Genomic DNA, 72,089 nt, shown 5'->3' on the forward strand with positions numbered 1-72,089 from the left:
CCACTGGCTTGCCCCTTGTCTCTAGGCATCCTATCCTATGATTTAGTCAGTACAGAAGGTCAATTCCTGGCAAAAATGAACTTAAAAATGCAGCAGTAGCTCATAACTTTGTGTTTCTGTGCTTTGCATCTCAGTTATTTCATCTTAAAATACAGTTGGTAAATGCTATCAAGTGCATTTTTTGTTTGAGATTAGTTTGTCAGTCTGAAGCCAAAAAAAGATGTATTTCCCACTTAATAACCCCTGTGGTTAGTATCAGAGTCCAACAGAACTTGCAAAGGACAGTAATGAATGGTTGGTAGTTGCAGAAGCAAGTTCTCAAAATTACTTTGACATGATTTGTACACTTCTTCAATGATTTGGAAACACTGCAGAGCTGAGGACATCCAATTCAGACATCATGGAGCAGGAACTACCTCTTTACCACTTCTCTGTCCTGTTCTTAAAATGTACCTTCAAAATGTTTCAGCCATCTTTACACCAAACACTATTGGGCTGGAATACCTCAGCAAGGTTTATGTGGATGAAACTGAGTATGAGACACAGAAGCAGGTATAAAACTTGGGGCTCTGCTTGTACAGACTAACTGATACAAAGGGAAACACAGAATGGCATTAGTGTGTTCTGACAAAGACTACAGCGAAAACAACTTGTGCAGAGCACTATGCACAGACATCATACAATTTTCTTTTAGAAGTTGGGTCTTACACATTGTAAATTATATCCCAAAGCAATTACTTACTGCTTTGGGGTGTGCTAACACTGAAAACATCATAGTGCTGCATGCAGTGTTGATATGCCTTCTAGTTGTAGGTAATCCAAAATAGATGAGGATCCCTTCTAAAAATTTTGGTAAGCATACTTGAAACACCTGAAACAGAGGTACACATTGTACGTTGCCATATTTCTAAGATACTATTTGTATAATACAAGTTCCTGGTTACCTTCCCTTCAACATTGAAAACTTTAAGTATGCTCATTTAACAATGTCAAGATAACTTTCAGACTTGGGGGAAGCAAACAGTACCTTGCTGCATTTGTCCAACAACTTTATTATTGCTATGGATCACATTTATGAAGACATCATAAAGTTACAAGGGCTTGTAATAAAAAAGGCAGTTCCAACAATGTAAAGTGGTCCTTTACATGTTCCATGTGACAACTTTATTACTGCAGTGGACCAGTATAGCAATTACGACTAGGAAATATATTACACGTAACTTGTTTTGAGACATAATGCTACAATAGGCCAAAATAATAGTGCAAGAACATATTATTCTGTGACAAGTCATAATTATTTTGAGGTTACAAAGTAGGAACATAGCTTAGAATCTGATAAAAAAGTGGCAAGAAAAGCAAATTTATCAATGGAAGCATGACTATTATTGTTTAGTTACTATTGATGGCTGTGTGGTTATTATAATTAGTATCTGTACTTTTCCTCATTATCGATATTAATGCTCATTAACATATTGTCAAGGATCAGAGAGTGCTAAGTTAGGACACACTGGCCCTGTACGCTATACATACTTAGAATGAAATGATAACCCAGACCCAAGAGACCTTACAGTAAAAGAGAACACATAAAACATGGGAAAAGATTGTTGGGGAAGACATGAAACCAGGAAAACAATATGGGAAGCAGAGGTCTGGATAACTGTGTGATTTTAACATTACACATTTTGAGAGAACTCACACTGATGCTGATTTTTATGGAGGATTCAGGTAAGTATAACAAGTAGCTTTGAAAATGAGAGAGGGCATAAGGGTCTTTCCTAGAAGATTTAAGAGGTAAGTGATGGAAACACTTACCCTTCAAACAGTGTTGTCCAGTGAATGCGAGAACATACATATTGTAAGAAGCCATGAAAGAGATCCAAAGAGAAAAAAAAGGAATTTAAAAAACAACAGAGTAGGTTGCTTCCACAAATCTACCCAAAACAGAAACCTGTAACACAGAGTCATTTAAAAATATATTTTAATTAGAAGCATGATGGATTCAAAATGTTACATGTCAAAAAAGAAAACAACACAACAAAAACCCCACACTAAGTTTCCATAGCAAATGCTAATCAAAGGGTTGATTGTTTTTTACTAAGAAAATTATTCCCAGATTTGCTTTTTGTTTGTGTATGTTAGTATTAGAAAGCATAAGCAAAATCTAGATTAAAATGTAAACAAATTACAGATATAGCCACAATACTTAATCAGATTTCAAAGCACATTTAGGGAAAATTTGAGACAGCAGAAAGGAACTAGTCATGCATTTTTGAACAGATGGTGCTAGATAAGGTCACACAGATATAATTGAGGTCAGAATTTGGACACTGTAGGAACAGACACTCTCAGTGAAAGAGGTGAATCTCCTCCTGTGTATTTCATTAATTACCCAGTGCCAGTCAGTCACAGTGTTGTCTGCTATAGATCCTCTCACTAACCCCTTGTCCACAGAACTATTTCTCTAGAATATTCTTTTAATATTATGCACTTGAAGAAAAATGCTGTGGAAACAATTATTTGATTTTTAGCTGCAGAGAAAAACATCTACTGGTATCACCATTAATCTTAGCTACAGGTAACAGTAAGTATTGAGGGGCAAACAGATTAAGGTACATTTTCAATGCTCATTTAGGAATAACTGATATAAACCAACTGCTACTTCTCAGAAAAATGCAAACAAGTTTTACATTCAAAGACCAACTTTAAAATACTTTATATTAGAGACAGAAGGCAAATCAAGAGCCCAGATGGATATAACAGAACTGATTTGCAAAGCTGTCTTGGACAGATACTGCTCAAATTGTGCTCAGCTTTCACCATGTAAAAACAGTTTTATCAATCTTGGTGTTGGTGTTGATTTCACACACTGTATCTGAGAGCAGTCTTTGCTTTGTGAGTTTTTTCACAGTTAGTATAAATTTATATCTAATAACATAGTATACAGTAAAGCATGGATTCATTATTGCATTTATGTCTAACTGGAAGTCATTCACATTTGAATGCCAGTTAGAAAGCATACCACAGAAATCAAAACAACTGAGTTTCGACATGGGCCTCAAAGCATTATGCTATGCTGTTTCAAGTTGTACAAAATATTCTCTCTACAGCTGTGCAGGTTCAGCTTGCAGATGCAACCATCACAGTCAATACTTCTATTTGAATGACACCCATATCAAAGTGCTTTTCTTTCATAATGGTCCATTTTATCTTTCTAAAAGAAAACAATATTTGGAAAATATCGTTAATATATCAATTTTAGGAACATGCTTGATTATATTTTCCTTTTCACTGACTACTGAATTACTTCCCTGAAAATATTTTCCTCTGTTTTCCTTCCTTTAACATTAATTTGAATCTGTATTTTGGCCCTTTTTCCTTCCTGAACAGCTTTACCCACAAATACATGATAAAAATAAGAACAGTAATATCAGATATAAATCAGCTAACAGTATTTATATGAGTAAAGGTTTCTGAAGACTACTTGCAGCTTTGCTTTTGTGAACTGGCTGAAACCAAGGCCAAGCTATTACTAAAGTCAGAACCAATACTGTATTTTTTGTTACTTTGGTAAATAAAGGATAACACATTTTTTTTTGTGACAACTATTGAATTCCAAAGTCTCTGGATCATTTTGTTATAATAAAAATAATACTGCTTCAGGCTTTTTAAACCAGCTTAAGTAGGCTTACAAGCTTGAGCTTGTCACACATAAGGTCCACGTGTCTCTTCTTAATGCAAATCCAAGAGTAATGACATTGCTGGTGAAGTGTAATTGAGTTTGGCCCATTAGATGTTGTAAAAGAGTAATGAGAATGAGCTGAAAAAAGTAACAAACGAACAAAAAAAGCAGTATATTTTATATCCTTTTCTTCTGGTAGAAGCAGAAACCACTTTTTCTCATGTTTTTCACAAGTAATGCAGCTGGTTGATGACCAGTAACTGAACATAATCAGCCCTGAACATAAATCGGTGCATTACGCTGACAGCAGGTGAGCCTATGGATCTGACGTCAGACTGCTATGGCAACATGTCAAATGGCTTTAAAATATTGCTAATGGTTTACAATGAAAAGCTTGAACAGTAGGGACAGAATTAAAACATTACTTGCTTATGATTTCTATAAAGCAAGGCTTTGTTACAGATTCTTTTGTAAGCGATTCACTACAGTAAATCACAAAATGCCTTTCACAGAAACACCTCTGTGCCATTGGGATGCTTTTGACAAACACGCACGTGTTGGCAGGGTGCATGCTGTATGGGAATCTCATGAGCACACATGGAGATTGCTTTTGAACATGCTTTACCAGGTGTGCTCCAACCCCACAGCCCTGCCGCCACAGGGTCTGTGCTGGCACCCACTGCTCAGCCCCAGCACCACCTACTACCACAGCCACCTACAACACCCCAGCATGACACCGTGCCCTCCACACACACATGCTGGCTTTAAAGCACACCAGGCATACAGTAAATATATAAGTGGCATTTTAATCTGCGCTGGGCCTTGGCCTTAGAGGGGAGCTGTTTAGGCTTCTCCTTGACACCAAGCCGCCCCGCAGCCAGTCGGCTCCAACCCACCTCCTGCACACAGGGTAATCCCTACCGGACGCACCACTCCCCCAGGACGAGCAACGCCCTCCACCACGTCCAGTACCGACAGCGCCCGTATTGCTGCGCCTCCGTGTGCGCACGCGTGGCAGCCGGCGTCCGATTCGTGGCGGTGCGGGGAGCTATGGCGGCGGTGGCGGGGTGTGGCGGGGGCCGGCGGTGGATGGTGATCGCTTCTGTCCTGCTCGTCCTCTTGCAGCCGGCGGGTGCCGCCTTGCCTGCCGCCTTGCCTGTAGTCATCAACACTTGGGCGTTTAGGAAGGCCGCAGAGACAGGTGCCCCGGTGGGGGGCCGGGTGGGGCGGCGTGTCCCGGCCTGCTGAGGGGCTGCCGGGAGTTCTGCGTGTTGGCTTGGAAGTCTCTTAAGCATGACCAGGGTTATGTGTGGTAAAAAGTAAGCTGTGACCCGGCTTCTGTTACAGAGCTTCGGCTGCAGAGGGCCTGTGTTACACTCACGGGGCAGAGCGAGTCCCGGTACCGCAGGGAAGCTGCGTGAAGTACTGCTCTGCCTGCTTGGCAAGGGTCTGCCGCGGGTCTAGGGACATCGTAGTGCCTTTCTGTGGGAAGGGGCCAGGCGCCTGTGAAGCCTGTGCGTTGGTGGTGCGCTGTGTCTGGGCACTGGTGTTGCTTGACAGCCTTCAAGAAAGTAGTTTAGCTTTCAAGGTTGGGAAAAGTGCCTTTAAAATAAAAGGGAAGCTGAGGGGCTATGGGCTGTGGAAAAGCTAGACTAAAAACATTCTTTTGCTAATAATCTGTTTTTAATTGTGCCTTTCTGAGATTCATTCTTGCCCCAAACATTTAGACAGTTCTTCATACACTATTTTTGGAGCTCTGTGTTTTGTTTTTTTTTTGTGGTGTGTTGTTTTGTGATGTGTTATTGACAGTCAAAGGAGGTTTTCCTATGGCAACATAAATTGGTTGTAGATACTGAATTTAAAAGACTCGGGCTATTTTATCATAGTTGAGTTGCAAGTGATCACATATGAAAGCTTTGTTAGTGAAATGGGTTACCTGTAAAACCTTGTATAGGTCAGAAGTGAAATGCAGTCATGAAAACTGCATGGCCCTTGCTTTGCAGCTTTTGAAAGCTCCTGTTAAGGCTACTCACAGCAATAAAGGTAGTAGGACATGGAGTGGAACTCCTCACTGGAGTTTATCATAAAGACAAGTGCATGAGGAGTTGGATGCTAGGTGTCCTACTTCTTCCTTGGTGTAGGTAGTTTCATGCAGTTGCATGCAGCATTTGTAAAGATGGGGCTTCTTGAGATGGTAGAGACAGTGAAATTGCTTGCTTCTGCCAAAAAGAGCTGGGCTGTATTGCTTCTGCTGCCTCCCCTGTGCTGGGTCTGGCAGATGAGGGACCACCAGAGGGAGCACAAGGAGGAGCAAGCAGTATTCCTGCTGTCAGTGGCAGCAAGCTCAGCATGTTGGAAAATCTTGCCTGCAGTCCAGCCTTGTGAAATGTCACATGTGCTCACATGTGTCAGCTTCAGGCTCAGCTTATTCAAATCGTATCATTTGGTATATCTGTAATGTCTTATGAAACAGCACCATGAGCTAGATCCTAAACAGCAGAAGACAAAAGGATTGAACAGGAGAATGTGGAGACTAGTTTCTTGTATATTGTTTCCACTTCCTTTTTATTCTTATTGATAAAATTTTAGATCTTTTTAGATCACTGTATGGTTTAGATCTTTTTATTCTTCAGCTGGACACTTCATATTCGCATATGAAGCTTTTGAGGGCTGCTTATTATAACTTTTGCTTTCTATTTTGAGATAAAAGTTTTGCTTTCCTCTTCCCCACTGCCAGAGGGTTTTAAGTAAGCAGTGATAAAGCAATAGTTGGTTCTTGTCAAATGAGGAGGTTATTTAATGTATAGAAGTTGTGATAACTGTTAGTAAAGACCTTCTCAGTCAGAAAAAAGAAGCTCAGTTTCTCAGTCAGAAACACTAATTAGATACGCAAGAATAGTATTTAGAAAAATAATGCTTTACAAGCTTTTGAATATATTAGTATTTTGACTTTATTTCATCTCTAAATTACAGTCTACTTGCTTTACCCACTTATATAATGCATCTTCATTATGTCTATCTTTAAAACATTCTTTAAAGTAGTAGTGGAGATATTTCACTAGTGACAATTAATTGTATGTGTTGATTACAGCTTGGGGAGTATTGCAGTTGGGAGGCTCTGAGCTGGATGCAGTTGAGAGTGGCTGTGGTCAGTGTGAGATTGACCAGTGTGATGGAAGCGTGGGATATGGAGGAAGTCCAGATGAAAGTGGAGAAACAACACTAGATGCAATGATTATGAATGGGTAAGAAAACCACATGGAGAAAAGAACGATCCCCATTATTTTTAGCACATTTTAATGTAAGATCTATTGTTAAAGAGATCTTGCTGATTTAGGGTTGACTGTAGGACAAAGTTCTATGTAAACTTGTGGAGCTAGGGAAAATACTTAATTAGTGGAATAGTAGCTAAGCATGTTTCTTATTGAATCTTTATGTAGTGCAGTAATCTAGCTCTAGATATCACACTCGCAAAGCAGATGGTTGGTAGCATTGTAAGCTTTCCCTTTACATTCGTTCCGTAAATATTTCACTTCTGGAGCAGTTGTATTCTGTGCTTTATTTACCATTTAAAGCTGCCCTGATTAAAGAGTAATTTCAATTATATGCAATTATATAATTGCATAAATATGAGTTTATGTAATAAAATAGTTATTCCACTAAAAATATTACTCTGGACTGAGTTACTGTTAGTTGAGCCTTATCCCCATGCCTGTGAAAGAAAACAATACAGGGACAAAGTTTTTCCTACGAGTAATGTAGTTTGTCTGCTACTAGATTAGTGATGTTGTCTGTCTATGGCATAGAACAATTAAAGCAGTGTGTTAAAAGAGCAAGCTTTCTAATTTAGATGAGAACAGATCTTGTCTGATAAAAATGTACAATTATTCTTGTGTTTTTTTAACAACTTTTAAATATTTCTTGTTACAGCAACACCATGGAAGTTGGAGCAGTTGCGGACCTCAGACATGTAAAATATGCAATCAGTGTAGCACGAAAAGTCATGGAATACACTAAGCATACGTTATTAGTGGGAGAGTCAGGTAATTATTCTTTTAACTGTCTTCAAAACATACCTTTTTCTTATAACACTTCCTGCCAAAATTGCTGTATATTACTCTTGGTAATATAGGAGGAAGGATTCCCTGACAATCAAATGAGTATTCAAATAATTCAGAAGTGTTTACTGTCTTATTACATGTGAATGAATTATGTTGTTGTTCACTGTTTGGACATGGAAAGAAAAGCACTATTTTGTGCTCTTTCCACCAATTTATTTGGAAACGTTAACTTGTAATCCCAAGGCTTTGCTAATACCACTGATATCAAAGGTATCAAAGGTATCAAAGACGATTTGAGACAGACACTGTAGCAGCTGTTAGATATAAACATTTAATTTAAAACCATGGAGTAACTTTTTCTAAAGAATAACAGACTTAATAGACTGTAGAGTTAGATTTTACTATTGTAGTATGTATTCAGCATAATTATTGTATTTCACACCTTAAAAATATGTGAGAATTTGAATGTAAAAAACTGCATTAGGGGTTGTACTCCTCGGCACAACAAAAGAGCGATAGCAAACTGGAGGAGTAGTTGAGCTTTTCAAATATGACCTGCTGCTGTTAGAAGAATACTGGTATCAAGAGATGTACATTCCAGGGAGATATATGAGTAGTGAATGGAAGGTTACTTGGCTCACAGTTAAGGACTTTTAAAATGTATTTGCCTGTTCAGAAAGAAATGTGGAGATCAGTGCAAAATTGGCATCTGAGTATTAGGAGTAGGTGGTTTGAAACTGCTAAGAAAAGATAAAAGATTCTTGAGGGAATTAACATGTACAGAATGGTAGAGAAATAAGTGCAAGAGTAGTTTCTTGATGGACTGAAATAGGGCAACAGAGGGAGGTGAAGACAGTGTTTGACAGGAAGTCTGAAAAGAGAGATTGAGATTTGCAGATTCTATTTCATTTGAGCAGTTGGTCATGACTAGGTTACAAGTGGCTTTGGTAAGAAAGATCTCACAGATGATGCTGAAAAAGAAATTGGTCAGGTGTTTTAAGAGAGGATGAGGAAGTGCTCGTCATACTCCTTTCCCCCTTACACCTTCAGCAAGTTTACCAACAACACTGAGATTTGTGGTGTGGTTGACATGCTGGAGGGAAGGAATGCCATCTAAAGGAATTTTGAGAGTCTTGAGAGGGGTGCCAGTATAGACCTTATGAAGGTTGAAGGCCAAGTGCAAGGTCATACACCTGGGTTGGGACAATCCTAAGCATAAAGACAGGCTGGGTGGGGATTGAATTGAGAGCAGCCCTGAGGAGAAGGACTTAGGGGTGTTGGTTGTCAGAAAGCTCAACATGAGCCAGCGCGCGCAGCCCACAAAGCCAGCTGTATCGTGGGCTGTGTCAAAAGGAGCATGGCCAGCAGGTCGAGGGACGTAATTCAGCTGCATTCAACTTTGGGGCCAGCAACAGAGGAGGGATGTGGACCTGCTTAAGGGAGTCCAGATGAGAGTCACAGAGATGCTCAGAGGGCTGGATTATCTCTACTATGGAGACAAGATGAACAAGGAGGGCTTGTTGAACCTGGAGAAGAGAAGGCTCTGGGGAGACATTATAGCATCTTTCCAATACCTAAAGGGTGCCTATAGGAAATCTGGAGAGGGATGTTTTACAAGAGCATGTAATGATAGAACAAGTAGGAATGTTTTTAAACTGAAGGAAGATAAATTAGACATTAACAAGAAATTCTTTACTATGAGGGTGGTGAGACCCTGGAACAGATTACCCAGAGAAACTGTGGATGCCCCATCCCTGGAAGTGTTCAAGGCCAGGTGGGATGGGGCATAAATGTTACTGAATTAATCAAAGCAGAGAAAAATTAAGAAAGAATAGTATTCTGAAAGCATGTGTTTTCTGGAGAAATAGGAACTTGGATAAAGGAAACTATAGTTGTCTTTACCAAGCAAAAATTGGTAAAGAGAAAAATGGAGCTATAGCTTCAGAAAAATATATCTGGACCTTCAAATCAGTATGTGGGAGAAATGATAGTTTATTTTCTAAAAGAAAATGATCACATTTTCACCAGAAAAGCTAGCTAGAATAGTAAATCCTTTTAGTATAAATATATATAATCTCTGCAGGCTTTCTTTATTCCTTTATTCCAGATGCAGAATTGCTGAGATTATTCTTTATTTTTTTCCAAATAAGTAAAGTACACTTTTATTCAAATATATTTAGTGATATAATACAGGAAAGTCTGCCCATTTCATAAAATATAATTTCTTTGAGAAGTTCACGGTAGAGAGGAGAAGGCAAGCTGTGGCATACATTCATTTTGTTTAGTTGATTGTTTTTAAATGTGTGACGTGTACCTTGTTTCTGGCAGTAAAATTTTAATGAAAGCAACATGAAATTTTAATTTTCAGTGTTAAAAGTATTGATGGCATCTGTTACGAGTGCCATGACACCTGAATAGTCTTCGCAGTTCTGTTTACATTGACTCAAAAAAAAAGAAGTTTAGGTATCTTAACACATTTTGTGCATCGAGAACTTAAGGAAGACAGTGCATTACAGAATCATAGGGTGGTTGACGTTGGCAGGAACTTGAGGTCTTCTGGTCCAAATTTCCTACTTAAGTAGGGCCACCTAGAACCGGTTGCCCAGGAACATTTCCAGATGGCTTTTGAATATCTCCAGAGATGGAGACTCCACAACCTCTGAGCAGCTTTGTCACCCCCCAGAGTGTAGAAGTGTGTCTTGTTGTTCAGAGGGAGCTCCTCATGTTTCTGTTTGTGCCCATTGCCTCTTTTCATGTGACCACACACCACTGAAAAGAGCTTGGCTTGATCTTTACACACTCCTTTCAGATATTTTTATATACTGAGGAGATCCCCTGAACCGGGCTGAACAGTCCTAGCTTCAGCCACTCCTCCTAGTTTTGTATCATCTGCAGAATTTGGTGAGGGTGTGCACCCCCTCATCCAGGTCATTAATGAAGATACTGAACAATACTTGACCCTGTATTGATCCCAGTGGTACACTGCTAGTTAACTGGCTCTAGACTTCATACTGGTGATCACTAAACACCCTCTTAAGTTTGGTCCTTCATCCAGGCTGTACTTCATCAACTTCTCTTTGAGAATCTTATGGGAGACAGTGTCAAAAGCCTTTGATGTGGAAGTTAAGGTAGGCAATATCCACTGCTCTCCCCTCATATACCAAACCAGTTGTTTTATCATAGAAGGTTATCAGGCTGATCATCCACAACTTCCCTTTTGTGAAGCCATGCTGACAACTCGCAATCACCTTCTTGTCCTTCACATGCTCAGAAATGGTGTCCAGGCTTAGTGGTTCAATCATCTCAGTAATCAGTATGAGGCTGACCAGCATGTAGTTTCCTGGGTTCTGCTTCTTAGCCGTGGTGTAGCTTTTGTTGAGCAGATACAGATAACCACACTGATCAGAGTTACACTGTTAAAAGAACTGCTTTCTCTGTTCATTGCCTGGTTTCTTTAGGACAAGTCTTCGAAAATCAGCGATAGAGGCCATGTATACGCACTGAATCTGGCGAGGAACATTTAATGCAGAATGATTACAAGTGGGGAAGCAAAGAATTAGCTTGGTTATCATGTGCCAAGAAATTTTCAGGTTTGTCTCCAACAGATAGGAAAGTTTCATAATCACAGTATGCCTGGCCTTTTTGCTTTGTCTCGAGCAATACTTAGATCAGTAATCCAAGTAAACAGTTCAGGTAGTAAAGATGACCAATTCTGCTTCCTGGAATAGAAACAAGGCTTTAGAAGTCATGAAAGAATGACTGACAAATATGCACAAGTTTAGCTAAAAACAACCCCCAAAACAAAAACTAACCAAACAAGAAAAACCACCAGACCTGCCTGTTTTGTTTAATTGAAGCTGTCAGTTTTCTTTGAGTGCAAAGAGGATTTAACTGCCAGTTTTAAAGAAAAACACAGAAAACATGTCCAGAAATAACTGAAGGCTTTTCTTAATTCTTGAACTAGAGAAGCTCGTTCAGCTGCATGTTATAGTGACATTATTATCAGGGATTGGTAATATAAATTCAAGCATCTGAATCTAGCAACAGTATCTGTTATTTGGTAACATCAAATGTATCTGCAACTAAAAGATGAAAGAGTAGTTGATCTTTTTTCATTTCCCTTTCCCTAACGAGAAAAGCTGTTCTTAGAAGTGCAGCATTCTTTCATTGCTTGTGTTGGTATTTCTTTTGTTCTCTTGACACATACTGTATTAATTTTCAAAACAAGGAAGCAGTCACTTTTCAAACTGCAAGGAAGAAGTGTAATATGTAAGCTGGTGGATTGATTTCTGCAAGTATCAGTGTTTTGGTGGTAAATGTGCTGCTGTTACTTTTATTTCATAGAAGCCTAGATTTTTAAGGAAAATACACTGTTATTTGTATAATATACTTAAATATTTCTGTGACACACAGAGCCCAGGCCACTTTTGCTTCAGGTTGTTTATGTTCAGTTGATTAACAGAATTGACTCTGTTTTTCTTTCAGTGCTAAAACTTACATACGTTAACATAGTTACAGTGAATTGAGGAAATTTGATATTGCCAGTGAAGGGAGAGTTTGCTACTGCAGTTATACATTACTATAATGGCTTGTACTGCTCCCTGAAGACATTTCTTATCTCTGTAGAGGATACAGAATTTTTGATTTTTAGATAACATTACATGAATGCATTATCATAAAATATATAACCATGTGAATAAATTAATGGTTTTGGTTTTGTTGTTGCTTTTCAAGCTTCCCTGTTTGCTGTAAGAATGGGGTTTCCATATGAAGACTTAACTACCCAAAAATCTCTTTTGGTGTATTCAGAGTGGCTTAATCAAAGCTGTCAGCCAAATTACTGGAAGGTAAAGTGTGGTGGTGGTGAAAGTGGGGTTTAGGAAGTCAGTAATGCAGCATTGCCTCTTTCAGCTTACATTGAAGTTGTGCTTTACCTGTGAAGATAAAAAAAGTTTTGCATATTAAATGAACAAACTTGGAATTACCAAGCATTTGGTAGGCTCAGCAAGACTATGTGTCTAGCTCTTAATTTCTTGGATCCTGCTGGTTTTGGCCTTGGGGGAGTGCATATTTTTTTGATGCATTTATAAATTTCTATAAGAAAATCTTACGGTAGCAATTAAGATTCTTAAAAGGTTAGCGAGGCTTTATGCAGACCTGTGAACACATGACATTGATGCAGCTGTCTGTTAACCTTGCCTGTTATGGTGAGATTTCTCTCCTGTTTGGTTTTTTGTTTGTTTTTGGATTGGTTTTACAAATTTCTACATGTTTGTATGCTGTCTTGTTTCTTGTTTATTAAATGCTGCATTGCTGAACCATTTTAATTCAGTATATATTGTGGTTTTCAGTTGGGAAAATATCTTGACTATGATGACCATGATACTGACTTGACAATAATTCTACATTAGTAGAACAAGCTCAGTACATCTGGCTGGCTTTTAGCTCAAACATTTGCTTTGTTTCGATGACGTGATTTTTTTTTTTTTTTAATCAGTCAGTGGAGCAGAGGAGAATATTTAACATAACCTTCTAGTAAGAAAAACGTTTAACTTCATAATACCAGAAGTCATTCTCTATTCTTTAAGCAAATCAGTTTATGGAATTTTAGTACAGCTGTGTAATTATGTATTGGGCATCTGTTACTTGTTTGGTAGAGTACAGGTATTGACTGTGGTGTTTTTAAGTTTATCTATAATGAAGCAGAATATATTATTCATGCAAATCACAAAATGCTTGCAGAACGTGATACCAGACTCTTCAAAATCCTGTGGACCATACAAGCGACCTGAAAAAGTAACTTATAAGGAAGAGCAAATCTCACGAAGAAGTTTTCGTAATCATGATACTATTGGTAACAACTTTTGGTAACTCTGATGCTGATGTATTTCTTCTTCATCATTCTTCCACCTTAGCTTTTGTTCAATACCCTACTGCTTTTCCCTCAGATAACTTGTCATAATTTTTTGAGCAGCTATGGATGCCTAGAAAACTGATCAAGATTAAAAATATTTATCTTGATTATGGTTAACTTAAGTCTCCCCTGTAGCTGTCATACCAACTTGAAAGGCTTTGCAGTGGTGGAAGAAATGAGTAAACTGCTAGTCCTGTTGCCAGCCAAAAGCAGTGTTTGTTGAACAGTTGTTGCTTTCATTTTTCTTCTATTCTGGCTTTTGTCTAAATAATTTTACAGAAAACCTACTATGCTTAAAACAGGTTAGCAGTAGTAGTCCCAAAAGCTTCTAAGAACTTACTGATAGAGGGCTGTTAATTGACAAGCCTATAAAGCGATTAATGATCAGATCAGACATAGGAGTGGGGCAGTTACGGTGCTTGTCTTCCAAAGCTTTATACTTCTTAGTCTTGAAGCTTGCACTCCTTGGTTTCATCTGGATTTTTCTCAGTTTAGCAATTCAGAACTTTTGCCTGACAGTATTTGCAATACCAAGAAATAACAAATTGTTTCTTCTTTGCTTCCAATCCACTCTCCTAATAACAAATTAACTTTTTACAGAAGTCAGGCAACCTACCAAATTCTTGATTTCGTAGGTAGCTTTCTTTACTGGGATATACAGTCTTTAGTGCTAGAAAATTCAGAAATCATGGAAGGTCAGGATGAGACGGGAATCTGCTAAGAACAATTCAGGAATTTGTGTATCATTAAGTAGTCCTAAGCTGTTTTGTTGTGAATGATGGTGCTTACATTTATACTGCAGTTTATTCCGGCCTGTTGATAATAAATATATGAAACATGTCCTTGCATAACACATTTTGAGAAGAACCTTCATTCACAAAGCATTTTGGAAGTTGGTAAAAACAAATGCTCTTCCAGGCTTTCTCCAGAGGCTATTGGTGGCTATAGAGTCAGTGCCTCTATGCTTTTAGCTTCTGATGATCAGGAATCTTTTCTGTGAGAAGGAGGTAGTGCTTATTGAGGTCAGAGAACAGAATTCAGTTCTTTGAATTCTGCTCCTTGGATCTTGACTTGTACTGGAGTTTGATTCTAGCAGCAGTTTCTGCCTTCTTGTAAAGAGGTGAAGCCTTACTCTACAGAGAACCAGCTGATCCAAAATTCTGCTACAAGGGGCAATCTAAACTTCTGTAAGATGAGGCAGTGTCTTCCTTATTAGTACAGAATTAACAAGGAGTAGGCTTATCCACACATATGATTGCCTGCCATGTAATTCTTGTTAACTTTGGTAGGCAGTATGTCACTGTCTGTGAAATTTAAGCTCATCGTTCTGATTCTTCTGACACCACCCCCCCCCCCCCTTTTTTTTTTCTTTTAAGTCTCCCTAAAGGACCCTTTATAATTTCCAGACTTTTGTTGTTCTGGTGGTACTGGGGCAGGATGTACCAGGTACTTGTTATCTACTGGTTAAAATAGGTGTGTATCAGGAGACAGCAGCTGCTTGGGCAGCAGTAGTGTACAGCTCTGAACAGTGTGGCACTCACTTTTATAGATTGGTTTTTGAGCTCTTGTAATACATCCAGAAAGTTTCCAAGTGTGTTTTAAGAAGAACTTCTGTAAGAGTATGGCTTCTCTATATTGAAGGATATCAGTAGTTTGAAAAGTCTGGGTGTTGTGGTTTATTTGATACCATAGTGCTAATTAAATAATTTTGTTAGGCCCATTTCTGAATGTTTTTCATCCTTTTTGAAAACTTTAGGTATGATTGTAATCGGTGGGAGTGGAACTGTTGTTTCTGGGACATCTACTAATGGTGCAGTCCACAAAATTCCAGGGTTAGTATCTCTGATTTTACAAAAAAGCTTTTTTCCTGTCTCATTTGCTACATTAGACTTATATAAAGGTTATGTTTTAGACTGCAGTGATCACAAAATGGCCTTGCTTGTTTCTGGGCATCGCCAGAAATCCCAATACTGAGAAACTGTTGCAGGATGTTTGTCTTTGAGGGAGTCCTTGTTTTTCAGCTCACTTAATTTACCATACAGAGACACAAACAACTGGCACAGTTGCAAGGCACCTTGTAAGGCATGGCACCAGAGACAAGTAAGCATTTTGGAGAGGTGCAGTCTCCAAAGAAGTATATGTAGAATCAGAGCCCTAGGCTTGAATTTTGTCTTTGAGATTTATTTTTTTTTAACCCAGATATGAATCTTGTCTGTCAGCCAAATCAGACAACTTGTGGATTTAGCACCAAGTTATTGAACATACTAATGTCCCCAGCTGCTTACTGTTGCCTACTGGCTAAACCTTACGGGCCAGACAATAGTATAATAACAAACAGTTGTGCATTCGAGGTGGATTAAGCCTCAGGTCAATAAGGTTATCACAGATCACTTCTATTGGTAGTTTTAAGACAAAACTTCTTACTGCAGTGGAGTGACCTCTTTACCTCTTCTGTTCTCCTGTGAATTTAACACTAACTCAGCTGGCGGCAGTAAGGTTGACAAAGTTAAAAGTATGCCCAGGTTACAAGAACTTGCCAATATGAGGCCAAAAGCTATTACATTAGTGCAGTCCCACTTGAATTATTAAATTACCATTTTCTGTAGTTTCCAGGTTTTGGTTTTGTTTTGGTTTGGTTTTTTTTCCATTTTTCACTACAGCCGTGTAGGAGACTCTCCGATAGCTGGAGCAGGATCCTATGCAGATAGCACAGCAGGAGGAGCTGCAGCCACTGGGGATGGTGACATAATGATGCGCTTCTTGCCCAGGTTTGTCCTTAGGGCACGCTTTGCTGTTTTTCTCTAGCAAAATGTGAACTCAGAAAATGAACTAATTGTTTAAAAAGACAGTCTGTCTTACTAGCTGCTGAAGTGGGAGTAAAGGAGGGAATGGAAGGGGAAAGAACAGCAGCACAATCAGGTCATCCTTATGATCTGACTTAAATGACTTCTTAAATATCTTGATGACAGATCCCTTAATACTGCCATGCTGTTGAGCAAGCAGGCACCAGGTAATGAGTATATCCCCAACTTGCACACTTTTTAACAGAACTGATTAGCTTTCTTGTACAAAGTGTTTTATTGTGTGGGAAATAAGCCTTATAAATTGCAGGAAGGTTAGGGGGTGAGTCTCAGATTTCTTGGGAAGGTGGGAAGGTGTCACTGTAACAATCCTGTGTAATTGCATCTAATTTGAAAGTGGAAGAGTGTTTTAGTGCTGTCATCTTGGTTGCATAGCCTGCATAAAATATGGGTGTTTTCATGACTGAGTTTTGACAATCATTCTTGCAAATTGGTCTCAGCAGGAATGACTTACGGAAGTCTGTGCTCAATGTAATAGGCATTGATGCTTGAAGGAATATATAGCAGTGGCCTTCATATTCCTTGGGTGCTTTTTCTGAAACTGGCAGTTAAAAATGCTTACTAGTTTGTTGCATATTTACAAGTGTTCTCAATGAGTTGCAGTCTGTTCCAAGTCAGCCTTGAAATACAAGGCAATTGACAACCTCACAAATTATTCTGAGGTATCAGATACCAACAACAGTATTGAGTTGAGCTCCACTATGAGGTTAATCAATAAAAGCTTACATTACAGTTTAGCAGCCTGAAGGATTTGGCTTTAATGCTTGAAACATTTTCTGCTGGCACCAGTGGGTTTTAGAAAACAACTCAGACTAGATGGTTAATCACAAGTTCTTTGTAGATACAGATCTTTCCTAAGTCTATGTTATTTAGATATTCCCACATGAAAACAAATAATAGAATTGACTTGCCAGAAATGAAGAAAATGTTAAATATATTTTCTGGCTGCCTTCTTTGAGATAGTAACATCTTACAGAGTTTTTGATTAGTGAAGAGACACTTGTGAAATACAGCTTTATATTCAGATAGTTATCTTTACATAACTTGAACCTATTTGATTGTTAGACTAAATCTAAGATAATAGGGAGCCTTAAATTGCTAGGAAAGCTGTCTTACATGGTACTTTGATAACATCTGTAGTTAATGTTATCTGTAAATGAGTCTTAGTATAACGAGTTGGTTTTGGTATATGAATCTTTCATCAAAACAAAATCTAGTGTTGCTTGCTTGTAAGTTACATTATGTGTTCTAATCTTCAGGTTCTGAAAGAAAATAACAACAAAAGTAACTTTTTTCCCTCTGAGCACATTTTGGAAATGTAACTGATTCATCTCAAACAATGCCCATGTATTTATTTGCCTAATGATACTGTAGGTAGAAAGAAAAGAAGTTCATCTTGATTTCTCCTTCATTTCAAGTAAATTTTTTTTTAAATTGGTTTGCAAAAAAATAGAAAGTAGCTCAAAGTCTTGATCAAAAAATTGTACCTTCGTGTTCATGAAATAAAGAAAATGGGTCAATTCTGAGGTTTCCAGAAACTGAAGTTGTTTTTTTTCAGTGCTTACTGAAACCAGTAGTTGATCAGTAATATCAGAGGTCAGTTTTCTTCAGAAAAGTACCTTGGCATTTGCCTTTTTGAAAACTAGTCATAACTTTTCATGCCAAACATAATCACACAGTGAAAAACAAAAGCCCCTAACTCTTTAGCTGCTTCTTTGCAGTTCTTTAACTGATCTGTTGCTTAGCCTCTTCTACTGCAAATGATGAGAGCACTATCTCAGGTTTAGTCCTGCCCTAGAATGATAGATGGTACAGAGGACATCTTGCAAGACTCTTAAGTCTTATTTGTAATTTCAGTTCAGTTAGAACTTGAGTAATAATTGCCAATATGAAGTTTGGATGAAGATTATTTATCATGTATTTCCATTATTCAAAGAAATCAATGTCTGTCAAAGGTATTTCAGAACATATAATCTCAGTGTGGCTAATTGTCTGGGTGTCATAACTGTTTTTCTCTCAGTTATCAAGCTGTGGAGTATATGAGAATGGGAGCAGACCCAACAGTAGCCTGTCAGAAAGTTATTTCCAGAATCCAGAAGTATGCTCCAAAGTTCTTTGGTGCTGTCATATGTGCCAATAGAACTGGAAGTTATGGTATGTATTTTGCTTAACAGACAAAGATTGTTGACCCTAATTAGGTCACAGAAGTACAAAAGTGGATTTTTAAAAAGAAGAATTATTCTTTGAACACTGCAGCAATACTGGCCGTTTATAATATCAAATGCTGGTTGTCAGGGCAGCTGTGTCCTAGTGTGGACTTGAGATATTTTCATTTTTCCTCTGCATTTCGATGTCTTAGACTTCCACAAAAACTTTGGAAGTCTTAGTAAAAATAAAAAACATTTACAACCTTTATGTGTTTTCCTGGACTGTGTATGATTAATTTGAAGGTTTTACAAACTAATGTTTATGCCTCCCCTAGATATGGCATAAGGCAGGGAGAATGTGAATGTTAAGCATAGCTTCAAAGCATTCCAAGATCAGTCACTGTGCCAGGCATCTCATTAGTGAACTCTTAGATCAGTAGGAAATACAATTTGCTAATCAACATAGCTTATTTAGTTAGACTGCTTGTTGCTGTTCTTTGATCTCTTATTTCCCATAGTTCTGTGTTTAAGAGATTAGTGTTGGAGGAACTCATTAAGTTAATCAGGATTGAAAGAGAGAGATTTTCTTAACTTGTGTTGCTGTCTCAAATTGTATTATAAGGGCATTAATTGCGCTGCAGCAGTCATTAGCACTGTATTTTTACTTAAAATTCAGTACTTTCAAGGTATCTTGAGTTAAACAGATTGTAAAGAACAATTACACCATTGTAGTAGACTTAGTAACCGGGTCTTTAGATGATAAAGTACAATAACAAAGACACTAATCTTAAATGCAGCAAATTACACTTTTTTTCTTTCTTTCCTAGGTGCTGCGTGTAATAAAATTCCAGGATTCTCTCAGTTTCACTTCATGGTTTCTAGTCCTTTGCTAAGTCACCCAACTGAGCAAGTAGTAGATTGCATTTAATTTCTTTTGTCATATTAACATCTAAATTTAAGACAGGGAAAGTGCTAAGCTTCCCTAGATGCTGCTTTTTAAAATGGTTATTCCAAGGTCTAATGGCTCTTATGGTCTGTTCAGTTTTGTAAGAACTAAGTAGCCAAAAGTGATGAACAGTAACCACTGAACTGGACCTTTGCTTTGCCATTGGTAACATATTTGTTAGAAATGTGAAAGGATGGGGAGCAGGAAGGTCTCTGCCTCTATGCATGAGACTTATTTTGAGAAAAATTGCCTAAGACAGTCCAGGTTTTCATTGCTCTTGAAAATAAAATTGCATGCAAAAGCTGACAAGCAAGGAAGGAGGTTTGAAGAGTAGCGGAGACTATTTTGAAGCTTTAATTAAGAGGTAAGGAACATCTCCTTGTGGACCTTTTTAACTTGTTTCACGACAGCTGAGAATACATTTGAATAAAGAGGACATCCAAACATCCCTAGTAGTACAAGCCTTCAAGGAGTATTGTGTTGACTCTGACTGGATGGGAAGATAGTTCAAAACCTTCCTGTCACCTGTTCTATGTAGTGGAAGTTAAGTTTTAAAACTTAATCTGAGTGATTTCTTTGTCCTCAATATGCTGTGCACTTTCCCTATGGCACATTTACACCTTCAAAGGAGCAATTGAATACCTAAAGCATGAGAGTTACCTACAGCTGACAAAGCTGGGTTTGTCATTTTCTGTGTCTAGATACCAGGATTCATTTGTAATAGAACTTCAGCATCTTGAGGATTGTTCCACGGGTATTTGAAGATGTTTGATTCTTTTCTTAACAGGGAGTCTTGCTGGTCATTTGATTGAATCTTTGCTAAATTTGGGCTAGGAAAAGTTAAAGGGGAGAGCAGGTAAAATAAGTGTCTTGTCATAAACTTGATTTATTCTTTGTCTACTTGAATAAAATTATTGTGTAATAAAATCACACCTTAATGTATCATTTGTAAGTAAGGTTGCTTAGGTGCTTGTGTAGTGTGCCTTAGAATGATTGTTGCCTTATGTTCCAAGTTGGTATCTTTAAAAGCTGGAAAAAAAAACATTCAAACCAGAATAGCTGTCTTTAATTCCCTGCTGTCGAACTTAATCAACAAAGTCAGTTACTGTAGGATTCACTTCTGTCACTGGATCTTCAGAACATCTTGTAGCACAGAGTTCACTGTAGACTACAGCAAGCTTTTGTCAGAGGAGCCCTTGCTGCATATATCTCTAGTGGCTTAAGATAAGTTTCCTACCTGTCATATCTGCCATGGCTGCTATATCTTCAGATAACTCAAGTAATCAAGTGCAGATAGATTAATAAAATCCCAGTGACTGTTACTTTGGAGATAACATTGTGGATTGTGAGCATAGAAGGTTTGGTATGGGCAGCTGAGTGGCAGTGTCTCAAACTGCTGCAGCTGAGTTCACTAGGATTCATTTCTGAAAGAGATGCGAAACATCCTTGGCTGGCTTTCTAATGTGCTAGTGTCCTGGGTTCAGCAGTAGCAGTCATTTTTCTCCTTGGTAGCTGGTGCAGTGCTGTGTTTTGACTTTTGGCCTGGGAACAGAGCTGATAACAACGATGTTTTGGTTTGGCCAAGGACTTTGTGAGCCTCATGCTCTGCCCGGGAGGAGGGGAAGCTGGGAGAAAGCAGAGGCAGGACACCTGCCCCAAACTGACCAAAGAGGTATTCCATACCACAGCACGTCATGCCCAGGATGTGACTGGGAGTTTCCCCGAAGGACATGGGGTCTTCTGGGTTGGACTCGTTTTTTGGCGGGTGGTGTCGTATTCTTTTCCCGTGTTATTTTTCTCTTATCGTTGTCATTGGTGGTAGCGGTGGTGATTTGTGTTGTACATCGGTTGCTAGACTGTTCTTGTCTCAACCCGTGGGAGTTGAATTCTTTCGATTCTCCTCCCCATCCCTCTAGGAGCAGGGGAGGGAGTAGCGCATTGGGGGGGGAGGGGTGGAGGGGACGACACGGGACTCTGGCCTCGACTGCTTCTAGGCTGGCACCATTCACTGGGAGTGAGTGCATGAGCTGTCTGGCTGGGTTTAAACCACTATACCACTAGAGGTTATGAGTGCTCTGTAACAGTGTACCTGAGGTTACTGTTACAATTCTAACAATTCATCTGTATGTGAGAGCAAAATTGCTTGTCTCCATGAGACATACAGAATCATAGAATCATAGAATAGTTAGGGTTGGAAAGGACCTTAAGGTCATCCAGTTCCAACCCCCATGACATGGGCAGGGACACCTTACACTAAAACATCTCACCCAAGGCTTCGCCCAACCTGGCCTTGAACACCGCCAGGGATGGAGCATTCACAACCTCCGTGGGCAACCCGTTCCAGTACCTCACCACCCTAACAGGAAAGAACTTCCTCTTTATATCCAATCTAAACTTCCCCTGTTTAAGTTTTAACCCCTTACCGCTTGTCACTACAGTCCCTAATGAAGAGTCCATCCCCAGCATTCCTATAGGCCCCCTTCAGATGCTGGAAGGCTGCCATGAGGTCTCCATGCAGCCTTCTCTTCTGCAGGCTGAACAGCCCCAGCTTTCTCAGCCTGTCTTCATACGGGAGGTACTCCAGTCCCCTGATCATCCTCGTGGCCCTCCTCTGGACTGTTCCAACAGTTCCATGTCCTTTTTATGTTGAGGACACCAGAACTGCACACAATACTCCAAGTGAGGTCTCATGAGAGCAGAGTAGAGGGGCAGGATCACCTCCTTTGACCTGCTGGCCGCACTCCTTTTGATGCAGCCCAGGATACAGTTGGCTTTCTGGACTGCAAGCACACACTGACAGCTCATGTTCATTTTCTCATCAACCAACACCCCCAAGTCCTTCTCCGCAGGGCTGCTCTGAATCTCTTCTCTGCCCAGCCTGTAGCTGTGCCTGGGATTGCTTCAACCCAGGTGTAGGACCTTGCACTTGGCATGGTTAAACTTCATGAAGTTGGCATCAGCCCACCTCACAAGCATGTCGAGGTCCCTCTGGATGGTATTCCCTCCAGCGTATCAACCAAACCACACAGCTTGGTGTCATCGGCAAACTTGCTGAGGGCGCACTCAATCCCACTGTCCATGTCACTGACAAAGATGTTGAGCAAGACTGGTCCCAGCACCTATTCCTGAGGGACACCGCTCGTTACAGTTCTCTAGCCGGACATTGAGCCATTGACCACAACTCTTTGCATGTGGTCATCCAGCCAGTTCTTTATCCAGAGTGGTCTACCTATCAAATTGATGTCTCTCCAGTTTAGAGACAAGGACATCCTGTGGGACAGTGTCAAATGCTTTACACAAATCCAGGTAGATGACATCAGCTGCTCTACCGCTGACCATCAGTTCTGTAGCCCCACCATAGAAGGCCACCAAATAGGTCAGACAGGATTTCCCTGTAGTGAAGCCATCCTGACTGTTACCAAGCACCTTGTTGTTTTTCATGTGCCTCAGCATGCCTTCCAGGAGAATCTGCTCCAAGATTTTGCCAGGCACAGAGGTGAGATTGACTGGTCTGTAATTCCCTGGGTCATCCATTTTCCATTTTTGCATGACTACGTGTGGTTTAATAATGTAGGTTACTTTGTGATGCTGAATTAATTCTCATAAGTGAAAGGGTTAGTTTGTGTAAACTATTTTAATGTATTTTTAATTCAACAGTATATTATTTATAAATTAAACTTATAAATGTACTATTCCAATGTTATGGACAAAATTCTGAATTAAAAAAATATTGTGCTTAATATTTTGTCTACCTCTTTGCAGGTTGTTAGCAGTAGTGCTGTTATGCGTAGCAGAAAGATGAATTTTTTTAAGAAAGATTTTTACACGAGCAAACTCTTGCCATAACAACAGTTTCTGTTGGGGTTGTGGAAAAAAAAATTGTCTTTCCCAATTTCAAGGAATTTTGTATTTGTAAGTTTATACTGTCATTATGTTTTTGCATGGCACTAAACTGTTCTTTCATCAGGCAATCTGTATGAACCCTGACAATGTTTTGTATCACTTAGTGAAGAAAACTTCCCTGTGATACCACTGTTGTAGCTTACCATGGAAATAACGTCCTTTCATCTGTAACTGCTTCAACTGGGAATAAATAGCATGTTCAGAGAATTCAAGGTTGGGCTTTTGGATGGAATCAACAAGTAATATTATATAAACAGTAGAGACTATTATTTCTTCACAAGGTAAAAACGACAGTGGTGCTGATTGCTTTGTAACTTGGAAGTTCTATTAGCATTTGTTGCTTGGGCTTAATTATGGTGTGGTGGTTATAGCTCATTAACAGCTCTGTTCATCCTTGTTTTGAAACAAGAGTATGTGTAGGATTTCAGTGCCATTATCTGTAGGCTGTGTGAGGAAATACCAGGGATAGTTAAATTTACTCTAGCTGTAATATACAACTGACGTGTTGCCTGCTAAGCACTGAACTGCAGATGTTCTCACTGGGGGTGTGTTAATTCTCTACATAAGTTCTATTAAATTTACAGAAAAAAAAAACAAACCATGACTGAAATGTCTATGGAGCAGATGTGGCAGGATCTCAGTGTTTGTGACTAGTTTTATTATTGCTTAAGCTGCCGAGTCAGGCAGCAAACCTTTTCAGATATTTATGCATTGAACAATATTAATGTGTTTTCATTTTCTTCTGTTTTTTGTTTGGTTTTTTTTTGGGGGGGGGGTGTTTTGTTTTGTTTTGTTTTGTTTGCTTGACAGTTGGAATCAGTGTAGGTAAACACACCTGCTAGTGCAGTGCTCTCTTGGTGTGATTAGCTGATACCTTTACAGTGACAGGTGGTGGTTTGTGAAGTAAAAGCAATAGCAGCTGCAAAGTGTGCCAGCTGTTCAGGGATTTCCTGTTATTGGTGACTTGTGTTTTTCCTAATAGGACAGGGAAAATTTTTTTAAAGAAGACCTTTTTTATTATACTTTTTCCAGGTAAAACTTTACAAAAACAATTGTAAACAGCAGGGAGGTTTATTGGTTAGAAATGGTGATTTTGGAGCTCTGCATGGGAAGAACTTTCATGTCTTAGATGAACAGGAATTTTCTTGTTTTCACCTGTTGCATACTTTCCAGGCAGACTCTGAAATACATTTCAGTTCTACTTCTGTTTGTTGCTCAATTATTGTTTCAGTACTGATCGTATAAAATACAAAAAGTGGTGAGCTTGCCTCTTGAATGTAGTTGTGAAATTGTATTGTATTTTGTATTTCTACTTTCCCAGCATTTGCCATCTAAAGATCCTAAGGAATAAGAAATGCAGTTTAGCAAAAAATCCAGTGGCCTTCGTTTATTTGAGTACTGTTAGGTGCAGATGGGAAGAATCCAGAGTTGTTACCTGTCCAAGACAAATGTCCAGAGACTGTTACAGAACCTGACCCTCCAAGCAGGAGTAAAGCACTTTGTGAGTGTCCACTTAAGTCTGATCTTCCAACTGCAGGTGCAGATTGTGTTTAGTCTTTGTAGAACATCAGGGTAACTGAACAGGGAAAGGTTTTTTGTTTGGTTGGTTGGTGGTGGTGGTTGTTTTTTTTATGCATACAAAAACATAGTAGATAATACTGTATTATCCTGCATTAACTAACGGCAATAAGAATTATAGAAGCTGTATTTTTAAGGGTTGAGGGATGAGTTACTCAGACTGAGAAGTGCTATAATGGTAGATTCTAGTAGTGCAGTATTACAGATTTAGTATTATACTCAGCTAGGTCATGAATGCTTATTGTTCATAATTAGATGCTTGATGGTATGTGTGGTTATTTATTAAATATAGTGTGACAGGCTATTTGAAAATAAAAATTATTTTGCTGCTAGCTTAATACTGCTCCTGGATATTCATTTTTACGACAAAAATTACAAGGCAAATCATCATAGATCATCTGTGAGGATGAAGATTGGGTTGGCACGCTAATACACAGAGAAGTATAAAGGAACTGAAACTTGCCATAAATTAATGTTTTCATCAGCAGTGCTTTTCCTGAGCATTGAGGAGCAACATGGAACTGACAGTTTCCTACTTTTGTTGTGTAATCAATTCCTTATCTAGGTAGGATTTTTTTCTGAAAGATTTACAGTAATAGATGAAGTAAAGCATTATAGATTGAAAGGGTGAATGTAAGAAGTACTATAAACAAGTCTAATTCATATGCAGTCAAGTGTGTTTTGCTAATTTTGTTGTTACTGAGGACTAATTTGTGTGTTAATAAAGTGGAAAATAAATTACATTGGAGTAGCTACAGTGTTAATGAACTGTAGCTATTTAAATTCAATCTTTACCCATTCTTAGGATTCTGTCAACATGAAAGTCTTGTGATCTCGCTTCTCAGCAAGAGATCTGGCAATTTCTGTTGTTCCTTAGTGAAACTGCTAGCTGCACAAAATGGGTCTTCAGAGGGGAACATCAGTTTGCCAAATGGGCTTAAGGATGTTAACAGGCTTTAACTGATTTCTGCAGTGCTACCTTTCCCTGCCTTCTGTATCTCTTTGATGGAAGTCCTGTACCAGGACTGGCAGACAAGTGTGTACACATTCACCTAGACAGCTTCATGCCAGATCCAGTGGTTTAACCTCTCTGACAGCCATCTTCACTTTGCACTGGGAATAGCGGGTGCCTGCAACCCATTCCACTGGCTCTGCTTTGGGCTTCATAACTTGTGATCAGAGCAGTAACAGCTCCAGGGCAATTTGACTGCAGCTGTTTCCTTGGGAAGTATGCATCAAAGCCCTCAGGTGTGTATAGAGTACCTTATTCCTGTGAATTGAGCTCCTAGGCTCATAGTTACAGCCGTGGTGATAAAAACCACAAAAAGCAACTATACAGAACAAAGAACATTAGCTACTAGTGAAGTGCTGAAGAGGTTATGTTTGAACCTTTGTTCATCTCTGGAATATGGTGTGAACCGGATAAAGGTATGGTGCTACCCACATCCTCCACTGTGCATTCTCTGCTCAGTTAAGCTGTTTCTACTGGTTATGCAACACCACAACATGGATCAGCTTGCTGGTCTGACTGAAAACTAATCTTGTCTTTTTTCAGAATGTGAGTAAACAAGCTGTCCTCTTACTGTACAGCCACTTGTCTGATAATACCAACACAAGGCAGACTGCAGGAATCGCAGTAGGGCAGTGAGGAGCACAGAAAATTATCCAGCTGGTGACAGCAAATACTTAGATTAGTGATGGAAGACTTCAGAATTTTCCTGCAGACTGAAGTAAGGTGCCTATCTTTCTGCATGCTTCATGAGGTCAACCTTCAAGCTAGATGCCTATCCTACCATTTCTCCCTAGTAAAGTTCAGTAAGAGACATCAAAACTTGGGATTTGCATACAGGATTCTTACTATTTCAGGGAGAATTCTTATCAACAGGCTATTATCTACCATAGGCTTCCCATCTTCAGGATGGGGAAGTGCAGTGTCTCCATACAACCTTCTGATGGCTTTCTCTTTTGTTAAATTGTGAATTTGAATTTCTTCTGTCTGAGGAGGCTTTACAAGTCAGATCTCATACTTAAGAGCAACTGCTGTTACTGCAATGCTTTATGAAAATGTCATGAATGCTTTATGACTGCATATGCTTTATGAAAATGTGAATGTCATGAATTCAGTCTCTTGACTGGCTATTCAATTGAAAGTCGCTGTGAGATGCGTTTTGTGTTAACACCTCTGTGTTTTGGACAGACTACTGTATTGGGCTCTTGGAGAGTTGTGTTGGGGATGTCTGGTTACTGGATCACAAAGAGGTTTAAGCAAGAGACAAGTGCCAGTATGCTCAGTGGAGCTGAGGTATCACCTCCAGTCACATTCAAGAATAAAGCTGTAACCTGTATGCTGTAACTTAATTTGAAAAATCAAGTTTCTTTCAGAGTTGGGAATAGAAGTTTGATCTTGCAGGAAGTTTTATGACAGTAATGTAGTGCCTCACTATGACAAATGGAAATGTTAATGCCAGATAAATATTCCACCTGTTGTTTGTAATTATCATTCATGTACTTTTGGTCAGTCTTAGCTATTCATAGTCTGCCAATCAGTGTTGAACTTAACCATTACTTTCTACTTTGTAGCTCTGATTTTTCCAGGCTTAACATTTGGGAAGAACTTCAAATTTCAAATACTGCAAGTTGAGGCAATCTGGCCAAATAATAGACCATCTCATGTAAGTGCCTCTAAAGCATTTCTCACAGTGAATAACAAAATCACTGAACAATACAGAACTACTAAAGCCTTTAGTCTCAGTATGCAAAGATTAGAGTGCTCTATCCTTAGAAAGGGAAAAGCTGTCTTTCTTGGGAAAATCCGAAAGAGACTTGGGTACAGGAATCAAACATTTTAAACTTTGTGAGGACCTCAGTACTTTGTATCCAGTGCTGCTTTCTGACTTTGTAGGTACCCCACATCTGTCCCTGTGCTGGTGATGGGTATATTTGGGTATATTTGTGGGGATGCATACTGGCGTAAAACTGGAAGCTAACAGGACCTCAAGCTCTTAGTCTCTTAATCCTGGGGCCTGATCCAACAGGCCGTCCTGACACACAGAAGGCTGCTCAGCAGACGGGAGTTTGTGTATCTGTGGCTTGTTGTGCTTGCTTATTCTAATGACTACGCCATTATATGTAAAATGTTCCTACCTGTGTTCAAATAGTAACCTCCCTGATTATCCTAGAACACTGAGACCAAAGAATCTTTTTCCCTCCTTTTTCTGCTATAATTAGTAGTGATTCCTTTATACAATGTGAAACAGCTTCAGTAAGAAACGTGAGATGGTGAGAGAGAGCACATGAAGATCTGCTTCTCCAGAAAGGTGGAAGTAAGATTCCCTGGGGGACACACATCCTGATATATTTCTTGCTCCTCTCCTATTGCTTAGGTAGCACATGGTACCAAGCATCTGGTAAGCATTCCTTGAATACCAGCAGAGCTCAGGAAATAGACTGAGTTCCTGAACAGTTTGCTAACAACAAGATATTAAGGTCAAATTCTTGGTGAGTGAAGAATAAATGTAGACTACTGGCATCAAAATTTTCTATCGGTGAGGTTTCTTAAGTTCCCGTTTATTAAATTTCCATAGTAGTGAATGTCTGCTCCCAAGGATGTTATAAAGCCATATGACTTAGGTATGTTGCTAGTTGTTCACTCTTATCTCATGCTGAAACACCATGGAGTTACAGACTCTTGTACCTATGAAATGCAATCGAGTAGATTTTGTTCTCAAACTAGGTACATCAGATTGCCACACCAGGCACAAAGCTTTTCCTTTCATGCAATCACAGTTTCAGGCCTGAGCTCCCCCATTGGGAGCAATACAAATCTCTTAGGCTGTTGACAAATTTAATATTTTTAATGACATTTTGGCAATGTTAGCAGCATATCCATGGGTGAACAATTTAACAGGTATCATTGTAATTTGAGGAATTAGTTAATGAGCATTAATTAATTAATGAGAAATTTCTTCTATCCAAGAATGTTTACCTAAAGGGGTTACCAGGACCTGTGTTCACATGTGATCCTTCACAGTAAGCTATGCAGTAAAGCAGCATTACAGCCTGAAGAGAAAAGTGGATGTGCTGTCACTGGTTTAGATGAGAGTTTGTAATTGCTGTGTATGTTAATCTGGCCAAGCACATGAGATGTATGTGTTTTGTAATATTTTATGTCTGTTAAGAGCTACATTTGTTAATTCTTACTGCAGGGAATTGTTTGGTTTCTTCTGCAATCTGAGTAAATATTTTCATGGAGAAGGTCCATGAAGAAATTCTAGAATGAATTATCATTATTATATTTATCATCATGGCAAAATGGACACAAAGGACATTTGCAGGTCATTACTCTTGGCCATGCTTCTGCTTCCAATGCAGAAGCTTTTCACTGTTGCAACACCTGGGAAAACCAATTATTTTCAGTTTGCATGAACAGCATTCTCTAACTTAGCAGCTTCCAGTAAAATAAGGTAATTCTAAATACACTTGATTTTAAATACAGGGGCAGTTTTAGTTGTGTGTGCTTTCATTTCCCAAGTTGCAGTAGTGCTCTTTTGGCACTTAACAGCTGGAGTGAATGTTCTACCTCCTAAGGAGCGGGCTTGCAGCCTGCTGCCAGCTTCTGGTTGTGCCTGCAGCACTGCCCTAGAAGGAGTAGAAGCTGAGAGGTGCAGATGTTTGTGGCCCAGTGTCACTCTTGTTCCTAGGAAACAATCCCAATCTCAGCTACAAGTTTTTCATCAGTAATTTTTTCAATCAAGCAGCCTGAGCACTCTGTAAATATAGATTGAATATAATCACCTAAGCTATCATTAAAAGATTCATCTCAATCAGCAGAGCCTGCTGGCTGATTGTCACCTGAAACCTTGCAATTAATGCCATGACTGGTATTTTTGACAAAACAGCTGAGTGTGGCTTGATTAATGGTGCTGTCTCAGAAATGGCCTTTTCCAGTATTTATTACCATCAAAGCTGTCAGTCCTGCATACTGTGTTATTCTGAAGGCTTTACAAGAGATACAGCTAAATGGGTGTATGTAAAATAGACTTTATCTGGCTTCTGGAGATTTAAGTAACAAAGTTCAAGTTCTTCATGTATTGATATAACAATAAATTAAAGTTAATCCATTTTGTGCAATGAATCAGAGGGTTTAAACTGAATTTGAAAATAATGTGTAGTAGGTTACACCCAAACCTAGATTGTGTGGAGCAGTGTGTGTGTGGGAAGTTGTTTGAACTGCAGTTGATTATTGTTATAAGAGGTTGAGTTCAGTACTGCAGAACTTAATTTATTACATTCAAACTAGCATCACACAGTGAGCTAAATAAATTTTGGGTTGGTAAACCTAAACCAAACCAGTTTATTTTTTAACTCCTTTTGTGCATGCTACTGTTTCAGGGTTCTGTTTCCCCCCCTGCCTGAATTTCACCTTCTGTTTTGTCCTGTAATTGCTTTCCTGCTTCTATTTTAACCTGAAACTCCATAATTCCTCCATTTTATCAAAGTAAGTTATAATTAGCAAAATATAAACAGCTGAAACTTCTGTAGTTGTTATCGTATGTGTACCTGAATAGTTTTATGGTAAGAGTATAGTTTCTTTTATGCATGTGACTCATTCCACCTTGCTACGTACAAGCAAGCCAACTCAGGCTCTAGAGTGATAGTTTGAGCATTTACACCTTTCTTTGGTCACCTGATCTCTGTCAGTACTGGTCTGTGTGGGAATCCAAGACCTTTGATAGCCAGCATCAAGACTGCATGTTTAATATGTTTCCATTGAAAAAGGAAAAACGTTTTCTGGTGTGATTATATATGGGTTTTGACCTCTTATTTCAGTGATTGCATATCTGTGGCAAAGGTATAAAAGGTTCCGTGGTGACTGAAACCTTCTGTCCTTATTGTGAACTTCCTGTATTTTGTTGCTGCTACTCTTAGCGTCTAATACTGGTTTAACCTACTGATAGTCAACCTGAGTCATTTAGTGAGTGTAGGGAAAATCAGAGAATTCAGTTTCATGAAAACTCAACTTTAAGAAGTTGTGCTGCTATAATAGTAAATATTTCTGTTCTGGCCCACTTTGAGTCAGTTCATGTTTTTAAGAAAAGCATTTGCTGCTTTTCTATAATACAGTTATTTTGTATTTGTAAAGCCTTGTCCTATTAGATTACTTTAGACTGATTAAAAATAACCACAATTTGTTTTTATAGTGAAGATGAACTGAAGTGTGACATGAGACATTGCACATGTTTCTAGGTGAAGTTGTATGGTATTACACTACTAGGCAATGACTGGACTTTGGAGAGAAGCTGAGAAGTGGCAAGTACTGTGTAAATAACATGACCTATCAGAGAAAGCAAAGGATAAACTGTGTATTTGACATATATGGTAAGGTAAAGAAAAACAGTAATGGTAAGTGTGTTATTGTTATAATTTCTTCTTCATACAAATGGGTTTTAAGCTTGTGCATTCTAGTATCAAGCACAGTTTTTACTTTAATACTTTTCATCTACAGAGCCCAGGACTGGCTTAAATGTTAGTTCTCAGTCACAATCAAAGCAAATGACATTGTTAGCTTCTAGACCACTTCATGTGGAAACACCATCCTTGAGAAGTACAACCCACCATCCTTGCCTTCAGAGTAGAACTTCTGCACGATGCTTTTTCACTTTCATGGATTCTGCAGTACTGCTGTAGCAATGAGTTTAATACTGTAAATTAGCTCTCCAAATGTAGTCTAGATTTAAAATTGAAATGTAAATTTAGCTTCCATTTACATGCTGCAACTTGAGTGTTTTTCTAAAGACATTTCAAAATTTACATATGCATAAGATCATCCTGAAGTTCTAGAACATGTTAATTTATTAAATAAGTGCTTGAATTCTTATTTGTTTCTTGTTTCTTTCTGATTAAAAACTTAGGGTTTTGTTGCAATGTAATTATCTATACCCTGAGAAATGTAGTCTGAGTTATCTTTGTGAGAGATTATGTATTGTTTTTTTCTCGTTGTTCTTAATGGACATTAGTATTAGCCTACTATAACGGAAATAGTATTAGCCTAGGCCAATGTTTACCTTTTCAACAGAGTCAGGCAGCTGGAGCAAAAGCACACTGCAAATGCTACCTACCTGGGTCAGGGGTACCAAGACGGGTTATCTCTATGTGATGCTGCATTGTGTTTTCTGGATAAATCATAAAATATATTTCTCACATTTCCCTGTTTCAAGTGCTGGCTTGTTTTTCCTTTTCCATAAGGTCTCTAACAAATTATGAGGGGTTTTTGCATGTCCAGTCATTATTGTCACTGTCATTATGATCAAGTATTTCCTGGGCCAGAATGAGAGAGAGAAGTTATGTTTGAAGGAAATAGCCACAAACAATTTCTAGATTAAGTGCATCTGGAGGAAGATGAGTGGACATTAATACACTTAAACCGATTAAAGGAGCATAATAAATCCACCTGGTTTCTGCAGAAGGGTAGGCTAGATGATTACTGTAATCCTTTCTAGATTTAAAAATATGTGAATATATCCCTCTAAGAAATATGATGCTGTCAAAAGTGCAATATGTAGAAATCAGTTTTTCATTTATAGGAAACGATAAACATCTGCCCCATCTGTCTTCCTGGATCCTATGATCAAAATGTGAGGGCAGCTCCACTGAAGTTGCTGCCTAGTGCAGAACATAAATGCATATTTCTTCAAAAACCTGCATTTGCTCTGCATAAACTACAAACCAGTGGAATACAGATGAATTCTTGTCCAAAGACGTGATGCTTAAGCTGCTGTGGTAAGGCACACTTCAAGTACTGTATTTTTGGAGCTGGCTGGAATCAGGCTGGAGCATGGAGCTCTCGGTAATATTTTTGCATAGGCCAGTTTCTAATAGTGAAATGTCCAGTTGAATTTACTCATAATCTGAGGTTAAAACCTATTTAATCTGAGCACAGACCATTTGGATTTCAGCTAATTTGTTTAGTTGATCTCAGATGGCGTTAAGAGAGGTTCATGTAAAAGACCACATAAGACACAATTATCTGAAGGAAGGACTTAGGACTCTCTGTATCTCGCCTGAAACTTAGTATTAAAAGACAACTAGTGTTTAGGATCTCTTCACAGTATGTTTATACCACAGTACTAATAGGTAGAAGACAGTCATGTTGTTTGAAGTTGATTTTATAACAAAAATTATAAAGCATACAAACTCCACAGGAACCTGCACTTAGTAAGAGGAGTGGCAATTCAGTAAGTTAAATAACTAAAGCACTGACTGTGTTTACACAATACTGTGTACATTTGGAGTTCCACTCACCCTTAAGTGTGCTTGTTGCATTTTTAATAAGCTTTTCTCTGAAAAATAATTTTATCATTGGATTCTCTCCTTAGATCGGGTTTTATTTTGTTGTTCCAGTAAAATAAAGTATAGCACACTTCCACACTTTTCTAAATGGACTTTCAATGTACGTTTTGAATGTTCAAGTTAAAATTGGAAATAATAAACACCCTTTCAGGCATTAGAGGAACGAAAAGACAGACATGGAGCATATTATGTTATGCCAGATGTTGAACGCCGGCTATCGTCAGTAAATGTCGGTACAAACAGAGATGATGGCAAGTTAAATTGCACAGTGTAGAAGGGTACAAGAAAGATGTTGAAGAATTTAAATGTTCTAGGGATTTTGTTTAGAAAGAGAGCTTACTGTTGCTGCGAAGGGCATGAAAGGTTTTGCAGTACCTTTTGATTCGATGTGAAAGATACTTAGCCTCTAATGATGAACATTCATACAGATATCAAGGAAAGGATGGCATGGTCCACTTCTTTGAAAGTTCCAGCATCAAGCTAAATCTTATCCAATTTTTCCTTCCAGAAAAACAAGTGAGAACTAGCACCATTTTATACAGGAATGTGGGTGCAGAAGTAGTTGTATATGTAGAATTGTAAAAGTCTAGTCACAGCTGTGACATAGTCATGTCTCAAAACTGGAGTGCATACCTTTGGTGTAAATTTATTTATCCCTCAGTGAATTACTGATAAGACCATTGTTGCTTCAGCCCTCAATCTAATTGCTGAATTTGCATTGCCATTAAATGATAGTTGTACATGTATATATAACAAATATACAAAAAAATGTATTTCTCTCTTAACAAATAGCTGGTTATAAAAGTACTTTAAATAAAGCTATAAAGGCATGAAACCAGGCATAAAATCTGTTCATTCCAATCACAACGTCACAAATTGGAAAATAAATGTTACTTTCAGAGTGAAAGATAAACTCTGCCTAAACTTACTTAAGCTGTAGCAGTAACTAAAGCGCTAACATAAAGTAGAAACTGGGTATGGCATTACCATTTTCTAGGTTTACCATTTTTACTTCACAACTTGTATGACCTTGATCTAATCCTCTAAGCACTGGTTTACATGGCATCTGAGATGAGTTCTGAGAGCTTTATGAAGTTAGCTTTGTGATATATAAAACCAGAAAAAGTGTTTTCTGCATGAGGTTGAAAACTCTGTTATGAGTCATGCTGTCACTTTGTAATGTTAATGTCTAAAAATGCTCTCTAAAATTGTAAGAGTACTTAGAAGTCAGCTTTACTGGAAGACTCCTTTTTATTACTGAACTGCTATCACCACCTTGTCCAGAATGCATCTAAGTCAAAGGAGCTTACGTAAGCCTGTCAGTCCCTACAGCCTCCTGCAGATGGGTACAGGTTAAAGTAACAAGGCTACATCAGAACCCTGAGGCCTTTAAAAAGGGCTGCATTTTTTAATAAAACCATTGACATTGGTTTTCATAAGGAATATAAATGACAGAAAATGGTTAGGATAGACAGATCCCTCTTTTAACATGAAGACAGGCTGAGAGAGCTGGATTGTTCAGGCTGGAGATAAAGAGGCTCTGGGAGAACTTAGAGCAGCTTCCAGTACCTAAAGGGAGCCTACAAGAAACCTGGTGAGGGACTTTTTACAAGGGCATGTAGTGACAGGATAAGGGAGAATGGCTTTAAACTGAGAGAAGGGCGATTTATATTGGACATTAGAAATAAATTTTTCCCTGTGCGGGTGGTGAGATGCTGGCACAGGATGCCCAGAGGTTGTGGCTGCCCCATCCCTGGAAATGTTCAAGGCAAGGCCAGGCTGGATGGCAGTTAGAACAATCTGATGTAGTCAAAGTGTCCCTGCCCATGGCAGAGGGCTTGGAACTTAGATTTTAAGAGACCTTAAGGTCTCTTCCAATACTAACCATTCTGTGATTTCATAAACTTAGGCTTTGTTATTATTTTAGCCTTCACAGTTAGAATCATAGAATCATAGAATAGTTAGGGTTGGAAAGGACCTTAAGATCATCAAGTTCCAACCCCCCTGCCATGGGCAGGGACACCTCGCTCTGAACTATATCACCCAAGGCCTCGTCCAACCTGGCCTTGAACCCTGCTAGGGAGGGAGCATTCACAACCTCCCTGGGCAACCTATTTCAGTGCCTCACCACCCTAACAGGAAAGAATTTCCTCTTTATATCCAATCTAAACTTCCCCTGTTTAAGTTTTAACACACTACCCCTTGTCCTATCACTACCGTCCCTAATGAAGAGTCCCTCCCCAGCATTCTTATAGGCCCCCTTCAGATACTGGAAGGCTGCTATGAGGTCTCCACGCAGTTGATTGCATGCAACACAAGTCGTTAAAATGTGTAAGCCAAATACGAATCTGAAATGTGTGTTCCATCACTTGTACTGTAATAGATGAATCAATGTGAAAAAATAAGTGAATTTATAACTATTAGGACAGAAACTGAAAATCAGGACTTTTACCATGAGCAAACAGAAGACATTCTTTCACAAATTGTCTGCAGTTTTGCACCCTTGGCTGTAGATTCTTTTTGAAAGGTTGAGAGGGGGATGTGTACCAAGAGAAGTTTTCTTGCAAGATGTTGGGTTTTTTTAATCAAAACCTCTTATGACCAGCTATCAGCCACAGCTTGTTAAACAAGTTACATAGTGCTGGCCCCTGTAAGAAGAAGAGAAATAAAGAAACAGGTTTCGCAAAAACTAAGTTTTGCAGAGGCAGCTGGTGAATCAGAATTCACTGTCTCTTGCTTAATCTCCTACTTCTCTGGAGCGCAAATATGTCAGTTTCCTCCACATGCTAGTTCTCTGTGATAAGCTCAAGGTATCCTGACCCTCAGTTATTTCAATTTCTGCCTTTCCTCACCTTCTGATATTATATAACCAGGTTATATTGTAAGCAAATTTAGGCTGATATAAATATGCCACCTCTCCAAAACAGACATCCAAGGAAACAAACTCTATAAACTTTTGAAGTTCATAGCCTAAATGGATGGTAGAGAAGACGTGAGATTAGAATTTAATAATTTATAATGATATTTAATGTGTGGCATAATAGCCTCAGCAATGTAAGGGAGCAGTTCTCATTGATACTAGCATATCCTACTTTCACAAGGTTTAGGGAAGAGGTACTAGTCCCAGAGGTTTTGAGTGTTAAGCAGTAATCTAATTTCTACATGTAAAGTTTTAAGAAATAAACATTTCTGCACAATCAAAACTTTCATGTTGCACTTCTTCAACAGCCATGCCTTGCCCTGTGGCTCCTGCCTTATTCTAACTTCTTACATATATTTCTACACATTTCAGAATTCATCTCAAACATTCTACATTTATCTGCTAGATGACATCTCTTGCCTGAATTTATAACGTATCTATTTCCTGAAACAATGCTTTGTCCAAAATAGTGATACCATTCAGTGATGCAACCATTCTGAAATACCTTCAGAGAGATTTAGATGTTTAGAATTCTTAACCTGTATTATTGTAACTTCATGCACAATCAGAGACTATAAAAATCTCTAATTTGCAACCTCACTGGTAAATAGTAAGTATCTGCAGCCAGGTCTGGTTTCTTCAAGTGGATAGAGCCTATGGTAGTTTATGACATTACAATTGAGATAGTAAATACAAGTTATTGCAAGCTAACACTTGTAGCTAGGCTAGTAACTAGCTAGTAGCCAACTAGTAGTAGCTAGTTGGCTAGTAGCTAGTTACTTTCAAGTAACAGAAAGGAGGCAATACAGAAAGTAATATTTTTAAAACACAACTTATATTTGAGATGAAGCTTCTGCTATTGTAATAGTTTTTTAATGTAAGTTATTTCTAATGCTTTTAATGTATACAAACTTTGGGAAAAATGACATATTAATTTTACCAATTATTGTATTTTAAACACTTTTCCTTAGTTTAAGCAGGACATACTGTTCATTTCAATGAAGTATTCAGATTTTGCATCTTCAGAGGGTAAATGCAGTTTATACATCACTGCTCCACTGTCCCAGTTAACTTTTATACTGACTATGCACGTTTTTTTAAAAACCATACCACCCGTTATAAAAATGTAAGAATAGAAAAAAGGAAATGATTGCAGTATCTAATAAAAGCAGTTAATCCTTTAAAACTTGTATGTGCTGTATGTAAGTGGATATTCACATCTTGCCTGGCTGTTAAGATAAAAAAAGACAACAGCCCAACTGTTAATTTTTGAAGTGTCAAACTTTGAAAAAGTTACTTAACTTCCAGCTTCAGTGAGATCTTAACATCTGTGGCAGGCAAGTGGTCAAAAATGCCTAATAATTCTGTTTTATTTTTCATGTTTAGCTGAACTATTGAAGATTTATCCCTGTGCAAAACATCCAAAGCATGTGCAATTTAAAAATAATCAAACACTATCACAGTAATCAATTGTACAAATACAAGTGAGGAACTCGTTAGATAGGAGTTTTAAAGGTTTAGGTGTATAAGCACAAGCTAGCAGTGACACCTCATTGTTACAAGAAGCATCATACAAAAAGATGGCAATGGAAAGGCAGTCTTTACCATGTGAATAGCTTGTTTTGTTCTCAGGTGGAGTTCTGTACCCCACTATAAATAATAGGCTTCATGAAAGTTATATATAGTCTTTGTAAAGAGGCCATTGAGCAACATAAGGATTATGGTTTCTACAGTCTAATTAGAAAAGATTTCCTTCACATAAGAAAGTTTTAAAATATTTCAGAGGTATCAAAGGCTACTGAAAAGAGGAAGAAAAAAGCCTCTAAATTTGTGTTGGGTTAGGATAAGAAATTGGTTTCACTTGCACCATGTCATGGAAGATTTAGTTGGACTGAACTTCCACAAGTTTCTCAGGAAAATTAAGTAGTCCTTCCTCTCAAAATAAGTAATAAAAGGCAGTTACCTCTCAGAAATAGCACAATTAATTCTGGAATATTTACAAAGAGGTGTGATTTTATTGTGCATTACAGATGGATTGAGGGAAAAACATTCAGTAGCAACTAGAACAAATTGTTAAGACCTGGATTTAAAATATGTAATTAGGAAAGCTGCAGAGTCATGTTATTAATTTTAGGGCAGTTTTTGTCTTTGTTTTCCGAACCTAAGCAAGGTCACACATTCAACTATGCTAACATTTGAAATGTACAGTCCATTGCTGTTTCATTTTAAGCTCTGAGTAAATAAAGCATGAAGTATTTAAACAAGTGTATTTTCTTTATATTAACTTTTATTATTTTATTATGTTTACACTTATGGAAAAATCTGCCACTTTAAAATACTAATTTAAAGTTATTGATTCTATAAATCACATGTGCTTGAAAGTACACAGTGCTGACAAACTTCAATGACATGTACATGAGAAAAGAAAACAGTTCAATTTTTAATTAGAAATACAACAGTACGTTACAATATACTGCAAGCTAGATGATTATTGCAAAACAGTATGCAGCACACAAGCAGTGTTTAACTTTCACAGGACTACATAAAATAACTCTTTCCAGACCTGAGTTCTTTATGCTGTTGGAGCTCTTTAACTAATGAAGCAGCAAATGGAAAAATGACTAGGCAAGTTGTACGCACTTAAGACATCCCGAGGATCAGCTAACTATTAACACTGACCTCAAGGAGTAAGTTGCAAATCGGGCCCATTTTCTGCCCATTGAAAAAAGCCACACTGTTTGTCCTTCCCAAGAGGGCATACAAAGAAGTTTTTTCCATTATTGGGACCAATCTTCAAGACAGTCTTCATAACAGATCGCTTGCCATGGTTACAAAATGGAAAATCCAAGTCAGCCCACTGCCAAAAGAAACAGGTTTAGGCACAGTTTTGGCATATAACTTGGCTATGAATTCCTTATTTTAAAATTGGCAATAGAAACAGATCTATGGGGGGAGGCCCTAGAGGAAACTCCTCCTAGTAGTTAAAGAAGTTTTGTCTCTTTTGCGATCATTGATTTTAGGTTTTTCTCTCAACTGCAACTGCACACACTAACTGGTTTAACTTTAAATGATGCTAACACACAGTTTTCTTCAAATAAAGGCATGATAGTCATTACTGTCTGGAGTTCATCTGGTGGGAGGTGACTGAGTCAAATTCTTCTCAGTCACATACGTTCAGAGCAAGGAGCAATGGCCACCAGTTGCAGCTAGGAAGGTCAGGTTAGGTACTAGTGCAGCAGTGGAAGCAGTTTCCCAGGCAGATTACAGAATCTTCATCCTTGGAGATTCAAGATTTTGGCTAGCCAGAAACGTGTCTGATTTCCATATCTAGAGTTTGCCATAGTCCTCCTTAAAGCAAGAGGATGATCTGAACAACTTGTACAAGTCCCTTCAAACCAACATTTCTGCTATGCATCTATTTTACATCACTTGGAAGCAGACAAAGAACATTTGGACAAGCAGGGGCCATCTTAGCAGTAAGAGAAGTAACTAAAACTATAAATTTGTAATTGCTATTATGCTTTTAGCTTCAATTCATTGTGCAAAAGTATTTAAAATTACCTCAAACTTTAAATGGATCACATCTGTCCACAAATACAAATCACTGGGGCAAGTAGGCTGCAGAACAATTGCTTATTGGAAAACAGGCCCTGCAGTCTTATACATACCTGAAAATAGTCACACTGAGTTTCCCTCGGTAGAGGACAGGTATAAAACTGCCTGCCCTTGTTTTCTCCCTCCTTTCTCACAACTCTGAGGCTGCAGAGCCGGCTGTGTTTGCTGCAGCGAGGATGGCCTGCACTGAACATACAAATATCACCTGTCAGATTAGCTTGAGGTATGCTGTAATGGTAGGTTACAAAATGACACCTGCATAATGTTAAAGGTATTACAAGCCAAAGAAACCTCTCTTACCATTACAATAGTTCACTCAGTGTTCTTTTGCAGACAATGACAGTCAGAAAACTTACTTCTCTAATGCACTCTATTGCACCTTTAAAGCTGAATGATCGCTAGTAGCGAAGACAAGACTGTGTGCTTTTGTTGCAGATATTACACCAGTTTTCCCCAGCATTAGCCCTTGTTTTGAATAATTTTAAAGTAATATACAAAACAAAATATTGCTACAGCTATTATAGTGCCCAATCCAAATTCTGACATATTCCAAGAGTATCCTGCTGTCAGAGGGGGAAAAGACCAATACAAAGTAGCTACTCCAGGTAGTCCAGAAGACTCCCACTCTTCTTACTAAAATATTACAGTAATGCTCCAAATCATACTCAGACAAGAAGTAATCCACCTGAGGCAGGGTGGAAGGATGATCTTTGAATGGGATAAAGTTTCTTTCTTTCTTCGCCATGATTGAGATAGTCAGAGATTATCTGAACGCAATAAACAAGGCTTTATTTAAAAAGAGTAACATAAAAAATCCAGTTACATGATAGTCTGAAATGTATATTTCCAATGTGTGCATATAGCAGAGAGGCCTGGAGGGTGAGGGGGATAAATAATTTATTCTGGTTAAGTTACCAACTTAGGAATTTCATGTTCTTTTACGTCTGGCAGATTGCAGTCCTGCAGACATCAGTAGTTTTCTTCCAACACCTCACTGAAGCAAAAGAAAAAAAACCCAAGACTGTTTTGGATTTTGTTACAAGTGTTTGGTTTTGGTGTGGATTTTCTTAATTTTTGTTTTGCTTGTTTGCTTAGTTTTTTGTTTGTATTTTTTTAATGTTTAAGCGATGAGTTGCTTTAACTGTTACCATGATTGATACACTCTCGTCTCTTTTTTGCACTCCTCTGTCTTCTCCGTTATCCTGCCCACCTCCTCAGTTCTCTGTAATTGTCTGCTGCAGCAAGGAGAAAGTATATTCACACAGCCTAACCTGGCTAGCCACTGGGATTCTTTTTCAAATCTGGTGCTTCAACAATGCAAGGAATAATTTATGTATTTTAGAACAGACACATCACCAAGAAGTTTGTAGCATACTGTTAATATTTCACACTCACCCTGCACAATGTACCACTAAGTGACATCTATCTTGCAGTCCCATTGCTGTTGTGTATGTCTGCTCGACTTTCTGACAACCCTAATAGTTTCTCACGCTTCTCTTAACAAGGCAATGGATGTGTCTGAATAGGGCTGTGTAAACACAAATTCAGGATGGGTAGAGCATTGAAGTAGTTGCATATAGAATGGGAGGGAATGTTAAGAGAAAATAGTGATGGGAGGTTCATTAAGGTACCTGAATAGTTTCATACCATGGGAAGAATTCTGAGAACTGCTAGTTGACTTTAATTGGAATATATTCATTCAGCTACTTTCCTTTTGTCATCTTTCATGATGATTTCAATGATCTCTCTAAGCAGATAGCAACTATAGTGCTAAGATCAGACAACTCTTTATGTAGAACTTGACCTATTAGAGCTATACTGCCCTATCCCATAGGAATAGCTGAACTATGAACAGCTGTTTAGTTAAGAGCAGTACTGGCCCAGTGACAAAATTGGGACTTTTCTAATGACAGCCTAAGTCATTCAGTGCTTTTGAAATATGTAATTTTAGTTTCCCAAGAATAATGTACTGCTGGCAGAAATCCCAAAACAGTGTCTGAACCCAAAAGCATAGTATTCCAATAATCTTCAGGGATAAAGTTGATCTTTGGAATTATAAAAAGACTTGTTTACATTTTAGGATACATACCTTATTGCTTTATTATATTGGTGAACTGAGGGTATATGATCAGTTTTCTGTTTCTTCTGTACATGTGTGAAAGAGAGAGGTTGCTGACAGGAGGACAAAGCCATAGCAGTTACAGGTGTTGGGCAATGCTTGGCTGTGCTTCCCCATGACTGGTAGACATTGTTTTGTGTGTGTCTACAATTACTTTTTGTAGCAACACACTGAGAGTGTCCATCGGATATTTGGGTATCATTTCTCAAATCCTCTTTGTTACCAAGATCTGTTAAGACAAGAGTTGTAGTTCCAAATGCTGCTTTCCTATTGATCTTTATTTCTGTGCTGGGTTTTCTGAATTCATTACAAGGGTACTTCACTAAGTTTATGTTAAAGGCTGCAGAATCTTCAATATTCTCTGTCTTTGGAACTAAGGGAAAAGAAGTTATTGGTTATAATTCATCTGTATAGTGATACATCCTATTTCTGATCTGTAGTCAGAAGTCATCATACAGAGAGTGAAAGAGTAAATTTACCATACCATCTAGAAAGATGTCAAAACCTGTCACAGATTGGATGTAGTATCAAATTTCTTACAGTAACAAAAGCTCATACACTTTTGGAGTCACATACAGCATGTGTTTCCAGATAACATTACTGTTGTTCAAATAAGACCAGATGTGAATAGTAAAGCTGTTGGAGAGTTAACCATACAAAGTTGAATTTGACCTAATTACAGGTATTAAAATATTTAAATTTTCCAAAATAACCTTTTATAACCCTAGCACTGGAAGATGGCAGGGTATGGTATCTCCCAGGAGCAATACATTACCTAAAGTATTGTTTTACTGTTAACACAAAAAGGAGCAAAAAGGATTAATTTGTTGGGTTTTCTAGTGCTTTCAGGGCTCACATCCTTTCCAAACATTGCACACATCCAAACTTGCTGATCCCTTACTCTAAGAGGCTTTAGAAGCAAGCAGTTTAGACATTTACTTTGCATTTATTTTCTGACGTGAACAGTGCGTTTCTTCACAGAATGAGAGGCCTGTCTAGTGGGCAATAATCATTCCAAAAGAGTGGTCAGAATTTATTAATCCCAGCTCAATAAATAAGGAGTCTGTAGGTTATCTTTCTTGAAAAAAGGGTGAAAAGAAACTTTTACGGGGTCCCTGTGTGCAATCTTTGTAAAGTAGCTGTGAAATCATATTGTTCAAGAATGAAGTCCTTTCTTTTCTACCATCTCCAGCAAGTGTCTCACTCCTACATCTTCCGTCCATACAAGGAAGAGGGAATAAAGCAGAAGAAAAATGTGTAGGTAAGGCGTACACAAGGGCATGCTTTCTCTAAAGGCATTCTCCGTCAGAAACAAATAGGAATCCTTACAGTTTAATTTAAACGCTTCTTAGAAACTGAATTATTTTGGCTCTAAGGCCAGTAGCTAACTTTACATACCAAGTATTCTGTCCTCAAAAATTTAACCTTTAATGCTGACAATAGTTTAGAAACAACGTAAAATACAAAAAAAAATAATAAAGTAAGAAGGCAATGAATCCTAAAGTTTGAGAAGAGAGAGATAAACAAAACTGTTAAAAACAATCTCAAATACCTCTCCTATGATTCAAAAATGATACTTTAAAAAAAAAAAAAAAAAAAGAAATTTCATAACAGTATTCCACCAAGTCTAACATGTGTTCAAATTCCAGGCCTCTCTGCAGCATTGGCACATAGCTACACAGCTGAAACTTAGAAGTGCCAGAGAAGGAACAGGATTTTGTTACAAAGCTTAAAATAAAGCATTTGTACGCATGCCATTATGTATTTTAAGGTCCAGCTGACACTATTAATTCCAGGATAAATGTTAGTTGGTAAATCTGAGTCTGTGGACAGATTAAAACTTTCAGGTTTCTGGCACTGATTTTGCAGAAGAATTATGCAAGATTAGCCTCTGCTGGCAAGAACTGTCATGCAAGTCATGGAGACATACTTTTGTTGATTCCTGGCATAAAGAAATGGACTTCAGCTAGTGTAAGAGAAGAGTTTCACACACTACATTCATAAAATCAATAACTTGAATGAAGTAATAATTTAGAAAAAAAAACCAAAACATTAAAACTTTCAAGAACCCAAATTAGTACCATAAAGTCACTTCTTCAGCAGCCGGGAACTTGGAGGCACTTTGGAAAGTATGGCTCAATTAAAGATCAATATGACATTCAATTCTGATTTCAGCATCTATACTTTCAAGTCATAGTTTAATGGAGTAAACTTTTAACAATAGGTCCTGAAGCCCACATAAAACCACTAATTCTTCTCAGATACAAAATGCCTCTATATTGGTTACAAGTATCTTTTCTTTGAATTTCGTAGCACCAGAGATAGAAAAATTAAGAACTAAATTGTAGTATGCAAATTTCAGCCGCTTACTGAATAATCCACTAAATGTGAAATAAGTTTTTGAGGTAGAAAAGCTTCATTATGGAATTGTTATAGAATTAGCTTTATCCCTGAAAGCCACACACATGCGCACCTCTAGGCTTTGTTTCCTGGAACGCATGTAGCAATTAAATATGTATTTCTACAGAAAGTGCAAAATACAAAGCTCCTCTTCACAGAGAAAACAGGTCTCAGTAGGAAGTGTGTCCATAACCTCACTTATCCCTTCTTAGTATCTGAAACTTCAATAACAGAAATCTGGATTGAAGTCAGCATGTTATTCATTCCATCTTTCTGCCCATTTCTGGGTCTCATTCATAGCTGCTTCTGTCCACCAGATCTAGATAGCAGCATTAAAAGCTCCAGCAAGAGAGAAACAACAAATTTAGGTAAGAAGTCCCAAATCATCGTTACTCTGAACTTGGAGCCAAAAGCCTAGCTCCTGAGAAACCTGACATCCTTTTGGAAAGGGTACCAAAATACGCTGCTTTTGTCCACATGACAGAATGATAATTGCTTTTCTGCCTCTGGGGATTTCTCTGCAATATGCTGCAATCTTCTAATGAATTTAAGTAGAGCTGAGAGAATGGAGTTTTGTCTCACTCTTTGCCCCTGAAAAAAAAAAGTGTCACTGCAGAGGCTTTTCTGTAGAGTCCCACCTGAACACAAAGTGGGAAGACAAGCCTCTTTTAGGCTTTAAGAAAAGAGGTTTTCCATGATTGTCTGTGTAATATTTCCCCAAAATCCAAATTTAGGTTATCTAATTACTTAAATAGATTCACAATAAGACACTTCTACAGTTCTAAAAACTGCATCAAAACCAAATCCTCCCCCTTTTCCAGTATAAATTCCAGACAACCTTTCAATACCTTCAGGCCTTGAAGTCAAACAGGCATCACAGATTTCAGCAGAAGGCTTGTTTATTAGGGTACAGTGCATGCACGTCCATTCCTCTTCAGACTTCCAAGCTACATCTTCATTAGAACATGACCCTCTGCCATATGCCCAGCCAATTAGGCTATTTCTATTTGGCAATTTGCTGTAAAACAAAAGAACGATGTTAGTCTTTTGTGACATTTCTTCTACAAATTGTCTTGTACCACTATGTGCAGGGAGGCACAGGGCTGGAGAACAACTAATACACAGTGTTATGCCTGCCTATCATAGCTTGGACAGCATGCCACGGTTAGAGTTTGATTTTTTTTTTTCTTCTTTACCTCAAGGGCAAATCTTTCCCAATGCTGCCTTACTAAATACAAATATTTAAATCATAAAATCATAGAATGGTTAGGGTTGGAAGAACTGTTTCAGTACATTTCTCCCAGCCCTTGTATAAAATACTTATGAACAAATGCGTTATTGGACAAAGAACCGTTCAGAAGCTAAACTACAGAAAGTCACACAACCTAACAAACAAATTGTTTTGCCCTCATTTAAATGGTGTCCATTAGACCACTTTGTTATTGTAACAGCCAACAGAACTTAAAACCTTAAAAGTTAGAAAGTCTAGAAAGTCTTTCTTGTGTATCACCATTTGCTAGAAAACCTTTCAACATGCAGGTTTCTGCTCAGAATAAAGTATTTTCTTTTTTGTTGTCGGTGGTGGTGGTTTTGTGGAGTTTTTAGTCCTGATCAGAAAGAGGTCGGGAATGTCCTAGCTGTGACTGGTAAGCCAAATCTGTACTTCAGACACTCCTACAGATTTAATTTTATTAATTTCCCTGTTAATTATAATACATCCTATGGCGATACACTGATATACAATCATAGTTACTATTTTACAGTCGCTCCATTTTGTCATAGTATCCAAATATCGTTAGCACAGTAAATTTAACTTGAACTTACCAGTTAAGGAAGATATACGTAAGCTTTTAAATACTATGGTTGATAAGTTTTTATGGAATTATGCATTTTGGGGGGGCTTTTTTCTAATTCTAAGAATTTAAGCACTTAATAATGCAAATGCCGTACTTTGGAACTGTTGTGATACAACTTAGACCCTTAACAGCCTACATTTTCTAAGATAATGGGAGGGATATCCACTATTTACTACGTATCTTGCATAACAGGAAAACTAAAGAGGGTAATGAGAACTGCTGACATACCGGAGATGCTATGCTGTCAAGAGGTAAGGCAGACATTACAGTATCATTCACCAAAATACTGTGGCTAGATAACAAAACAGCTGAACTGGAAGTGTGAAAAATGGGTATTTTTACATTATTAGATCAGATGTTATATTCAGCTACCAAAAACGTATTACTATACTGAATATGTTCAGCATGTCATCCTCCCAGTGTGACCAGTGTCATTCTGCCACCCTTCTCCCCATTTTGGAACATGAAATATGGGGTGTGTGATGTTTTTAAGAGTCAAGGTACATTTGGATTTGATGAGGTATAAGCTTATAATGAGCATTTTCTTCATTTTTTTTCAGTTGAGAAAAATTACAAGCTACTTGATTTTATCCAAGAACCATTGGGTTAAATTCTACACTATATGATCTGTAGCAAGTCAGTTTGATCACACAGGTTCCTTTCAGCCTTCAAACATGAAAAAGCTTGAAATGGCAGATAAACCAGTGGAGCTACACGTACTTTTATTTGGTAACAGTTACTGCATAAGAGAAGATAGAGCAGTACATAGAACACAAAGCACTTACCATTAGGATGAGAACAGCACAAGAAACAACCTTTTCACTTTATAGCTACCATTGTTAAGTTTCTCAATGAAGTACACCACTGTTTAATTATTTGTTAAACAAAACCCAAAAGAAACACTACTACCACAAACAACAAAAACCCAAACTACTTCTTGTTCTAGAACAGAGAAAGAGATCTTTTTTTAACACATCATTTTCTAGTTATTTGATTCAACAGAACACTGCTGTCTTCCCACCCTTCTGCAAAACATTGTTCATTGGGGCTATCAGCATGTGAAATATTTATCTCCCATGCTGGCATTTTCTACAATTGATCTATACTCAAAGGTGATTTTTAAGCTTTAACCAAAATTCCTTCAGCCATCTGAATCTTCAAAGTAGGCTGGAGGTGGCAGAGGGATTTGTGTGTTCTGTAAATCTTATCTAATATATATACACACAGACACACACAGCTTGCAAAGCAAAGCAATGGCTTTTATTAGATTGACAAAGCTCAGTGTAAAAAGGCAAGATTCTGAAACCTCAGATGAAAATTTTCAAGAATAACTTGGGTATAAGAGTCCCAATAAGGTGCTTTTGGAACTTTTACCTTCTGACCCTTTATGATATCAAATATATTTTGTGCACTCCTAAAATAAATGAAGGAAATCTGCTGCTAGTACAACTTATGTGGAACTGAAAGTGTCCCTGTAGTAAAAAGCTTTCCAAATACAATAAAGACGAAAAAAAACCACCCAAAAAGTCCTAAGCCCTACAATATTTGCTGCACTCTGAATTTACTAAAGTTTTAGTTATCCTCGTCCAGAACAAAATTCCACAGATGCACAGCTATCTAGATATTCGAGGACTGAAGAGGCTATCCTATGAAAATAGAGACAAAAAATATCCCACCTTATGCCATTCAACTCAGTTGTGCATAAGCATCCAAGCTTATTATATTGATAACACCAAGAAAATGGGCAGTTTTTCCAGCAGCAATGAGTAATTCTGAGTACTCTGAATTGTTTTTTTATTCTTATATTCAAATAATAACCATTTAATAACAGATGTGCCCTTTGAAAGGAAAAGTATTAAAGAATCGAAGCTTTTAACCATTTCTAAATGACAATGGGCAAAACATTTTTCTTTCGTAAAGTCAAGGAAATCAGAAATAAAATACACAAGGACCTATTCTAGTTGAGAAGTGATAAACACACTTGGAGGTGCTTAAGCATTTGGTGCTTAAAAGTACTACAAAGTTACCATCATACCTTAGATTGACAAGCTGAGGATCTGCGTTTTGACATCCAGAGCAGAAGCAAGTCATCCTGTTATACTCTCCTAAACGACACACAGTGATCTTACCATTGCACTGAGCACAGGCTGGGCGCTTGTATACTTTGTAGTGTTTGTAGAGTGGAGACCCTGTTTTGCGGCACTAAAACAGAACATGTTTAAAACCCAAGTTAGAGGTCAAATATAAATTTGATGTCAGTCCTTCTACAGTTCAACTGAAGCTAAACTAAAAAAAAAAAAAACAACAAAACCAACCCAGAAACAAGTAAACTGACAGCTTAATGACTACGTAAAGATATTTAAGGCATATTCACAATGGCTATCATATTCTTTTACGAAGAGTTTACTTTAAATCAGGTATAAAACTGACTGGAATTCTCCACATAATGGATTAAAAGACAGAACACAAAAAAAACCCCACAGAATAGAAAACAAATACACGCTAGGGACTCCCTGTCTTCAGCTGGACCAGCTAGCTTGATTTAGCAGAAGGCATCTTTGACCTGGCACCTGCAGGAGCGTTCTTAAGGAGCTGATAAGCTCTAGCCAATGCAGCATAAAAAACAAAATTAAACCAAACATAAGCCACAAAACTAACACCACCTTCCCTTGTTTGAAAAAGAGCCAAAACCACACCACAGAGCCAGCTCAAACCTGATGTGACAATCTGGGTTGAACAGCCTTCCCAAAACCTAAAGAACTGCACAATGCAGGAATACTGCATTTCTGCAGTATTTCTGCAGGAGTTGGGTAGCACCCAGTAAAGTTGCTCAGCTTCAGCCTTAGCCCTGGCCATACCAGACAAGTTAGCTCATAAGAAGCCACTTGGCACTATAGAAAGCTCCCCAGATCCTGGAAGAAAATTATATTGAATTCTGTACAGTACAAGCCCAAAGGGCACAGTGACCTAGACAGCCTCCAGAGGGCTGACAAGCAGGTACACTTCATGACAAAACTCACATGGCATCAGCATAAACATACCTCAGCTCAAACTGGCAGAAAAACAATAAAAACAAAACCAAACAAGAAAAGCCCACTTGAGCTACAGTCAACTCTGCAGAGCCACACCAGTTTCTGCACTACACCTGAAGTTCAAACGATACTACAGCTGGCCCAGCAATACCAGCCCAGCTCTGGCAGGGCTCAATGACTCTAGCTCCATGATGCACAATGACCCCTGAGTTCTCCCCAGATACAGGAGTCTTTGAGCACAGCATATTTGCTTCTGCTGTGCTCTTGAGTAAGCCTCACTGAATGAGAAAGCCTTCACCGGTACAACCTAGTAATTCAACTAGAAGGAATTACTAACATATATTTACATTAATATTCACAAGCCATTTGCTTTCTCAAGGTTTACAGTTAGTTTCTTATTAGTAGTTTTCTCCCATCCAGTTATTTAAAAACCAAACAAAAGCAACAGCTTTTTACATAAACAAGATTCCTCAGCTCTGTAAGGTGTTACTACAAACAATATAGTAGGATTATACATTCTGTAATAGTCTATAAAAAATGATCAAGCACTACCCCTTGTATTAACCTATTTTCAATGGGTCTATCTTAAGAAGACTTGATGTAGGGGTGATGACTATCTATCCTTTAAAAGCACTTGACTGGTGAATACTTGCTAAATATAGATTATAAAAGTTTTGAAAATGGCTAATCTGAGCTATGGAAAGTTTAATGTGTTTGTTTACTGTCAGTCTAAAAGACTGTTGACACATTTAAATTTCCTAGTACTATAGTTGTTGCAGAATGCTATCTCTTCACTGTCAGACTTCAGTGAAGCCTGGAGAACAAAAAGATGTGCCTAGCCAACAGACTAAACTACTCTTCAGTAGGTTGAGGGAAAGCAGACGTTTAAGCAGACTATTAAACAAGTTATGTGTTTAGCCTTTATGATTGAAAGATGGTATTAAGGAAGTCAGGTGCCCTCCTTCTAGCCTATCAAAAGAAAGAATTTTTAGCAGCACTAGCTCTTTGCCTTTCATAAGTACCAAGATAAATAGATACAAATTTCATTGCTCCTTTTCATTTTTCTGCATGCAGCTTAAAGAAGAAAAATATACAAGAATTCTGTCAAATTCTCCCTCCTATTTTGGAAAGTAAAGAGCAACCAGGATGGAAGAAATTAAATCCTACTGAAGTTGTGGCAGTAGGGAGAAGCTGGAATTTATTTTACTTTAGCAATCAGAAACATTGCTTCAGTTAAGAAAAAAAAAAAAGTTGTTGAAAGTTACAATCTGTTCACTCAAATAAATATACTTGCTATTGCAAGTGGCAAACTCTAGTTCCCGGTTTGAAGAGTGACCTTTATGTTCTCTTACTTGTGTTTGCTTAACCTACAGCAAGTCTGACATGTTGAGAGCTGCATTACAGCACATGCACAGTGAAACTGAACTGGCCCTTAGGCGGAATCTGTCAAACTGTTCTGTTGCAACTGGGCCAAGCTATGCACATTCTTACAGCCTAGATTCCCTTACCTTTCCATCATTTGACAATTCACAATTAATAAAGAACACACAAACTAACATTCCTATTTATGGGAACACTTGTCCTGTTGCATTTTATGACTATTTTCACTAGTTGACCACATACAGCTAACATGCTGGAGTCAAGTTTTGGAGGTCCCTCAGAAACATGTGCCAATACCTTATAAAAAAACAGGGTAAAATCACGTGTCATTTTCACCAAATGATGTATATGCTCATCTGTCAATTGGCAAACCTGTAAGTAAGACAAAAATGATTTTTACAATATTAGAATGCCAAGGGACAACAGCAGAAAGACCTGTAATGCGGGGGTACCTCAAACACCTTCAGCTTATGTGGAACAACTGCATTGCCTCCTGTTATGGTAATTCTTTGACTTCACATTGATATATAACATCTCAGTAAAAAAGTATTTTTTGACATTCTATACTATACAAACTACTCATTATGTAAATACCAAGCAACGTACTTTAGCTCACGCTTTGTGACACAAAAGTTAAATAAGTTTCAGTTGTCTTTGTCTATAATGACCTAAGAGTATCCGATCACAAGAATCATGTGAAATTAACTCTTAGTTGCCTCTTAATTTACTCGTGGATTATGCTACAAGCTGTCTATCATAAGAAGCTCTTTACTGCAAAAAATCTTCAGGAAAAATACTTGAGCCAAAGGCATCACAATTAGATATATCAACCCGGTTTTTGTTAAGGAATCACATTTTCCTTTCCTTTGTTCCCATTGCAGACACAATTAAAATCCTGACTGAGCCTATGAAAAGCTTTCAAAATATTATGTATATAAAGCCTTCCAGTTACTATCTTCACCAGCTTTTCTTTATGTACTATGTAATGTCAATCCATTTTGTAAACACTGGGCTTCTTTTCAACCAAACTTTGGAGATCGATGTTTGAGGATCTTAATCAAGAAAGAATGTTAAACAGTGGTAGAAAAGTAAATTATGCCAGCTAGCAAGACAGGAAGTGGAAGAAACAGCAGCAAAACCAATCAACTCTACCACATAAACTGTTCTGCCTAGCAGCTGAACAAAGAAAACCAAGACACTTTTCACTTTATTTATAGGCTGACAATTTAATGATGGCAAAACAGGATGCCAGACAAAGTCAGGATTTTAAGGTTAAATTAATTCCCTGCTAAGGAGCCCCACAAAATATGCCCACTCTGTGAAGCATGAGTAGCAGCAACAGTTTCCAAGGAACGCCACTGCAAATGTCTCCAGTTATAATGATAAAATGTTAATTTAATGTCTTAGAATAACTTGAGAAATGACAGATCATAAAACCAAGGTAAGAATATGACAAAATGTTACATAAATATGTACATTCTTAATACTTTGGTGTCATTAAAACCAATTCTGTGACATTTCACCCACCTTAACAGCTGGATGAAGACCACTGTCAAACAGTGCTTCATTTTTTATTATATTTCCCACTCCAGGTAATACTGCTTGATCCAGTAACACATCACACAACATGAGGGTTTTGTGCCGCTTAATCTCACTTTCTGCTCTTAGGAAACTAAATTTTGGAGAACAGACATCTAAGCTTTCCATCATTCTCACTTTCCGCTCACTCTCAGCTGCATTTCTGGAAGAGAATCATAGAATCATAGAATGATTTGGGTTGGAAAGGACCTTGAGATCATCTAGTTCCAGCCCCCTGCCGTAGTCACACCAGACCATGTCACCCAAGGCTCTGTCCCACCTGGCCTTGAACACCGCCAGGGATGGAGCATTCACCACTTCTTTGGGCAGCCTCTGCCAGTGCCTCACCATCAGTAAAGAACTTCTTGCTTACATGTAACCTGACCTTCCCCTGTTTCAGTTTTAACTCGCTACCCCTTGTCCTATCACTACAGTCCCTAATGAAGAGTCCCTCTTTGCCATCTTTATAGGCCCCCTTCAGATACTGAAAGGATGCTCTGAGGTCTCCACACAGCTTCTCTTCTCCAGGCTGAACAGCAATACATTAAGATTTATTTTTATTACAATTATATGCTAACATAGCAGTATGATTTTAAAAACAACACATGAAAGTATAATAGAACATTATATGCAGATAACAGAAATCTTGCAAATACCAGTGACAGGAAGAGGCACAGAAATTACATTAACCACCCCTCCCAGAAACAGGTAAGTGATGCATGCAAGGAACATGCATCTGATCCAACATACAAGAAAACACCCTCATTTTGTTCATGTTAGTTTGAAAAATAATTGCCAGATCCTTTTTTTAAAACTACTACCAACATGGAAAGACTATGCATTTGGACCATCAAATATAACTAACTGTATGTTTAAATGGTCCAATATTTACTAGAAGACAATAAAAGGTAATAGTTTCATAAACCTTAACTCCATCGGGTTACATAGTCACTTGAAAATAGTACAGTACAAGAAGTCTCAGGCTTACATAAGCTTTTCTTTTGTAATATTAAATATGCATATATATGATACTTGAATTTACATGCTCCTTTTCGCCAAAGAGCCTCAAATGCTTTAAAATCAAACTTGCTATTATTTTTATTAGCAGTGAGCAGTACCAATGCTGATGGTCAAAAACATGTACTTAATGTAAATTAGAACAATTATATCAATTTGCTTCCAAAAAGAAAGCAAACATAAACACACACCCTTGGGAGCATAAAATCTGAAACAAGTAATCATCAAAGGTCCTTATTCTTGTTCAGGAATTGAGACTTGCATGGAAATTAAAGGAGCAATGGGGGCTCAGCATTCAGATCCAAGAACAGACTTATGCGCAGTCTTGATGCTATTGCATAGAAATACTTTAATTGTATGTAAATTCTGATGCAAAAGTAGCAAAATTAAATTACCATACCCATATTTAGAAACCTTTGTTTCTTTGTTTCGATGATGGTATCTGAGCACTAAATTTGTGTGTGATTTTTCTCTGTTCTTAAAAGAATGTCATACAAATAAACCAAGCAGTGTCTAATTTGGTTAGTTTCTGCTTTACCTATACTCTACTGTCACCTCGAAAAAACAAACAGTATCTTCTGTAAGCTGTATCTCCAAAACTGGTAGTGCTGCGTTTCTGCCTTTGCTTCCACTGGGATTAATGCACATGGAACCGTTCATACCGAAGTGAATCCTTGGAGAGAAAAGAGTGTTCTTACAGGTATTTTATCTTCACAATGTTTCCAAGCATCACACGAGGGTATGTTTGAACTTATAAACTGTTCTTACCTAACCAAGTCAGTATGTATGTACATTAATTCTAGCCATTGAGAGTAACATGGCAACAAACTATTTGCTTACATAATGCTTGATTCCCAGAGAAAAATCTCCCCAAGTCAAAACTACTCCAAAACATAGCAGTTTTCCAGTGGTCTTCAAAATTCACTAAACAAAAGCCAAAACTGATCATTAAGTAACATGCTTTTCTGGTGTATCACACTTAGATTTTTTTTCCACTTGACATGCTGGTCTTTCCAACACAGGTTCCTAAGTCTCCAGAGAGGCTGAAGAAAATTAGGCTACTTTACCAGAAAATTTTCTGTTAAATCAGGCAGAAGCTACCTGGTATGAAAGGAAAGATTTCAGTCCCTGTATTGCCAACACTTTTATCATATCAAATCTACTTCCAATAACACCATAAACAAAGTAATTATCATCTGCCATATGTTGTTTTCCGCTTTTCTTTGCCTACAACCAAGGCAAAACCTGCAGGTCAATTAAAAATTAATATAAGAAAGAAACTGAAAAACGCCCAGAGGGCAAAGGACTGGAACAGACTCTTTCAAGCATTCTTTCTACTGGTCACTAATGCTTTAAAAGGGCTTACATTTTACGATATATCCTACTAGGAGCTAGTATATGTGAACAAAGGACAAGTTTGACTATGTTCTCATGCATTTTATTTATTACAGATTCACCTGTTACACTCAAGCCATAAAAAAAACTGTAAGAGAGATTGTCTTACTTGTATACATAGTGTATCAGAAAATAAGGATTATTTTGTAGCAACAAAAAGGTGTAACAGATTTAGAAAGATTAGAATTATGTTGCAAGTAGAAGGGCAAAAGAAAATCCTTAAATGGAAGTCTTAGCTATTAAATATGAGTCTTACTTATGTATTCTGTACTAATTACCATAAGGAATGAGAAGGGATTTTTTTTCACAATCTACTATACTGTGCATTTGTTTAGATTTATGTTTAGTTGACTTTGCATTACAGAAGCATATTGAAATAGAAAAAGGTAATCTAGATGATTCCAAGTACAACCCTGGTGGCTAGTACAACATGTCCAAGGGCTTAAAGCATAGAACAAAATCCTAAACATGTCAACAAACTCGTTATAAGCTCTGCAAAGTATAAGCAAACAATGATTTGGCAGTTTTTACCATTTGTCTAGGAGACAGCTTCACAAAAAAAGTCAAGGCACACTTATGTTACCAAAACCATTCATCTGCCAAATTTCAAACAGTTCCAAACCAAGGAAATGTTAATATTGTTGAAAGAAAGCAAGCAAGAAAGCAAGCATAAATGTATACATACTGAATACTAAGTTGGTTTTGTTTTTTCTATTTCCACATTAGTTTATTAATGATTCAGTTGCTCTGATAAATGTTGAGTACAGAATTTAAGCCTAAATTTCTTAAGGAAAGTTTAAAAGACTTGCAAGTAGAGTTTGTAGCGGAAGACATTAACTAACTGTTACTTCATGCACTTCTCTGAGTTTTGCCCTTAGAAAATGCAATTTCCTGCTTGAAACAAAGCATTTTGGGGATTAACTGTCCTTTTCAGACACTGTTACATGGCATTTTAGGCTAAGAATAAAGTAGAAGATTATCCGAAAATGTAAGTGGCTATATCCATTATTTCCAGCATTACAAGAGAGAAGATTGCAGGTAAGTTTCTTGATAACACTAATTTTCAAATCTGAAAGTGACTTTAGCAAGAAAAAGATGACCCATGAACACATACAGTCTGAATACATAGGAAGTTTTTTTCTCTCCTCTTACCTCAAAGCTTTCTGATCAAAATACATAAAAAGTTCCTTTCCCAATGTCTCCACACCCCTGTAAACATGTCCAATGAGGAAATCATGACCAGAGGTTCCCTCCTTGCTTGCAGCAGTCTAAAAATGAATACACACAGAGATTAAAACAGAATTTATACTGCTTTGATTCTAGCATTAGTACACATTCACCAAATAGCTGATTTTTCCACCTTGAACAACATTAGACCTTTTCTCCTCAAGCAGCTCTACCAAAACCCGTGAGACTGTTAACCCAGGAAAGAGTCACTATTGTTCATACTATCCCAACTCAGCTCCTTCTCTTCTAAATTGCAACAATACATCTTTTTATCAGTGAATTTTATGCCTTCTCCTTCAAGTAATGAATTAACAAGAAGACTTTAAGGCTGATGCAAATTAAAAAGGTACAGTTCAAACACTAGTTGTATCAGTTCTGCCATTTGCAGGCCTACATCTTCCAAATGCCTCCTGCTGGAGTTTCTACCCATGCTAATATGCTTTTAGTGTTTCACATGGCGCAATACATATTACAGAAAAGCTACCGCTGAGCTGACAGAGATAGTTCTCTCTTCCTACTAAAGTCTAACCTCAGATGATGATGAACAAGAGGTGGGATGCTACAAGAAGACAAGAAAAAGATAATTGTGAGATGGAAACAATGATCTTTTCTTGCTTAGCACATGAAACTCCACTGAAACCATAAGAAGGGACCACTATTGATTATCTTGTCCAAGCACTGGGGGCTCAAAGCAGGACTTTCTTACGTCAGGCAGTCTTGGGTCAACTTCAGAGTGGCTCTAGGAATAGACACTCAAATGGGCCCTGTTCCCAAGACTTGATTATTGTATTAGGAAATTTTTCCACCACAACTTAATCAGAAATTCTCCTATTGTCACTTGCATCTGCTGTCTCTAACCCTACCTGCACCTCTGACAAGAGTCTGGTCCTGTCTCCTCTGAATCCTCCTTGTAGGTAGCTGAAGAGAGCAGTAAAACCCAGTTCTATCAGCTTCTTGACCACTATGTGCTTCAGCCAGCTGATCATACCAGGGGCCTCACTCTAACATGTTACTTTTTTCTAGTGGGGAGTTGGACTGTACTCCAAAGGCACTGTAATCCAAATGCAGCCTTGCAAGCGCTGAGCAAAGGTAAGAATCACTGTCCTCAGTCTGCTGGCTACATCCTCATTAGCACAGCCCAGTACAGGGGTGGCTGTCTTCCTTGGAGGGGCAAGTCTCAGCTGGTCTGAGCCTCTTTTATACGTGGAGCTGTTTTCCATCTGATCAGCAGCCAGGCCTGTGCCACTGCATGACATATTCTGTTCCAAGTGCAAGACTCTGCAGGTCCTGCAAATGCTGAGCCTGTAAAGGTGCCCATGACAAAGAGAACCTTGAGGGCCCCAGAAGGTCTGTTCAGCCCCTGCTGAAACCTGCAGGCAGTATCTTCACTGTCATGGGATCCCTAAGTGCTAGGCAGACAGGTGTACCAACATTACGCCCTGTGTGCACTGAGAGAAGGTGCCACATTTAAAGTTGGTCTAACTAAAATTATTTTATAAAATAGTCATAGAAGTAAACCCTCCCTCTCTGCAGCCCAACATGTACCTTCTCCACCTCATGACATTCAGACTTGTGAAGACTTGTGAGAAAAATTAAAATTAGTAACTGCTACTATAAATTTCCTTCTATTGTAGGCTTCCTGACACTAAATGACATTTAAAATCTATCCTAAGCGAATAAGAGTAATTCTAAAACCTTTTCCTCGCTATTTCCAAAAGCCCCCGTGTTTGTACAGCTTAGTCACCCCCTTACACAACTGACCTTTTTTGTTATGATGATGATAATATTTAATAATTTAAAAGACCAATAAAGACGGTACCCACGGACGAGCCCCCAGCGCAGGGTACCCGGGGAGCAGGAGCCCTGCCGCTGCCGGAGAGCAAGAGGGGCAGTCATGGCGGCCGCAACAGCCATCCTGCTCCGGCCCCGCGTTCTCACCCCCCACCCACTGCCGGCTCCCAGACTCGAGTCCTCTCCCACAAACCCGGCAGCGTTCACCGCCGCGCACACCCGGGGACTCAAGCTCTGCGACCCCGGCCCGGCTTGGCGCTGCCCCTGAGGGGAGGCGCCTCTCCTTCACCGTGCTCGGTCCCTCACCGCGCCACCTGCTCCAGCCGCGGCTACCAGAGCGCTGCCCCGCACGCTCCGCACCGCCTGGCCCCGCCGCACCCGGGCCCGTAACTTCTCGCCATAGAGCGCGCAGCCCGGACCCTCCACCATGGCCGCAGGATACCGCCAGGCCCAGCCCGCCTCTTCTCTTCAAATCTGCCGCTCGCTTGGGGGCGGTGCTGCCTCGCCGGGCCCGCCCCCGCCGGGTGGGCGCTGGCCCGTACAGCGGGGAAGGTGGGAACGCTTACGGTCCCTGGGGAGTTCAGGCCCAGACTGACAGAAGGAAACCCCGCCCCGACGGGCTCCGCGGGCAGGCGGGCCGCGGCCGCGGCTGCTGGCTAGGTGAGAGTGGCGCGGTGTGGGTGGGTATGGCTGCCGTCGTCGGACCGAAGAGGTCCGTGAGGCAAGCGTGGCCTAACCCACCGCATAGTTCTTTTCCAGTGTCGCCCAACTGGGGTTTTAAGCTTAGAGGGCCCTTTGTGTGCACGGGAACGCCAATCAAAGAGCATTGTTCTGTGAGACACTTAAGGGAAGGCACGGTATCTTCATTTTGTTCTTAAGTGTGAACTTCTAATGCCCTCCGATACCTAATCAGCTATTACAGGCTTTCTGGTATTTAAACCGCTCTTAAAGTACACCTTCTTTCAAGACTTCCTTAATGCACAGCTGGAAGTTTCAGCCTTATAAAGTCCCTATTTAATAGGTTTTTGCACTCAGTCCACGTTTACACAAGGTAAATGCTTCCTTCCCTGCTTCATTTGAAGTAAGAATAGACATCATAAACTCCACAAGCTCTTAACAAAATTGAGGGAACTTGCATTTGAGGGTAGAACATTAGATGCAATTTCCTGACGTCCACCTCATGAGGCATACTCAGAATGTCTCAACTAATACTATTTGTTACATAAACACTGCATATCCAATCTGTTATCTGGGTTCAATCTAAATGCATTTATTCCTAAAAGAATAAATCTCATTTTTTCCTGTAAGGAAGTGACTATATGAGGTTGAAGTAATTATGTTTGCTGAAATAAAACTGTGAATGCAGGTGTGCTACTAGACTATGCTACCCTTTGTTACAAATGCCTTTTTTCTTTTTCGCAGTGATGTTTTTGCTGTGATCTTTCTAGATCAAAACAACAAGGCAGTCGTTAGCCAGAGAATTAAGCTCACTCATCAGAGAGCAGAAATCACCAATGTTCCAATATCGTATGTGAAACTCAGACTGATTTTTCTGCTGCCCTTGAGTCCTGCCTTACTGTTCTTCCAACACAGAAATTAATGCATAACTTGGGTTTCTGTATTCATATGTAGGCACCTTAAAAGTACAGAGAATAACAATTTCTGTTACTTGACTATCAAATGTAATGTTTTTCATGATAAGGGATTTTATAACTGGATATTTTTCAGTAGATGGTTTGTGCAGTGTGTTACAACAGATTGGGTTTTCAATTCCACATCTAATTCTGCAGGTGCATCAGAAGCTCAAATACTATCCATTTGTTATGGTTCTCTAGCCCTTTATCCACTCATGTAAACAATAAATTTTAACTAGAGATTCCACAATAATTCTCCTTTTGTATGCACTTTTATTCCTCTAAAAGTTGATTTCCAGGTACATACAAGCTGTCACTGGTGAGCATTATATTATAGCATTTGGTGGTGGTTGGTAAATATTTGTGTGTTTGCTTTAATAAAAGCTTTTAAGAATACATTTGAAGCAAAAAGAGAGGTAATAGCACTGTAAGAGACATATCACTGTTTTGCACTTTGAAACAAATGCCCAATGCTGAACTCAAAATCAGGGTATTTTTAGGTAAAAGTGCCTAAAAGCAGCTGAATCTTAGAATCATAGAATCATACAATAGTTAGGGTTGGAAAGGACCTTAAGATCATCAAGTTCCAACCCCCCTGCAATGGGCAGGGACACCTCACACTAAATCATATCACCCAAGGCCTCGTCCAACCTGGCCTTGAACACTGCCAGGGATGGAGCATTCACAACCTCCTTGGGCAACCTATTCCAGTGCCTCACCACCCTAACAGGAAAGAATTTCCTCCTTATATCCAATCTAAACTTCCCCTGTTTAAGTTTTAACGCATTACCTCTTGTCCTATCACTGTAGTCCCTAATGAAGAGTCCATCCCCAGCATCCCTATAGGCCCCCTTCAGATACTGGAAGGCTGCGATGAGATCTCCACACAGCCTTCTCTTCTTCAGGCTGAACAGTCCCAACTTTCTCAGCCGATCTTCATACAGGAGGTGCTCCAGTCCCCTGATCATTCTCGTGGCCCTCCTCTGGACTTGTTCCAACAGATCCATGTCCTTTTTATGTTGAGGACACCAGAACCGTACACAATACTCCAAGTGATGTCTCACGAGAGCAGAATAAAGGGGCAGGATCACCTCCTTTGACCTGCTGGCCACACTCCTTTTAATGCAGCCCAGGATACGGTTGGCTTTCTCGGCTGCAAGTGCACACTGCTGGCTCATGTTCATTTTCTCTTCGACCAGCACCCCCAAGTCCTCCGCAGGGCTGCTCTGAATGTCTTCTCTGCCCAGCCTGTAGCTGTGTCTGGGATTGCTCTGACCCAGGTGTAGGACCTTGCACTTGTCATGGTTAAACTTCATGAGGTTGGCATCAGCCCACATCACAAGCGTCTCAAGGTCCCTCTGGATGGCATTCCTTCCCTCCAGCGTATCAAGCGAACCACACAGCTTGGTGTCATCGGCAAACTTGCTGAGGGTGCACTCAATCCCACTGTCCATGTCAGTGACGAAGATGTTAAGGAACAGTTGTTGGTCAGAACTGTTGCTGATACAGTTTTTTAATTATATAGTAGTACAGCCAAGACAGAAACACGCAACTGTGTTTTCAGTGTTCCAAGTAGAATAATCTTAGGGGGCCTATATGTCTGCTGGGGAGGGACTCTTCATTAGTGACTGTAGTGGTAGGAGAAGGAGTAGTGGGTTAAAACTTAAACAGGGGAAGTTTAGATTGGATATAAGGAGGAAATTCTTTCCTGTTAGGGTGGTGAGGCACTGGAATGGGTTGCCCAGGGAGGTTGTGAATGCTTCATCCCTGGCAGTGTTCAAGGCCAGGTTGGACGAGGCCTTGGGCAATACGGTTTAGAGCAAGGTGTCCCTGCCCATGGCAGGGGGGTTGGAACTTGATGATCTTAAGGTCCTTTCCAACCCTAACTATTCTATGATTCTATTCTGTTTTAGCTGCTTTTGTGGCAGTCATTCCTTGAGTCAGGAAACCTCAGTTGCTGCCATTCAGTTTCAACATTACAGTTCACTACAGGCTACAAGGGAAGAAATTCTGTTAGGATGCAGGTTTTAAAAGGAGGCTGATAGATTGCTTACAAAATAAAAGCTTTCATTAGATTTATTTCAGGGTTCTTTATTAAATAACATTTCTTGGCAGGTAGTTCCATCAATAGTTGTTCACACCTTATTTTGACTTTGAAAAATCCAGTGTCCACAAGAAATAATCTCTCCTGCAGGTAATTAAATGTGCAAATTTCAAGAACAAACAAGCAAATAAATCTCACTTGAGTATAAGTTTAACATTTGACTATTTTTTACTTCCTGTCTGCTGTTGGATCAAAAAAATCATAGCACTCTACTGTACTATGATAATTGATACAGCAAATAATGTCAGGTTACCTGCAGTGAAAGGTAACATCTGTTTTTAAAACAGAAATTGAGTAAATCTACATATGCTCATAAATTTGTCCTGTTATTGTAGCTGTGTGCACAGCTGCCTCTGTTATTTTTCCCACTGGTGTTCTCAGGCACCATTTCTTGATTTGATTGTGCATTTGCAATATTTACATTCAGTCAATGACATACAGTGTCACAGTGTGCTCTGGACAGGACACATATTTTTGCTGACATACCTGGGAAGTTATTGCAGTTGTGATATCAATAGGAAAAAAACCTCAAACATATTTTTTTCAAAAAATTCAGATTTTCCAGAATTATGAAAAGAATACAATCCTTTATTGCATTTTCCAGAATTCATATGAAAGCCCTGCTTCCCTCCCTTGTTGTATTTGGCATGAAATTGCAAGAGTAGAGCTACAAAAATCCAGTTGCTCAAACTCTTTGTTCTGTGTGGAATTCCTCCCTTGGATTAATGTGTTAGTCTTAGAGCATTGGTGCACAGTTAAATTTTCAGTTAACAAATATTTGACAAAAAGATGTTGGCAAGGAATATTATCCTATGGCAAATATAGACTAATTTAAATGGAGTATCATTTTAGACCAAGTGGCAAAGTTAGATTTTTCTGAAGGCAACACAAGAGAACAGAAAAATGCAGAATACAAGCACACACTGTTATCCTAATCCAATGGTCTGAAGAACAATATCAGCATTGAGACTCTTGCTCAAGGCATATTTTTTTTTTCTTTTGGCTGGTTGAAATATACAGTGAACTACAAAGACATTCCCTTTATGGTGGCAAAATCTTGGATAAGAATTAAGAAGCAGTGGATGAATGATCTGTTTCATGGTTGCCTGGAGAGTTAATGTGAACAGTTAAGCACACTCAAATTTGCTCATCGTGTAATCCTAATGAAATCCTTCCTAACCCTTATAAAAACATTCCCAAATCCTTCAAAATGAAGTCTCTTAATGCAATTAATCCGAATAGTTGCAGTGTTCAGGGAATGCGTTCTGGTTCTGAATTCCTGGTCTCCCAGTGATTTTTGAAGGTCATGCATAGTTTATATGGATGCATCGTTAAACCACTTTTTGTCAGTTACCTCAAAATAAATAATGCCTTGAGTGCTGGGATACTTTTTTGGTGTAAAACTCTTACTTTACATTACAAAACATGTACCATTATAACTTTGTTTTTTTTTAAAAGCTGCAGTTATCGTAAAGATACAGACCAAGGAAATTCTATGGAAATTGAAGTAAAGTGTCAATATGAAATTATGTACTAAGTTGTGAATAACAGTTTTAGTGTAGGAGTTTCTCACATATATTTCAGTGTTGAAGCCACAATAAAATGCTGCAACTCACATACCCTTCTTACTGAACATGGAGTATGTGTTAAAAATACTTATAATTAATGGATTAATGGAGTAAAATGGGTAGTTGAAACAGTGGTACCATCCTAATTTATAACAATGGAAAACTGGTCATAGATAGGCATATTCCTAGGGTTCCAAGGCATATTCCTAGGGTTCCAATTCATATACTAAACAAGATAGTCAATTTCTTATTCATAAGTTGAATACATTACACTTTAAGTAAGTCCCCAGAGCAGGACAAGACTTAGATAAAGTATCAAGAACAAACCCCAGACAAAGAAGCCACTTAATTATGTGTGCAATTATATTTAAAAAAAATTACTTATGTTTTGATATTGTCACAGTATTACCAGAATTTCTCTGAGCAGTGATTAATAGTGTGACAGATTCACCTGTCAATGACTGTTTGGCTGTAAGCAAGTCACCATTCTTTTAGAAAAAATAGCTTATTTTCTCTCTATCAATTCTTGATTTCTGCAGAGTTAAAAAAAAATTTTTGAAACTCTTGGGTAGTTTGACATGTAAGTTTTCAGTAGAATAAATTTGCTATATTCAGTCAGGAATTAGATGTGGATTGCTTTCAAATGCTGAAAGTCATACTCCTTTCCTAAGAGACCTTTGTAGTGTATTAATCTTTTACCCGTCAGATTGAAGGGTTAAATCCACAAGAGGGAATTAGACTTAAAAGGAGAGAGGCAAACTATTCACACTCCCTAAATTTCAGTAATAATTAGGGTCCACTAACTATACTATATTTGTAAGGTAATGGAAACTCTGAACTCCCAATCTAATCAATGGCAAAAGGTAGGCACCTCACAAGACAGTGGTTTAGATCAGGGGCCTCATCAGGTCTTTCTCTCCATTAGCCACACTGGGAGTAGTGCCAGTTCCTGCTATTGGATACCCCACTGCATAACTTCCAGCAGTCACGTGTTTTCCTTATGCACTGTAAGGGAAGAGATACATCTAAGAACATGATTTCCTTGTACTTTGAGCCAGGTGCTGTCTGGAAGTGTCATGGAGTTGCCTAGATGCCTCTGTGCAGTCTGGATTCACAGCAGTGAACCACCTCCTTTGGTTACATACCCAAGCAAAGCAATTTTTTTCAAAAAAAGAGAATGTGAGAAGGTTCTTGTAAGCTGCAAACCATTGATACTTGCATAATCAGTGGTGCACCTTTTCCCTGGGAAATGGAGAGCAATTGATCCTAGGGTTTCTAACTCCTGAGAAACTATTCAGGGGACTAGAATAGTCCGTGAGTCCGTCTTCTGCACTGAGGCTAACTCCATCTCTTGACAGAGTGTTTCTATGTTTCTATTTTGCATAACATAGCTTCGTTTTTAACTAGAGCACTGACTGGCACCAAGGTCGTTTAGATTAGCCTGGAATTGTCAAATCTAATCTTCAGCATCTGACTGCTGAACATAATCACCTCAGACTTCGTATTTTGTAATATAATTCTCTCTGGAAGGATATTCTGATCTTAGGCTGTGATCTTGCTGTTAATTGTAACAGGAGCTTTTGAGAGTATGAATTTAATTTTGGCTTGTCTGGAATGAATCTGCATATAATGGTGTAGTGATTGAGTTATGTAAAATAAGTATTCAGTATCCATCTACACCCTTTGTTTGTTTGTTTGTTCTATTGAAGGGAAATATTTCACTACTCTAGAGATCCCTCTTCCTTCCTCCATCAGAGTATCTAATAACCCAGTGATAATGGCAGTTCCTTTGGTGGCAGGAGATCAGCAGTCCATATGCTGCTCCATATCAGATTGGGTGCTTTGAACCTAGGTATATTATTCCTTCTGTGACTGTTTTAAGCCAGCAGGAAAGAGAGCTTCAGAGACTATAGCAATATTATCCTCACCATGTTTCTGTTCAAGAGTTGATCTGGTAAACATTACAAGAAACTACATCTTTTGGAATAGATTCCAAAAGCAAGATATGTAGAAATACTGAATTCCACCTACGTATGAAATATAAAGAAACTGGTATCTTCAAATCTTGATGCCCGTGCACATCCTAGGAGCAGAAAATTTGCTACAGCAGAAACTTAGCTTCCTTGGAGCAGAAGCAGCATTGAAATTGAATGTGGACAGCCCTGTTTTTTGGTGGCTTAAGAGTTGGTATCAGATCTCTGAGATAAAACTATTACAGACTAAGTATTATTTTGTGTGTTAGAAAGCAAAACTAGAGAAAAAAAATTCAAAAATATATTAATTCCTTCAGAAATGTTCAGCATAGTAGAAAAATCATGACATTACAAAGTTCTATAACCATATTAAGCAATATCAGGTTTCTTTCCCGAATGTTTCTTCCACAATACAGTGCCCAAAGGAGAGAATGTCTTCTGCAGTTCTTCAGTTATAGAGTAATGTCAGAGAAGAACATACTCAGACTCAGGCTAAATTCAGAAAGAAAATGTTTGAAAAATAATTGAAAAACCCTAAAGTTTTTTTACAAATTTTTACTGAAAATTACAGATTTCTTAAAGATTCTTATTCCCTTCCCAGTTATAGCCTCTATTTGCTGTTAGATATTCAGATCCATAAGCATAGATGCCTCTACCCATTCACAATCACATAATCTAATTTACAGTCATAGTTTAAATTCATCTGGAGAAAGAAGTTTGACAGCAATGTGCAACTGCCTCAGAGTGGGAACAGCAAATCTTACTGAAGCTGGATATTCATGGGATAACTACAGACAACCTAGCAACTTATGAACAGTGCTTGTAACTTTACTTCATCTTGAGACACTATTCAATACCAGTAGTTTCCCTTGGGTTGATGGATAATGGCTTCTCCCAGATTGAGCAGAAGTAAGTTACGTTTGTCTGGAGGAGAAAAGAAAACATTTAAAACTTGCAGTTCAAGGCTAAAGCCTTGAAGATGTTTAAGAAAAAGAGTCCAGCAGTGCCTCTAGGCTATCTACACACTAAAACAGATGAAGGGAAAAAGAATAAATTTGGTACCTGAAGAGAGGCAGACACAGTAGATTTCTTGCCAGTATTGTATTTATACATACAGTCCTGAGTTGAATTCTCCTATGGATGGTTTACAAGTAAGATTAATGCCTCAAGGAAAAGTAAGGAGAAGGTGATCTTGGGATGAAGAACTTGCCATTTTTCCTTCAGGTTAGAATCATAGAAATGATTCTATGATTCTAAATATTGTACTTTAATGCTGTCCTGAAAAAACATTAGGATATTTGTTTAAAAGCATTGATAGTATAGATCCATGAAGCTCTAATAACAGACCAAAATAAGTGAGGTTTGCTGGGCAGAATACAATGGGGGCTATTGCAAAAACTGGCCTAGCAGATGCAACCAGTTTTTACACCTATTACACAAATAGTATGATTCCTAGTACCTTGCTGCAGACCTTTATCAGCTGCATATGTATATGCAGCACTCCGTTTTAATTAGCCTGAAGATTCACGGCTTAGAAGGAATAGCAGGAGTCTCTAATTATGTTCACAAACTAGTGATCTGCCCAGAAAATGAGGAATGAATAAGCATTAAGCAGTCAGAGGCCAGTATTCAATCACAGAAAGAAGCAGGAAGAGTAGAAGATAAAGTAATGCCATTTTCACTGATTTGTCTGGGCCTTGAAAATGACTAAAACCAATCCTTCTTTAGTAAAACACATCACGTCTAGATATAGAGATTTTTGTTTTATTCTCATCAGTAATGTTGGACTAGATATTTTATGGTTTTTTTTCTCATGTCTGTGTTGTATTTCTGATATTTCTATTTTAAATATATTTGTTTAGGCATCAGCAGCATTTCTTGAAGGACTGTTATGAGAATAATGCTTTCCAAGCATCATTTATAATTTTTAAGTTCAAGTTCCAGAGACTATTCTTTTCTTCCCTTGAAGAAAAAACTGTGATGGGGGATTTAAAGCATTGCTATTCACAAGCTGGCCTTGACAAAAAAAAAAGGCTGAGGATTATCTCTTTAGCAACTTTTAAATCAAAGCTGCATTATTGATACTAAGCTAAAAAGGCTTTGCAGTTCTTTGTATAATTAAAAGCAACTGTTATGGAAATTTTTCGGAACAGCTGGTGTATTGGAAGAAAGGTTACACTCTTCTCTATCAGTAATCCCTTTAAATCTCTGACATGATTCATAGCTCCTCAAACAATGCCAGTAAATTAAACAAAACTGGATGCCTTCCATACATACATTTATTACTTGTACCCCTATCAACAAGTCATGTAAGAATGCAATAACAGAACTCAGACTGGCTAGTGAATGTAATGTGAATGTCCATTTTAATGAACTTTATTTCTACTTTTGTTTTCTAAAATACTCATTTTGCCCAAAAGTGGTGTCAGGCTTCCTGACTGGCCCAGATAGCTTACAGTCATACTTTATTCTTGAACATCAGTCAAGGGTAACAGACTGGAAGGACAGGCCTTCCTGAGTTTGGTAAAGGCTAGAGACAGTTCTGAAGTAGTATAAAAAGCTTTAGCTCATCATGAATTTTGGCCTTTCCTTGCAGAAAGTGGAAAAAGATTTTTCCTCCTGGCTGGAAGGAAGTAGCAAATCATTGCTGCAGCTGAGGTTTTTCATTTTGTTCTTGGCTTTCAAAGCAGGGAGATCTTTGGAAAGGGGAGAAGGATCAGCCAAGGTACTTTTCTATCTTTAAGGGGTAAGAAGTACCAGGGAGCAGAAAAAAGGAAAAAAACCCCAAAACCAAATGTGGGCCTCAAAGACCAAAATTGGTGAATGACTTGTTGGGTTTCAGAGTGTACAGATGAAGGGTGGTTTGTAGACATGAGGGATCTCGGAAACAAATAAGTCTGGGCTTGTACAGAAGCAAGATGATGCTTCTTTTCGAAGGGGTGGAATAACCACATGCAACAAATGATGGCCTAGGGACTGACTGGCGGAGAAGCAGTGCTGCAGGACGGATCTGCTGGAGTCGTCTCGGTCAAACAGAAAATGAGCCAGCAGTGCACCCCTGTGGCAATAACGGCTAAGCGCATGCCGTGCTACTTCACATGGTGCACAGCCATCAGCTCAAGTGAAGCGATTATTTCTGTTCAGTTAACACACGTGAAGCCACATACAGACTCCAATGTGTAGTTTTGGATTCCTTAGCACAGCAAGACATTAACAAACTAGAGAGATTCCAGGAGAGCTCCACCAATATGTTTAGGGTGCTGGAGCACACGGTGGACATCAAAAAGCTGAGAGTGTAGTGGTTGCTTAGCAGAGAGAAGGGTAAGGCCTCCTACACTTCTCTGCTGTCTTCACCTGCTGAAGAAAAGGGGAAGTTGTTTAGGATGCAGAGGCTCTTCCCAGAGGTACACAGCAAAAGGACAAAGCAATGCAACATATTCAGGAAAGGAAATTTGTACTATATGAGAAAACCAAAAATTCATGAAAAGTGGTTAAGCACAGTAGGTTGTCCGGGCTGCATGTGAATTTTCCACCCTTGGAGAATACTCCTTGGGAAAGACCCTGTGGAACCTGATCCCACTTTGAATATTGCCTTGCTTTGAGTGAATCATTGGACTTGGTGACCAGTGGAGAGCTCTTGCTTGTTTCTATGAGTCTGAGATTCATATTGTCAGCCAGATTTCTCTTTTTGTGTTTTTTGTTAATGCTGTATGAAATTCTTTATGCTACTTAAAGAAATTTCAAAGTGTATTTTGCACATACTGCAGTCCTTATTTATTTTTTCCCCTTCTGATAACGAGATACTGTATCTAAGAGGTGTTGGCAGAAGGCTGTCAGTAAGAGTTGCTAGTTAAACTGCTATAGCATTAAGAGGAGGGATTCTGTGTAATAAAGTTTCTCATGATTTGTGAAGTGGGACGAATATTGCTTTAGCAGTATGGTTCTTTGTCAGGGTATAACCTGATAGAAGCTGATGAGGAAGATGGTTGACAGGAGTACTGAAAAGTTCAAAAAGGACAAAACTTTCTGGACGCACTTTTTTAATTTAAGGGTTGGCAACACTGCAGTTCAACAAATTATTTATTCCTTTTGTCTTTGGATATTTTGAACTTTCTTTACTGTATTTCAACGTTTGCTTTCAGTTCCCTCGCACAGACTTCATAAGTGGTAAGAAGTTTGTACTAATAGAGCGTGGCTCATCACAGGCTAAGGAGGGTTGTTGACATAGCAGTCAGGATCTGTTCTACTACCCACCTTCGGTCAGATCTAAGGGAAAGAGAAGCTGTGTAAAGCAGTGAATGAAAGTGTGCAGCACTGTAAAAGGTTTTAGACACTTGTGTTATTACTAAGTAGAATCTGGTGATGAAAAAAATAACCTGAGAGAGCTGCATTAAATAAACCAAAGAGGGCCTCTGACTGGGCTTGCCAACTACACTGAATAGTCATAAATCACGTTAAGCCTAATATTCTCTGGTTTGGGGACACTGAAAGAAAAATAGGTTGTTTTCTTCTAGGAGTTGAAAGTTTTGAGTTTGGTTTTTTTTTTTTTTTGTTGGTTTGGGGTTTTTTTTTTTGTGGTGGTTGTTGTATCTATCTCAGTTAATTCAGTAGGGCTTCTTTTCAAAAAAGTAGGGATTCACTTCTATAAATTGTCTGTCATCTAGAGCATTTACAGTGATCTGGTTGCTGGACTGTCTCTGAGGTGTCGTAAACCAAAAAGTTTACAGCTGTTCTCTAGAACCTTGTCAACTAACAGTCTTCATTTTCTAGCTTGCAGCAAGAAGCAAGTAAAGTCAGTGAAGTTTTTCAGTAATTGGTGTAATATGTTCCCTGTGGTTAACATAGCCAAGCAGGTGGGCAGCCTCCTTTTACATCAGCTGTATCATCCAAACAGTCTCCAAACAAAGAGTATGATGAATTATGTTGTGAGGAGAGGTGTCTGCCAAGGCATCCTGGGATTAGTGTTAGAGCTGGTCTTATTTAACATGTTCATTAATGATCTGGAAGAGGGAGTAAGCAGACCATTAATTAAACTGGCAGATACTACACTGAAATAATTCTAAGATCCTAGGTAGACAAACAAAGGCAGACAAAAAGGTGGGTATTAATAAAAGTGGTTTATGAAACTGGTTTCTGTTTGCCCACAGCTGTATCTGGGTCATTTTACAGATTGTGATTGTATGTACATTTGTAGCATCTGCACATTTAAACACTGTTTATTTTATAATTAAAATCTTGGAAGCTTGAGAGAAATAACAGCTATGTAAGATACAGGGTTTCCTTGGGTTTAGCAGGGATAATGAGATAAAGTAGTAGGAACAGTGTGTTTTAGTTTCTTCATCAAAAGACTGCACTATGGCATATCCTTAGACAAAGCTTAAGTGGTACTGTCTACTCTGCATATTTATCTGTCAATATCAGTATAGAATCGTAGAGTAGTTGGGGTTGGAAGGGACCTTAAGATCATCTAGTTCCAAGCCCCCTGCCGTGGGCAGAGACACATTTTATCAATAAAGTTGAGCATTTATCAATGAAAATTGAGCATTCCTAAAACACTGAAGTGAAGAGGGTGAGGAGTAGCACTTGGTATACCCCCTTAACTGGTATCCCAATTTGATGCTTGTGACTTTACTTTTTAACATCTTTCAGGTGGTTTCATTTACTTTATATTTTTACAAATAGCTTTTAATCAGAATTGCATGTGGTCTAATAATGTTACCAAAATTGTTAAAGTTTTTCTAGAAATAATGTGTTGGGTTTTTTTTTTTTATTAATTCTCCTTTAATTTGTGACTGAATTAATGTTGTACCATCAGTTCCATGATTTAGGTAGGGTTCCATATCAAATGCTGCTATCACTACTGTAGCCTAATTTCCCTTTTAAAATTGATTTTTAAAAGAAAATTGAAACTCATTATTTCTTATATGCCAATTTTATACAAAATCTTTGAAAGTACACAAAAGAATATCTAAGATCAGCAGCTCTAAAAATCAGGCACAAACAATCAAAACACCACAAAATGCAAATCTGCTTGATTTTTCAGAGGTTGTGAATGTGTTTCATGTGCAATGTTCTGTACAGACTCTGCACAAATAGACTCTGTTCCCCATCTGTGTCAGTGAGACAGAGCTATGTAGGCCACATTAATGCAGGCTGCATGCATTTTCCTTGGAAAAGTCTGTTATTTCTGTAAATTGGGGATAAATCTGCACAGCATGGGTTAAGTTGGTTATAAGCAGTGTATCTGGAGGACATAGTATTGCAGTTCCTGTGGTGCTTGGAAGTTTACTTTAGTTCTGCTTGCAAGCACAAGAAGCAGGCTCCTGATACAGCAGTGCTCTCAGGAGGAAAGTGGCAATATAGCAGAACCTGAGTAAGTCAAAACCAGAAAAGTATTACTGCAAGTGCATCTGTCAAATCGAGGGATGCAGGAGAAAATGAGGTGGTGACAGGCTGAACAGAAAGAGAATTAGCATAATATGAAGTGAGTTAATGATGCCAGCAATTTTTAGCAGTTGAGAAGGTAAGAGCTGCAAAGGCAAGGTGTCATTCTATGATTTATGTGCAAGAAGTAGGCAAGGTGATATTTTTTAAAGTGTTACGTTTTAAGCTTCTAGGCTAAGTTCAGATGTTCAATTTCACTGTTGTTCAGTATGTAATGATGAAAACTGTGTAGCTGGGATTACTCAGTTATTCAGTGATTTGCTGTTGCTTGTGTTCCAGTCCAAATGAGATGAATTGCTATTAACAAGTATTGATAATCAAAGGTTTTGGTTTTCTTACAACTGTTACATGCTAAAAAAGGTCCATTAATTTCAATTGGATTATTACTCCTGACTTACCCTATTAAAATGAAAAATATTAACTGAATTAAAAATACTAATTGTAAAGATGTAATTTTTAATAGAAGCAGTTTGTCCTGGCCCAAGGTGCCTGTTATTTTCATCCCACTCATAAGAAACTTTAACATGTGCTGGACAGCAAAAATAAATCATGCCATTCCACGTACCTGCATTATTATTCATGCTAAAAGGATGAATGC

At 38.4% G+C, this 72,089-nt stretch overlaps 2 protein-coding genes across 5 annotated transcripts; one reads left to right on the forward strand and one right to left on the reverse strand.

Moving 5' to 3' along the window:
* The first annotated feature begins 1,634 nt into the window (after nucleotides 1–1,634).
* Nucleotides 1,635–20,540, forward strand: AGA (aspartylglucosaminidase). The gene is made up of 10 exons (XM_061370349.1): nucleotides 1,635–1,725; nucleotides 4,512–4,880; nucleotides 6,771–6,924; nucleotides 7,610–7,722; nucleotides 12,475–12,587; nucleotides 13,483–13,594; nucleotides 15,411–15,486; nucleotides 16,315–16,422; nucleotides 18,536–18,669; nucleotides 19,490–20,540. Exons 1-10 carry the CDS (start codon nucleotides 1,635–1,637, stop codon nucleotides 19,588–19,590), a joined length of 1,371 nt encoding a protein of 456 aa, XP_061226333.1. The 3' UTR covers nucleotides 19,591–20,540.
* Nucleotides 20,541–38,627: 18,087 nt separating this feature from the next.
* Nucleotides 38,628–58,222, reverse strand: NEIL3 (nei like DNA glycosylase 3). 4 transcript variants are annotated; one of them, XM_061372260.1, is made up of 10 exons: nucleotides 58,075–58,222; nucleotides 55,903–56,018; nucleotides 53,894–54,028; nucleotides 52,288–52,501; nucleotides 51,058–51,132; nucleotides 48,384–48,550; nucleotides 45,341–45,510; nucleotides 42,063–42,465; nucleotides 40,027–40,159; nucleotides 38,628–39,215 (listed from the first exon to the last, which is right to left on the reverse strand). In XM_061372260.1, exons 1-10 carry the CDS (start codon nucleotides 58,195–58,197, stop codon nucleotides 39,039–39,041), a joined length of 1,713 nt encoding a protein of 570 aa, XP_061228244.1. In that variant the 5' UTR covers nucleotides 58,198–58,222; the 3' UTR covers nucleotides 38,628–39,038. The 4 variants fall into 4 exon arrangements, with proteins under 4 accessions (XP_061228244.1, XP_061228261.1, XP_061228253.1 ...); XM_061372277.1 differs by having other exon boundaries at nucleotides 55,903–55,959; nucleotides 58,075–58,204; XM_061372269.1 differs by having other exon boundaries at nucleotides 39,086–39,215; nucleotides 40,027–40,154.
* Nucleotides 58,223–72,089: the final 13,867 nt, after the last annotated feature.

Source organism: Neopsephotus bourkii, unplaced genomic scaffold (genome assembly GCF_033783945.1).
Source record: "Neopsephotus bourkii isolate Nb327-2 ecotype Australia unplaced genomic scaffold, CSIRO-AGI_Nbou_v1 NB_168, whole genome shotgun sequence".
Taxonomy (NCBI): domain Eukaryota; kingdom Metazoa; phylum Chordata; class Aves; order Psittaciformes; family Psittacidae; genus Neopsephotus; species Neopsephotus bourkii.

What these genes read in the sequence shown, in the direction of transcription:
- AGA (XM_061370349.1), top strand. Translation starts at nt 1,635, where the DNA reads ATGGGAAGCAGAGGTCTGGATAACTGTGTGATTTTAACATTACACATT. An exon ending in TAGGAAGGCCGCAGAGACAG is followed by an intron (nt 4,881 to 6,770) that starts GTGCCCCGGTGG and finishes TGTTGATTACAG; the next exon opens with CTTGGGGAGTATTGCAGTTG. An exon ending in TCGTAATCATGATACTATTG is followed by an intron (nt 13,595 to 15,410) that starts GTAACAACTTTT and finishes TGAAAACTTTAG; the next exon opens with GTATGATTGTAATCGGTGGG.
- NEIL3 (XM_061372260.1), bottom strand. Translation starts at nt 58,197, where the DNA reads ATGGTGGAGGGTCCGGGCTGCGCGCTCTATGGCGAGAAGTTACGGGCC. An exon ending in CCTCAGCTTGTCAATCTAAG is followed by an intron (nt 45,511 to 48,383) that starts GTATGATGGTAA and finishes TTTGTTTTACAG; the next exon opens with CAAATTGCCAAATAGAAATA. An exon ending in CAATATAATAAAGCAATAAG is followed by an intron (nt 40,160 to 42,062) that starts GTATGTATCCTA and finishes TTGTATGTTCAG; the next exon opens with TGCAGGCCATCCTCGCTGCA.